We start from the raw sequence: 72,089 nt of genomic DNA, 5'->3' as shown, positions 1-72,089 counted from the left end.
ACGGCGTTGTGTTCCGCTACGCAACACAATGTTTCGAAAAAATGAGGAACCGAATATCTTAATAGTAGGTTCCCTCTAATTACCCACCTATCGCGGATAGTGTGTATATATAGGATATAATGTGAAGCTTAAAAACGTGTATAATATATTTTTTTTTATGTAATCTATTCTTGTAAGATTTTAAATAAGAATAAAATATGAATACTCATTAATTAAACTTATTATCACTAAAAATATGAGTCTGTTTATAATAAATTTTAAAAAGCTAAAAATATAATATTTCAACTTTATGTTGTATTCCGCATGTAGCAGGTTAGACAGAGCGTAGTGTTAAGACACTAGCTAACCGCTCTTTACCAAATTTTGGAATCATTGTTACTTGAATGGCGGAAATCAACGGCGCGTCAACTTTACCTTGATACCAGAACGAAGAAATGAATCTCAATATTTCATTTTCCCGAGTGGGAATCGAACCCACAAACACTCGCGACAATCACACCCTGGGGTCTTTGCGCCATGACTGGCCTCAAAATACTTAAGTGTCTATAATGATTCTTTGCAGAGCCAAGTCGAGGTTAAATCCTAGTTTCATAACGCCTACTTTTAAAAACCAGTTCATCTAAAAGGAACTTTTTTAGCCTTTGAAAGTTTCAAGGCTGTCCACGTTAATAAGTAACGCAGATAGTACTCCAGATGCGCTGAACTTAAGAGATGAAAGTAATCTTAATATATAATGTAAGAGGAACTTAAATATTTTTAGCCTAAAAATATATGAATATATTTAAAATTTAAGGCTTAAAATGTGTTTTTTTTTAATCTACTCATAAAAAATACACTTGTACATTTTTTAACTTTTCATACTTTTTCTTTGTGGGATTACATTATTTTATCGTCTTGTATTTTCCAGATGGGGAAACTTAATGTCCATATATTTTGTTAAGTGTCGGAACTTAACGCCATCCGCACTTTGGGCGGTCCGGACGAAGGCAACGATACAAAAAAACCATTCACTCCACAAGTAAAACAAAAAACGGTAAATAAACATATATTACGCTATTTACATTTAACAATATAATATGGAAATTAAATAAATAATCCTTACTAGAATTCAGTACATAGTCTCAAACTTCTTGATCGAAATTAATGTATGAGCTTTCCCGTGAACCCGGGGAGCTTAAGTTGAGTACTTTCAATTATAGTGAGGATAAAAGGTTTTTAATGCTGAATTTTATTCATTTTAATATAAATAATTTGAAGAACATAATGAGAACACGCAGATTACTTTTACTTTCAGAAAGAAATGAGAATTTGTAGATTATTGTCATTGAAAAATTTATGTTGAAATAAATTTCAATACATATATTCAGAATGAAGTCGTACTGTGCCAATCAACCTTGTTTTGTGCTCACATCTTTCCGCTTTCTTTTTTCTGTCATCAACATTCAAATTCAGTTAAAAAGTGGAGAATGGAGTGTATTGACACTAAGTTCCATCTGCCTACCCTGCTATATCCTCTACATAGCTTGAAAATGAAAAACAACAGAAAACTTATATTTAGAACAACATTAAAATCTACAGACAGTTTTTTATTTCGAAATGTAGGGCAGCCACGCGAAAGATTGTCTCTATTTTACCATTCATTTTCCATCTTGATATGCCTTAAGAACCCTATATATCTACAGTATATGGGATATGGGAACGTCAAAATGAGGAAAATATGAGTTCGTATGTACTCGTACTTACACGCTGTACGGGTATGTGCAGATGCAAGCCTTCTACGTCTTTATTATTTACGCCACAACGATGACACTGGTTAAGGTGTGGTTTCGTTATGGAATTGTATTGTTGAATTTTATTAAAAATGGAGGCTTTCCTGGTGCAGAGACAGTTTTTAATTGTAAACGTGATGGATGTGTGCTCGAGTCCCGCTCAGTGGAATGTATTTTTTTTTATTTTTTGCTCTGGTAAGAAAGCAAAGCGTGGCGTTAAACTCGGCCACTCAATATGGCTTGCCTAGAGAATTTGTCGGAAAGTGATCTTTTGCCTACCTTATAAACGGGATACAGGGTGAAGCTGCAAAATAGCAATTAATCTTAGTGTTTGTAACACAGTTAAATATTTTTTTAATATTATATTTACATATTTTGTGAAACTTCCAAATTATCATATTATAGAAAATACAAATAAAAAAGAATATAAAATATTTTTTTACATAAAATCGCAACGAAAACACACCTTAACCTCAAAAATATGAAAGCCCGATGAAGTAGCGCCATACATGCGCAGAGTAACAACCGCACCGTCGCGTTTTACGAAGATTGCTTTCGGACAAAACGTGGGTATTTCTTAAAAAACAAATACCTCATCTCGTCACTGTTTCACGCCTCAGCACATAATTACTATCTCTATATATATTTTCTTATCATAAAATAATCTTTTTACCTATAAGAATATATATTTTTTTAATAAAACGCAGCGTCTCAACACTAAGTCTCCTCTGTTAACCATGTGTTTGTAATTTTCAGACATTGTGTGTTCATTGCCGGTGTTTAACGTCGTGCTTCGTGTGCTATATAGGGCAAACGAAGGCTACTCTATATATAACGATAGAATTAGGGAACTTATATGTACGTTTTATGTAAAGTTTAATAATATATGTGGCCTAAGGTCCTGTTGCAAAAATCTACAGATATCTGATTTTTTTATATTTTTTTATGAATGAAAATAATTTAGTGGTTTTCAAAATAATTATTCATAAGGATTCATTGGTATGTGGAAATCAGTAATCAATTCAGATAAGACTTAATAATATTCAATAAAGTGATATTTTTTTTCTAATTAAGCTTGATTTTAGTACTATGCGGTTTTAAAATTCATTGTTTCTTTGATAATTTACTATTACAATTGATTAACAAAAAAGTATAACCATTTCTCCTGTCCTAAGTTAACTCGTCCTTTGTATGATATCCTTTTCCAAGTCCCTCATCCTCTAAATGTTCAGAACCTGTCAGTGTTTGTGGTTAGTATTTTATTAATTTTTTTATGTATAAAAAAGTAAACGTAATATTTATTACTAACTTAATATGGTGTATATACATATATTGTAAGTATTTCTTTGTTTTGTTACAGGTAAAAGCTGTATTTATTCTGGATATACAACTAAATCGAAACGCCACAAATAAAGAGCTTAACTGAACTGCTATAAATTTCATTAAAGGTATTGCAGCGAAATTTTTCGAGGCAACTATGTCGTAATTTGTTCTACTACCGTGCATTATTCATAAAAAAATCGTTTCATTAAGAAAAAAGGATACCTGCAGATATTTGCAGCGGGACCTCGTACTGTAGTAAATCTTAGAAGTTATAAACTTTAATAACTTTGTACGTTTGGCGTAGGTTCACCGTAAAACCACACTTTAAAGCTTTCACTTTACATCTCACGCTTTTAGTGATGTCATATCAAGAATCGTAAAATAAATTAATCACTGTTAAAATAAATTACTTTAAAGAAGCAATTATTTCTACTTATGTATATAATATATTTATATATCTCGAAAGTTATATATCGCAAAATATAGGCATTAGGTTCCAGAAACAGAAACCAGAACCAGAAACCATGAGGTCACCGTGACGTAGTCAAGGGCAAGGGTCTTACTTTGAACTCCAAGGTTGTAGGTTTGATTCCCATTTATGAAGATGAATCCTTCATTCAATTTGGAAGCTGAAGGCAGAAATCACCTGTATCATATACATAGGCTTATAATGCTTGCAAATTAACTCTGCCATAGCGAACGCTACGTTACGATGCCGCATAGTACTGTACTATATACATTACACCCTGTATAATGGGTGTTAGTAAATCAAATCGCATACTACCAAGATATATCTCTGTTATTTGAGGCTTAGCTGCTGTCAGGTAGGATTTATATGGGTTATATATTTATTTAGTGAAGTTTGTTGAATAGAAGTGATAGAAGTTTTTGTGGAACAAATGAAAATAAAAGATTTCTTTATATCAATTTTTTTATAATACACCTTTTTTGCTTATATCAGGATAGGCAAGAAAAAAATAGTGTTAAGACACTCTGAATTAGTGACATTGGAAATGGTTACGTTTTGCCTTATATCAGTATGAATTTAGTATTTTTTAATTAATATATTTCAATTCTGCATTTTTTCTTGAAAAGCTCCATTACGGAAGTTGAGTACTTACATTTTCACGGCACGTGTATTGAAAAACATTTTAAAACGTTAAATGCGTTGATTTTTTAATATTTATGCGTTAAATGTATTTCATGTTATAAATAAAGAAATTTATTTTAAAATTTTTGGTTATATTTTAATTCATTGAATTATTTGAAACAATGTTATTTAACATACGATGTTCTTTTTATTAGACTACAGACGCTTTGGTTCAAGTTTGTTTATTTTATTATTATTTCTATATTTTTAAAAAAGTTAAAGTTGTAAAAATATAAATAAATGTAAAATTTAAACACGTTTTATCTCGCATATAGCTGGGAAGAAGAGTGAATCTAGAACTAACACGCTACGTTCTCTGTTTTCTTTCTCAATTCCCAATTTTCGGGACGTTGCTATGTCTTATTACTAGATCGAGATAAAATAATATATTTTATTCCTCTGAGTGGGAATTGAACCAGCTACTATCGCGTTTACTGTTATACAGTTTTAACTACTCTATAAAAGCCTAATATAATTCAGAAAAAAAAAAAATCTCAAAAATGAAAAAGTTATTTTTTCAAACAAAATCTATACTAATATAATAAAGCGGAAGAGTTTGTTTGTTTGTTTGTTTGAACGCTAAGATCTCTGGATTTACTGGTCCGATTTACATTGTTTTTGTTTTGTATGAAAGCTGCATTCTTCAGAAGTGCTATAGGCTATATAATATTACATTACACATATGTACTAATAAATTAAAATATTTTCTAATTTGACATGCAATTTATTCTGCCATGTTAATAACAACCGTCGCTACGCGACCGCGTTCGTTACCGCGTCATTTTGATATTCATCCTTATGAAAATAAATATAATAGTCACTTTTAGCATTTCATCTAGATTGAAATTATATTTGTATAGAAATTATATTCTTATATTTCAAGCAGGCGTAGCCGCGTCCGGGTCCGCTAGTAAATAATAAAATTATCGATTTAAAATAAAACGCCATTTGTAAAGTATAATATTAATACGCACTCACTTACTTACACTTACCTGTCGGCGCGGCAACGTCGCAAACGCTTCATTCAAGAAATCGAGTCGCAGCAACTAGCTTAGGTATACATACATACAGGCAACGGCGGCGAGCTGATGTTAAATTAACGCAACACTTAGGAATACACTTTACACACACTTTTATTGAATTATTTATTCTTATTAGGTTTTTAATTTTACTTTTGTTGCACTACAAACTCATATTTTTATTTTCCCTTTTTAAACTAACACTCATTTTTAACATGTTTACAAAATTATTACAATTATAATTTTTTCTCACTTTTTTTAACAATAAATATTACATTTTCTGTCCACATTACATTCAGCTCGACAATGACCCATTTTATTACACTTGAAACATTTAATATTTCTTTTAATTGTAGCATTTCTTTTTACAATTAATGCAGATGATGATGATGACACAATTTCCCTTCGTAGTAGTATTATGGTTTGTAACTTCCAAGCATTCCAATTTTTTACTCCTTCCAGTTTTATTACTGTGCTGTTTCCCTTCCATCGTGATTGTTTTTTTTGCTTGTTTTTCTTTTTTATTCGTTCCCGGCAACTTAACCTCCAAATTTTATTACCAACGTCGAAGCGTCGCGTGAAGTAACGCTGTTTTAAACTCGCCAGTATTTCTAATTTTGTACGATTGATGCAATCTTCTTTATTATTGTTACGACGTGGTCTGGGCCCATAACCCATTGTATTTATATGGTTTAGTAAATAGCATTCAGCTATAGTCCGACCCAACTAGTGTTGCCGATCGATAGTCGACTATCGATCGGCTATCGATATTCTATCGATAGTTGTCCGATAGTAGGACTATCGATATTTTAATCAATAGTATCGATATTTCGATAGTATCGACACTATCGATAGTTCAAAAGAGTACAATACTATCTACCAGTCAGAAAGATATCGATACTATCGATAGTATCGATACTATTGAATTTCTAGGTAACGATAGTATCGATAGTATCAATAGGATCGATAGTATCGATAGTATCGATACTATCGCAAATTAGCATACAATTGATAGTCCAAAACAATCGATAGTATCGATACTATCGATTCTATCGATACTATTGTTTCCTAGACATTCAATAGTATCGATAGTATCGATACTATCGCAAATTAGCATACAATTGATAGTCCAAAACAATCGATAGTATCGATACTATCGATTCTATCGATACTATTGTTTCCTAGACATTCAATAGTATCGATACTATCGATTGTATTGATGCTTTTCTGATTAGGAGATACGATATTATCGATAGTATCGATAGTATTGCACTTCGCCGATAGTATTGTTTTCTTTTAAACTATCGATAGTTTCGATACTATCGAAAATATCGATACTATCGATTGTCCTATCGATCGCATAGCCTTTGCAACGCTAGACCCAACTACTATTGCGCAGAATGTACGCGCCGAACCGATTCTATGGGAATCCCCGGTAATCGGTGCGGCGTGAGCGGGGGTGTCTATGTGCAGATAACAAAATTATTTTTTAATATTGATTGATTGTTTAATATAACACTATAATTCATAATAAATGTAGATTATACTTTTTACGCATGATTTGATATTAAAATAATTAATAAAATTATCAATACTATTTACAAATAATTACTAAATATTAATTTATTTCGTATTGAGTTTTCGTAGGTTCTCGTGTAACATTATAAAACTCGTTTAATATTTAATGTTTATACGATTTTCGATCAAAATAATTATACAAATATAAATAATAATGAAAATCTTAATAAAAAATTTAATAGTATATTCGATAAGTATTTTAGTTAATGGCAACTATTACAATGTATTTAATTATCTGTGTAAGAACAGAACTAACGCGCGCGGAACGGCTAAGTTCTGTTGTATTTACATTATTTTGTTCGACTTTATACGTTGAATAATTATTGAGTGTTTTAAATTATTTGGATGTTGTTTAATATTAATTTTATCATTAATCAAATTTCTAAAATCGTGATGAATGTTTCGTAATCGTGATGATGTGATTACTGAGTATTTTTCTCAAATGTGGAACTATTGTGTCAGTATTCGAGTGTACTATCAAAACATACATTCTTTTAAGACACTTCAAACAAATGTTGAGTTTTTAATATTACTTATGATGTAAAATATTAGTGATAGTAAAAGGAGAATGCGACAACGATGATATAAAACTAATGTTAAATGTAAGTACCTATCTATCGTAGTTCAATATCATTTTGTGTGTTAAAAAATTTGAATATAATTTTGTGGGTGGTTCAATAACCATGCAGTATTTCTAAATAATTTCAAAATAAAGGTGATACAATAATTTGACTTAAAGTAGGATTTTATTAAACAATTTTAATAAGAGCTTTGAACGTTATTTAGATTTATAATAAATAGGTAATTGCGTGAAAAAGAACGCGAGATATCGTTCTTTCTCGTTCGGTTATGTTTTGACGAATGAAAAGTAGAAGTTTGGCAACGCTTAGTAGTATTAATTGTTGAGGCATCTTGATTAATTTCTTTAGCTTCGGGTTGGAAATATTTTATTTACCCTATATGCAGTTTCAATAAAAGAAGCGCTGCCTCTTCCACCCTGTATATTGTACTATCACGACGGTCTCGATATTCGTAAAAAACGCTACTTTAAGTAATGAAAATATTAAGAAACACGACTATATTAACTCTACAAACATTTACAGCGTTACTTAAACTTAAACAGCTTTCAGTACAAAAGTATCTTAGATTCAGATTGTAAACCTAATAGGCAATTACATTAGAGATGGCAACTACATATTCTTTAAGACTTATCTCAATGCAATAAAGTTCAAAATCGCACTATAGTTTAAAATAAATTGGTTAGACAAATAATCTCTTTTAACTTACGTACTGAAGCAATGTTTTCCACAATAATGGGGCTGATAGTGATGAGATTTGGGTGGAACAGCCATACTTACATTCTTAATGGTAAATGAGTGTTACTGGGAACATTTCAATTTTCTTAAATTATAATGAAAATTTTTATAAAGGGCAAAAGTAATTCCTTTTGGTGTTATGCCACCTGGTTGAATTATACAAAGGAAGTAGAGTAAAATGTTTAGAAAAGTACAATTTCTTTAACGTAGCGGGCTTTATAGGTTTAGATAGGAGTGAGTTCAAATTCTGCTACGTGAAAATTTTTATACTTTTACTAAAACTAAACTGCTAATAGTACAGTTAAGTGTATGATTAATATTTATTTTTTACTTGTCTAATTAGGAATAAAAAATGAAATATTAAATTTGTGAGGGAATTGTACCCACAAACTGTCGCCCCCTGCGCCACGATTGGCCTCTACCTCATATTGTTAATAAATAAAATATTCCACAAAAAAACCACTTTTAATACTTAAAAAAAGCGTTTTTACACCCAATCTATACGAAAAAACCCACATCACTCGTAAACCCCATATCAGTTCCTACTGGCCATCCAAAACTGATATTTTACAGTTAACGTCAATAGTAACGTTAAAATTTCACCGCAAAATCAACTTGCATGCAAGATTGAAATTATGCATGCATTGATTTATTTCCGTCAGATAAACACCGAGATGGACCCGATAACTGGCAGTTATTAATATTATATACGAAGTTTGTATAAACATGGAATTGATAAGCTTTAATATTCAATATCAGTTGTAAAGTGAGGTTTGCAATTAATATATTTCCCCCATATATTGAAAATTGCGAAGCTGGATGCGAAGAGCTGAAGATCGAGCTCAGTGGCGTGCCATTGGTGGGCGAGGACAGGCTGATGATGATAATGATGATGTTTGAAAATTAAAGCTAGTTAACAATGTGTAATATAAAACACATCCGTATCTCACTTTCCGTTGAATTCTGGAGGTGTTGGGTGTTGAGAAGCGAAAGTCAACACCGCGTTTTGCCTGGTTACTAGAACGAGGAAATGAAAGTTTTAAGTAATTAATTTTCTTGAAGCATCGACTTCACTAGCTAGCTAGCTTCCATGAGAAATTTAAATAAATATTATCAAAATAATAAGCAAAAGTAAGTATATACTTAGAATTACTACAAAATGTCTACTGAAAATTTGAGATGACAATATGAAAATAAAATATATGATTTTTATCGAATTTCCAATTTTTCTATCTAAAACTGTCTTTGTAAACAGTGTTTCGAATCGAAATCGCCACGTTGCAGATGGCGGCAACTTCAAGCATAAATTCCAAGGAAATTGAATCTATTTCTTCTTGTTCAATGTAAAATAATATTCTTATTTTTAAAAGAAAACTATTTTAGTTTGTAAATATAAATTATTATTCATATAATAAAAATATTTGAAGTAAATCATTTATTTAGCAGGCTGCAGGCATTGCGTGTGGAGTGACGGAACACAACTCGTGACCAAAGCGAGAAAATGATAATATTAAATATTTCAATTTTTCGACTGGGAATCGAACCCACAAACTATGGCTTTTACAGTCGCACTCTCATTAGTACGCCACGACCAGCCTCTAAAAACTTTTATTCATGTCCATAAACTCGATGAAATAAGCACTAAGCGCCCTTTGTTATCTTCTAAGCTATTAAAATATTCTAGTTCGTTAACTACACGTATAACGTGATACGTATTGTAAATTTAAGTACATATTTTATAAAGTATGAGTAAGTATAATATTTAATGGTTTTCATTTGTATTTATAACTTAATAATGTTTGCTTAAAAGCTTTTTAAGTCTCATAAAACCAATTGAATTATTTTATTTAAGTTTTATTAACTTATCTTACCTCTTTCGCCTCGTCCACTTTCATCAACTTCTTGACACGGGCATGTGTGGGGGCTCCTCATACTTTTTACGTAACCTTCCTCCAGTATTTATTATCATGAATCATGGTATCCCATGTTTTTGAAGGTCAACCGAGGTCTGTTACCTCTCTTACCGCTCAATTTCAATCATAAATCTTTTTTTGCCATTCTTTCATCACTCATTCGTTCGACGTGCCCACAACTGAGCAAGTTCTTCTTCATTCTCGTGACATCCTCGCTAGTACCAGCCATTCTGTGTATCTCTTCATTGCAGATTTCATCAGCTAAATTGACTCCGTATATATAGAGTCGATTCTCTATTTATATAATTAGTTAATTAAGCATTACGAATATATTTCTAAGTTCAATTGACAAAATATATTTAGTGTTAGAGCTAGCAATAAAAATAGGAATCAAAATAAAGTAACTAGGTATTTCGACTATTACAAATATAGATTAAAGCGTACTATTGTGGCATCGACCTTAAAACAAAACCGCAAATTGCTTTTGATATGTGAAACATGGTTAGAGTTTGAAACTAGAGGTACGTAGTTAATGATTAGTTAGGAAATGTATTATTCTAGGGGAGGAAATTCTATTTTTATATAGTTTTTATTTATACTAGTAAATAAATTTGTAGTGTCTGTCTGTTGTTTTAAAATAGTCTTGGGTTTTTTTTCAAATTCATATAGCTATTTATACGATATCAAAACGCTAACAAATAATTTTTGAATTTGGACCAGTATGTCTATTTTTCTGTTTGTCCGGGCTAATCTCTGAAACTACTGAATCGATTTTTATGGGATTGAACGTAAAAGATAGAGAGGGTTGTGGAGTACCTACCACTATCTAGGTAGATATGAAATAAAAAAAACATATTTTTAACAAAATCTCAAAAGATTTAAATTATGAGATGTTAAGTTCTTAATAGTAACGATATCCTAATGAAATAATTAATCAATTTTCCGTAAATATTGTTAAATAACATTAAATAAATATTCGTTTCGTCATGGCTCGGTGGCACAAGAGTGTGGCTGTAGACGCGACGTCTGTGGGTTCCATTTCCAATTGCAGGAATGAAATATAATTATAATATCTTTTCTTACACTCGTAACTAGGCGAAAGGCGGCGCTGAGTTCCGACGGAAAATGGGGGACGGAAGCGTCTTTATGAGATCAAAGCGACTTAAACACTAGGTTCCTAGGTTCCCTCCGCCTACCTTGCTATGTGCCGGATATAGAGATACGAAAAAAATTTAATAAAACTGAAAAATAACACCATTTTCTACCACATAACATGTAAATCAGCAATCCCCCCAGCAATGAGAGGGATGTTTTGAATTCGCTGAAAAGTTACCATTTATTCGCTACTTTATTATCCGAGAGAATACTTGTTGCGTGCACGAACACCGTGTGGGGAAATAAACGATGCTGATGCGAAATAAAAATGCTTACTGTATACATTTAGTAGAGGGGGACGCCCTGGAGCTGTGGGACTGTTTGGCTGTGAACGAGATGATTGTGGGTTCGATTTTTACTTGAGGGGATTAATTATTCTCATTTCCTCTTCTTGTAATAAGACAAAACACTGCTGTGTTTGCGAAAAGTTGCGGTATACAATGCTTTGTATACCGCAACTTTTCGCGCAATGTCTCGAAAATTAAGCGATTCCGACCTCCTAACGTACATGAATATTTATTATTTTTACCATAGTAGTAGTGATAGGCTTTTTAATTAAATTATTTTCCTACAGAATTTTTGCCTTATGTAGTATTTTTATATCTCAACTAGCGGACGCACGCAGCTTCGCTTGCGTATTTAGGGGTGAATTCTAATAATAACCCATGAAACACGTGTTCGATGAAATATTTTTAAGAGTCTAAACTTCAAATTTTATAAAAATCGGTGGCGATTTAAAGATTTTTCCATACAAACTTTCAACCCCTTATTTGCACCCTTAGGGGAAGAATTCTAGAAAACCATGAAACATGTGTTCAATTAAATACTTTTAAGAGTCTGAATTTCAAATTTTATAAAAATTGGTGCCGATTTAAAAAAAAATCTATTCAAACTTTCAACCCCTTATTTGCACCCTTAGGGTGAGAATTCTAGAAAACGATGAAATACGTGTTCAATTAAATACTTTTAAAAATCTAAATTTCAAATTTTATAAAAATCGGTGCCGATTTAATTTTTTTTCCATACAAACTTTGAACCCCTATTTCATCCCTTTAGGTTAAAAATTTTTTAAAATCCCTTCTTAGTGGATGTCCAGATTATGAAAGTAAATATCTGTCCAAATTTCACGTTTCTACGCACAGCGTCTTACCTCAGTCAGTGAGGACAAGTCCTTTTATATTATCTCAATAAGTATGCATTTACCTGCTAATATTTAAAATAATATTTCTCTTAGTACAGTGGAAATGTGACCGACTGTAAACGCGATGGCTATAGGTTCAATCTCCACTCGAATTTTTTTTTCTTTTCCTCGTGTAGTAGGCGGAGGGAGCAGAGAGGCAGAGGAAGGGAGAAATATTAGATATTTCATTTCCTCGAGTGGGAAAGGTAAGCATTATTCATTACGTCCACGTCATCCACGGTATCCTCAAAACTAAATTAAAGAGTAAATAAAATTTGGATTTCGGATTTATTTCAAGCATAATTATTGACTAGATATTACTAGCAACCCACACGCGGTTTCGCCCGCTTATACTTTTTGTTATATTATAGACAAATTATATAAAACCATTACATATCCCGCTTATAACAGGGTAGGCAGAGAGAAACTAGTGTTAAGACACTCCATCAAAAAAAGATAATAATTATTATTTAAGTAAAGTAATGATTTTCTAAAGTTTTATCCAAAACGGAACAGCCCAACCACATTAGAGGGATGATATTTTGAATTCGCTCACAACTTTCCATTTATCCCGTGCTTTATTATCCGAGCTACCCTACTTGTTGCACGAACACTGCGCGAGAAAATAAAAGATGCCGGTTTCGCTATAAAAACTCTTATAACGCTTATATTTCAGTATACGGTTATATTTAATTGGTTTAGGCCTGAAATTCTCCAGTTTTAAATGGTAATTTTATATTTTTATGATTAATTTATTAAATCGTTTAATTATTGAATTGTTAAAGAAATGCGAAAGCAACGCGTCGGTTGTGAGTACGATGACGACTTGGGGGAATGGATTATTATTTATGAATACCTTCAATTTCTTTGCTCTGGTGCCAAGATAAAGCGCGGCATTAAGTTCTGCTACTCAACACGTAAGCACGAGGTTCCCTCATTAGTAAATTGCTTCCTGTTAGAAATTATCAGCTGGAGTCTTGTGTAAGCAAAGACGAAATAAATATTATAAGTATGAACGTGACTTCAACGGAGATAAGGACATACAGACATAGCATTGAACAAATGACTGATAGCAGTTCAATAAATAACGAAAAATAATAATGTAACTTACATTACGTTTTTTAAGTCATAGCAGAGTAAGCAGAGGGTACCTACATAGTATTCAGAAACTCCGTTCCTCATTTCCTCCTTATTAACATATAGTACATATCGCAGGTTGATTGGCGCAACTCAACGCCGTGCTTTGACATTTATTTAGTATCCAGAAAATGTCAAAAAAATTATTTTATATACCCGTTCACTCAATTATGTTTCGATCTACACCTCACAATGACAATAGCATTTCAATACAATACGAGAATAATATAGTTTAGTTGTAACGTATTGTGGCGACGACGTCATATGGAGACAACAATGGCAAAGAAAAAAAGAATAGCGAAAAATACTTATATAGATTTTAACGATATTTTTATTTTCCTTTTTACCATTTATCTATGCGCGTCTTCTATAAAGGTATAGAGAATTGTTATTATTACTGTAAAGACGTCATGGAGCATTGGGGGAAAATATTTTTTTTAGACAACCAGGGAACGTAGTCTAGAGACACTGCGTTCCCATTAAGGTACTTCCGTTCCTCACTTTCCGCCTCAAAGTGATGGAATCCAACGCTGTACTTTGTTACCCAGAACAAGAAAATGAAACGCGGCAGGTTGTCAGTTCGATTCCCACGCGAGAAAATTAATTATTTATTATTTTTATTTGGCTAAGGCAAAGTGCGGCGTTCAGTTCCTTCACCGAACATGCAATATCTCCAGAATTCGACAAAAAGTGAGGAAAGGAGATTTTTAACATTACACTCCCAGGTTCTCTGCCTACCCTGTATGTGCGGGATGCAGCGTGAAGCTAAAGAAAACACTTCTAAACATCACGGTGTAAAAATACATTTTAGAGTGTGTGCCACAATTGACTTCAACCTATTAATAACAAATGTCGGTAATTCAATACAACATGCCCCGCGCCGGAACGGTTCAGTCAACAAAAGGTTAACAATGGGTTATTGGAACTATTTATAAAAGTAATTTTTGTATTACTACGAGTAGAGTGTTATTGACGTGGATAAGTTTTTAATTCTGTTTAAATAGGTAATATTCATTGTATTTTTCTATAAGATAGAGTTCGAGGTAGGAGGGCATTCTTAACGTATTGTAAATACATAGGTATAATAAATCGGGTGCAGCGCGGCGTTAAGTTCCGCCACTCAGTACGAAATACTACAAGAATTCAGCGGAAAGTGGGGAACGAAGAGTCTTAACACTAGGTCTTCTGGTCTCCTTTACATATAGAGACAGTGTTTGATTGTAATTGCGATGTGAGTTTGATTCTCAATCGAAGGAATCTTCCACTCTGGTAACTAAAACACGGCGTTAAGTTTCACCATTTAACATTAAAAATCTCAAGAATTTAGCGACAATCAGCGGTGGATATTGAAAAATTTATGATAATGGAGAAAGGAGTGTCTTAACACTAGGCTTCCAGCTTTCCCCTGCTTACTTTGCTAACAAAGAAATCTGTAATAAGAAAGGGAAAAAATAATACAATTAAACATTAACAGCATAATTTGCATCAAATGGGAACTGAACTCACATGCCTTACACGATACCAACGCTAACGTAGATTTATGACATCTTTTCCATATTACAGTTAAGAGGTCCCCGAATATGACAATATATTAATGTCAGGTTATAAGTAACATAAGGCAAAAGAAATGAACCTATTACTTATAATTTATAGCATTTAATAATAGCACGTAAAGTACTAACTCAATTCCGTTTGTAGTATATAATGTATTGGGGTAATATTATCGAATGTTGTCTTAAATTATCTTATGATAGAAATGTTTCTTTGAATGTATTTGTATTTAGATAATAATAAATAGCTTCACTTTTTTTTTCAGTAGGGTAGGTAAAGGGAACCTAGCGTTAAGACATTACATTTCCAATTTTCACCTGATTTACGAGACATTGGGATTTTGTGGAACTAAACTCCATGTTTTCAAGATAGTCAAGTATATGGGTAACGGGGTGTTTTGACTCTAGGTTCCCTTTGCCTACCTACGACTTGTATAGGCAGAAAAAACATGAAGCTGATTTTTTTGGATTGATTTTATTACAGCGAGATTAATTTTAAGCAAAAAAATATTTTAAAATATAAAATTTTTGATTTAATCAGGTTGCAATAAAAATGGACTTATATTTATTTGGATCTCGAATGAAGAGAGCAATCATATCTCTTAAATGCATTCAGATTCGTATCCAATATAAAAATATTTACCAAAGAACTGAGTAAATGGAATAAATAATAGTTTCATATGTGTTTTAGGAGTCAGGTCGTCTAACTGTATATATGATGGTTGTGGCTTCGATTCCCACTTCATCATCCTCGCTCTGATGACAATATGAAGTACGGCGCTGGATTCCGCCACTTAACACTCCATGTCTCAAAAATTTAAATGTATTGACACTAGGTTTCCTTTACCTACCCTGCTTGCATATGCGTGAGAGTGCGTAAAGATGCTTGTATTTTCTACATGACTAATGTTTTTGTTTATAAACCCATTTATTATAAGACACTGTAAGAAAATATTCAAGTATTTACTATCTATGAACCTGCTATTTTCAGGTCCATAATATTCTTAGTTACAGTTTACCTAAGAAAACAACTATATATTACTAAAATGAAGCATTTATAAAATCAAGTAGGCTACACTTTAAATAGTAATTGCAAGTAATAATTGTACTGCAATCGACGTTACCACCAACATGATGTCACTTTCCGCTTATTTCGCTTATTTATTTACCGCTTAATAGCAGGGCTACAAGTCAAAAGCTTTTTGTTTCATATATTTTTTTAGTCTAATACATCTTTAGTTTATTAGCGCGGCGTTAAGTACTGCCACTCAACATGTAATGCCTCCAGAATTTGGCAGAAAGTGAGGAACGGAGTGTTTTAACACTAAGTTCCCTCTGCCTATCATGCTGTGTGCGAGATTACAGCGTGAAGCTGATTTTATTTTAGGTTAAAAACGGAATAACTAACCAAGGTTCCCTCAACCTTTCCCGTACCGTATCCCGGAAATTAAATTTCACCATTCAACTTTATCCAATTAGCCCCCAATATGTGTGGGTAGCAGTAATCAGGCTACATAAATAAATACTTATCCCGAAACCTTTTCATTCCCGGCGGACGTTATAGTAACCGAGTCTTACAAAGCCGGTAATATCAATGTAGGCATATATTTTCTTTTGCCTTGTATATTTTATTTCGATTTCTTCTTACGATATTATGAGAATATTCTTTGGTTGCCGTTACTATGGATTTATATTTTTTTAATATGTTTGACTTTGTGGTTTGGCGGTTGGGACAGGTTTTGACTGTGAACGATGGTTATAAGTTCGACATTCACTCGAGGCAGTAATTATGTTTAAATTTTATATATTTTATAAATTTTAATATCTACCACTTCCCACTCTGATAGACAATCGTGGCGTTAATTTATCAAAAATTGGCCATAAAGTAGTAAACGAGGTGTTCTAACAGTAGGTTCCCTTTACCTATCCTGCTATGCGTGAAGCTATAACATTACTATTGATTTAAACTTTAAAGTTTAACTTATATAAGTAATTTAGTTATTTATATAATTACTATATACTACTAATGTATTATAATTCTTTCAAAGTCTCTATATATCTTGCATATGAACAAAGATCTACGACCAATTCGATTTGTCTTTTGACAACAACCTACAAATTTCTATTTAGAACAGCTATTCAAATTACACAGGCCTAAGAGGTGATCTGGTTGACTTTAGATAGATAATCTATTTTACCTGCTCTCCCAAACTCATAGAAAATCTGACATCTATCAATTTCTACCTGGAACAAGACACGGTTTTCAAGCTTAATTTGATGCCTCATTCAGTGCCTTGAATTCCAATGAAAAACGGAAAACGAAGTCTTTCGACACTAGGTCTTTCTGCCTTTCCTGCTATGTGGGTAAAATGCTGGAAAATGATTTTTTTCCCAATTATCGTAGCGTATTGTATATTTACATAATAATTTATTATGAAATACTAAATATTTTGCGCAGGAGCGTTTGATTCAAGCTCAAGGAGTCTTAATAGCTAAAAAAAAAGTACTCCAAGAACCAAAAAACTCTTATTTCTTTAAAAAATAAGGGAAGGAAAGAGACATATAAAATTCATATAACAATATTAAAGGTGTGAAGTATACCAGGTAAACAGGGTTGAAGGGAGCGGTCAATATTTGAATTCACAAACTCTCCCATGGGCTTCCATAATGTTTTTATTTCCCATAACGCCGTACTAATTTGTAAATATTTGGCGTAATATGTTAAGTAATTTGTTCCTTTTTTTTTGTTTTTTTTTGCCCTTGGGTTAAGTACGAAAGCAGGTTTAAATAACGTTGTCATATTAATTATTTTTAGACGGTTCGTTTAGTACAGCTATTGTGACTAACAAATAATTAATAAACAGATAAATTAAAAGTTAACAAAAAAAGATCTACAAATAATACTTTAAGGCTGTCTGTTTGGTTGAACGCGTTAATCTCAGGAACTATTGGTTCCAATTGAAAAACTTTTTTTCGTCGATTGTCCATTTATTGAGGCAGGCTATAGGCTATATTGCATCACGTTAAACGATTCGATGTAACCCATTGTGCCCGTAGTTAAAGTTACCTGAGGCATTTAGAATGGTTTGTCTCTTTGTTTTTGTTCTCACTGTATTCCGCAAATTATCGGGTAGGCAGAGGGAACCTAGTGTTAAGACATTTCCGGTTCCCACTTTCCACCGAATTTATTGAGGGGCGGAAATAAACGCCGCGCTTTGCCTCGTTACATTCATTGAAAACATTAAATATTTTATATTCTCGAGTGGGAATCGAAATTATAACCTGTCTTGTACTACGAACGACCTCAATCTCTTTGTTATTTTCAATTAACAACGAAAACGAAGCCGCAGGAAAAGCTACTACATTATATAGCCCCTAAATTTGTATACTTCTTATATTATAAATACACGAATATTATTTTCCATACAATTTAAACCACACAATATCTAGCTTCAAGTTTCAAGTAAATCGAACATAGGTAATTAAAGGCTTGGAAATAGCAATTCCCCAGTATAATTCGATATTAATGAAATTCAATTGTCTCAATCGACTAGTTAATGCTGGCTTTAAATTTCTATACGATAATCTAATTTTAGTTCTATAATTAATATAATATAATTGATTATAGAAATTAGTTTATATTATATTAAATATATAAATAATTAATTTTAATGTTATAGTGAATTAATATATAAATTTAAATTATTGTTCCACCTGTGTTAGGCGTATGGGAATTTCGTATAAAAATGTATAAAACGTAGCAGGTTTTTTTAGCCGACTTCTTTTTGTTAAAAGGAGGAGATTCTAATATACTTTTATAATTTATTTTTTATATTTGTTTGAAATTTTTTCCGTTATCGGTGGAGTATTTTTAAAAATTCTTTATTTTATTTGTAAGAATGTACTTTTCTGCTGCGGCCGCGTGAGGGCCAGTAGTGGCGCAGAGGCACACGTGTGCACAAAGTGGGCACAAACCTAGTGTTAAGACACTCCGTTCCCCACTTTCAGCCGAGTTCTGGAGGCACTGCGTATTGAGTGGCAGAACTCAACGCCGCGCTTTGCCTCGACACCAGAGCGAAGAAATGGAAATATAAACGTAAATAAATATTTCACTTCCTCGAGTGGGGATCGAACCCACAACCGTCGCGTAACAGTCACACCATTGTACCGCTGTGCCATGACAGCCTCGAGCCTTGTATTTAAAGTTATTAACTATATTTTATGATATAAATAATAATATCTTTATCTGAAAAGAAAAATATTAAATACAAAATTACACAAATCTACCAAGTAATATTCGATTATACAGCGATACGATTGACGTCGGTCCCCAACATAGCGAACATAAACGCTTCTAAAGCCTCCATAGAATCATTCACGTCAAAAGAAACCTCCTCAAAGGCCGTAAGTAACTCAATCAAGTATAAATGAGTTGAAATATGTTCGGGAAATGTCTCGAAGGTGCGCGAATTATGATGTAAGCCTTGGTACGGGAATGGCGTTAAAATTACGTGTTATCGTTTCTTGGTGATTGTTGATTTTCTTTGGGATAGTAAATCAAGTCAGCTTCACTCTGTATCACGCTTATAGCAGGGTAAGCAAAGGGAACCGCCGCCTTTCGAGCCTTTGCATGTAGTTCTTACGCCTTGGTACCAGAGCGAAGAAATTAAAATAATAATAAAAAATAATTCATTCCTCCTAGTGGGGACCGAACCCACGACCGTCATAGTCAAACGGTGGGCCGCGTCATCTTATTTATATAAATATATCATGAGTATTACATAAATATTAATAAATTCGAAACATAATGCCAGGAAATTATTAACGAAAAATCCAGAAAGAAGAAGGAATCATAATAAAACGAAATTGCCAGAGAAAATTTTGAAATACTGTAGTATCAACGTCTTTTAAGCTTTAGCAGAGCTTTGTTATCTTTAAAAATTTAGGCTGTGAATAGAACTTTATACCTTTAGCTGTTTAGGAGGGATTTTCTTGAAAATTACAGGTGAGATGAGACGGCGGTCATTTAAAGAAAGTATAAAAGTCATTTTCTTTTTTTTTCTTCAGTATATATTTTAAACTAATTTTTACATGCGGCTTCGCCTGCGCCAAATTGAAAATAACTAAGAGTTGTGTATGGCACTGTATGCCACAATTTAATTATTCGAGTTGACTCTGATGTCATTCTGTTGATCTTACTGATTTATCTACAAATTTAATATAATCTATACCTTGATGCCATCGAAGCACTCAAGGCCATTCAACAACCAATGTCTAAAAAAATTAACGGAAAATGTTGGATTTCATTTTCAATGTAGCGTTCTACATTATCTAAAGAGTGCCAGTATCTAAAAAAATTAGAAGAAAAGAATTTTACCATTTCAAAGAGTAGTTCTTGAGATTAGTGCGTTAAATCAAACAAATATATCAATTTTAATAATATTAGTAAAGATATGAAAATTTTAATAAGGGACCTCATTTGCATGCGACGGCGAAGCTCCTAGTGTTTTGATTACGTGATTTCAACGCTAGGAGTTTCTAATAAAGCCTCTTCGTGAAACGATTCTTTGTTGCTGAAGACCTCGTTGTTGACTTTTTTTTGGACATTTTCGTTTATACGATCCAGTATTGGAATTTGACCATTGTCGAAATGGAAGCAACGATATGCAATCTGGTGTTCATAATAAAAACAACTAGTGCATAAACTGAAATGAAACAGTTGAAGCTTATGAGAACAAAAAAGGTATTCAAATAAAAAAAAATACATGTGTTAAAAATCCACCTTAGCAAGTGTTATGATTATTAATCGAGACAGTATTATATTTGTAGAAACTGATGAGCTTCACCCTGTTTCCCTTCCACATCAGGGTATGCTGAGGAAATACTAGTATTAATAAGACATTCCCATTCCCATTTTCTGGTGAATTCTGCAGGCATTGAGTGTTGTGTAGCGGAACTCAATGTCACGCTTTACCTCAACACTAGCGAAGAAATGAAAATATATATTTTTTATTTAATTCGTTCCTCGTTTTGTAAAAATAATATTGAATATTTTTCTTCAATTACTCATTCCTACCAAAAATTCAGCTATCTAAGGGCTTTTTTTTTTGTAACTTCAGTGTATCCCACACATAGCAGGATGGTAAGGTGGTGATTTCCCATTAAGGCCCTCGTTCCCCTCTGCCGATTTCTGGAGGCATTGTGTGCTGAGTGGTAATACTCAATAAATTAAATATTTCAGAGCGAGGAGCGAGAAGCTACAAAAAATATTTCAACCCCCCGAGTGAGAATTGAGCTCACAACCGTTGCGTTTGCAGTCGCACACTTGTGCCACTGTGCAACGACAACCATACTAGTGTTTTTAAATTTAAAAAGTATTATAAAAGGTATTTTTTTACAAGCCCCGCCCTTGTAATATTCATTGACTATACAGTTCTGGTTACATTGCTACTAATAGAATATAAGGTAAAATTCCTTTATTTCTATTTGTCCATAACACAAAATAAGGGCTATAAATAAATAGACAAATCAATTTAAATCCAAAATTTATTTAACTTTTCATTACAAATATTTTTACATGTTTATGTTAAATTATACTTAGGTACTATAAAGGAATGTGAATGACAGCGCTTTATGATTAAAATATTATGTTTACCAAATAATACTATTTTTATATTTTATTTATTCTTGTACATAAATCATAATCATAATTAAAATAATATACTTCTCTATAGTAAATATATGTGAGGTATCAATATACTATACTATAATTTAAAATATAATATTTAAAAAATATTAATACCTTAGTACAGAACAGTAAAGCAAAGAAAAGTATTTTATATTTTCTTTATTTATTATATGGAGTTTGAAAGCTTAATTATCTACAAAAACTTAAAAAGATCTTTAAAAAAGTATATACTACAATATAAGTACATACAATGGTACAATTGACTTCAAACTTTCAAAATAATAACTAAATTACATTTTCAAAGAAAATTCCTAAAAATTATAAGTACCTATATTCTGCAAAAAGAAGATATATCTTTTTTTACTTCGAGAATACTATTGCTATTGAAGGTAAATCACGTAAAAAGCATGAGGAACCCTCGGAGAGCATCTATAAAGAGGATGATGATAGTGGACTAGGCGAAACAGGTATGGAGAGACCAGAAGTGATTGGCGCTCCATTCTCTCTGGCTATTCCGCTAGTAATAAATTATTAAGCCAATAAAAAAGATATACCTAATATATTTTTTATTTATAATATATAATAATATTTATGTTATTAAAACATAAATATTTACATTAGTCGAAGCTAAATTAAAGATTTTCCTTTATTAACAAATTATATGAATTTATTCCATATTTACATTTAATATAGCGTTCTATAATGAGAATTAGATAAATATTTACATTTTTTCTTAAGTACATATTTTCGTTTTTGATTGAAAAAAAAACATAGATTTCTACACTTATTCCTTAATTATCACAAAACACTAGTGCTAGTTAAAAGTAATTTAAAGTATTTTACATTTGATTATTTTTTATACGCTAAGTTTGTAGCGGTTTTTGTCATTTCTGAGGCAGTAACTTCAAAAAAAACATTATTTGACGTTTAAAAAAATATTAAACCTCTTATTTTGAATTTGGATTGACAGTCTTAAATAAAACATAAGTATTTATATATTATATTTTCTTTTAAAGTTTTCTATGAATATCTAAATTTGAATCTGCTACTCTTTTGTTAGATAAAACCGCACCTATACAGGTGTTATAACTTTCATTGCACCTATACGATGCTAAAATATCAAAACATGAAAGTCTTGCCTTGAAGTTTATAACAACAAAAGTTGTATTCATGATATTGTATACTTTTAAAAAGATGTACGAATATATTTAGTATGTATGTACATAGTCAAGTTTGTTTTTATTTTTATAAGAAAGTGTAAGTAGAGGCCAGTCGTAGTACAGGAGCACGAAGGTGCGACGGTAAGGCGGTTGTGGGTTCGATTTCCACTCAAGAAAATGAAATATTTTCATGGTAACGATGTAAAACGTAGCGTTACGCATCACTCAACACACAATACCTCCAGAATTCGACGGAAAGTGGTGAACGGAAGTGTCTCAATGAGAACGGAGTGTCTTAACACTAAGTTCCCATGTTCCTTCTGCAGGATTCCCCTTAGATGTGCAGGATAGCGCGTGAAGGTAAAAAAAAACAAAATGCAATTCAATTTTAAAGTAAAAATAAAACAATTCAAATTGCAATATAACTCGATTAGCTGCATGTGTCAGGTGATTTATACTCGTATTACAGACTGGATGAAAAATATACGCCCTTTCTATTCAATAATTGACATAAGCGAAAACTAATAAAACCACAATATTTAGTTGTAATTTACATACAATAAAATTAAATAATAAAACATAAAAAGGCCTAAAAAATCATAAATTATAGTAAAACATGCTAAAATTACAGCTAAAAGTTCGCTGTAACGATGCCAACTGCGGCCTCGTACATTGAAAATATCAATAATGTTAGCTACCGATACCGACAGCCTGAAAATATGTGTATAACAAGAAATCCACAAACGAGTTCACCACAAACATAAATGAAATAAGCGGTATCGATATTTAAGAGAATAACATATTTCGTAATAATATTATTCATATTTTAAGTAATTTCACATTTATATTAAAAATTTGAGGTCATTTGAGGCTATCTTGGCGCAGTGGAACCAGCTTGTGACTGTAAAGGCGACGGTTATGGAATCAGTTCTAATTCGGTTAATTGAATTATTATTTATCAATATTGTCATTTCTTCGCTCTGGTAAAAAGGCAAAGGACGACTTTGAGGTCATACAATAACTAACATTCATCGGAAAGTGGGGACAGAGTGTCTTACCACTAGGTTCCCTCTGTCCACCCTGCTGAAGCTGAAAAAATACATGTTCTATTTTTCATTAAAAATTGTATTGATAAATCAAAATTTTGTATAACCAAAATATATCAGTATTCCTCGCACAATTCGGGCCACAGTTGAAACGTCAGACAAAATGCTCCTACCGAATAATTTAATTATTTATTTATTCTTAACCAGTCTTCTTTCCTTATTTAAATAAGTAACAATACGATCCCGATACAATATTAAAGTTCGAGTCCTTCTTACGCAAATTGTTTTACTTATTTAGAAGACGTATAAAAAATTTAACGGATTTGAACCCCCGCCTGTTCCTCGACGATATCGCTACGTTTAAATTTTCATACGTTTTATAAATAAGGATTTTGTTTTTTTGCAATACTTAATGCAATATATTTATTATTGTCAATGTGAGTACTAAAGAAAGGTTTGTTAACATTTTGCTGCTTATATTTGAGAGCCAGTAGTTTTCCTCTTTTGAAGACAGCATCAAAGAGTCCTCGCCGTTTTGTACCAGCTTTCCGGGACAAGGTAGCGCTTGAGCGGCTATATCGACTAGCGTAACTTGATTTTGTAAAGATTTTATTGTCTCCTCATATTTATACGTAGGACTCGTATCGCTGTAGGTATCCTCATTTCCATCCTGCTGGAATACCTCACTGTTAGTTTCTACTTCGAATACATTCTCGTTGTTAGATATATCTTTGTTTTCTTTGGTTTTAGTATCGTCATCAACGTATAAGCAAGTCACTTCGTCGAGAGCCATCCTTAGCGGTTCGCTGGTAGTTTCGTTGCGTAACATCTGTATCCATGATAAACGGCAGTCGCACCGTAATTTATTACCTGCAAAGAAATGTAATTTTATTTATGAACTGTATGTATGTTAAAGTTTTATTATTCGGAAATTTAATTATTTTACTTTTTTGTGATTATTTATTTTACATACAAGATTATTTATTAATTTGAGGCCAATCATGGCTTAGGGACAGGTAGTGGTTCGATTTCTATTCAGGAAATTAAATATTTAATATTTTTAGTTCCTCGCTTTGATAACTAGGCGCGGCGTTAAGGTCCGCTTTAAAACTTCGTTCCCATTAAGATACTTTTTATTACTATTAGCATCATGCTTAAACACGCATATAGCGGAGACAATCAAGTGTTAAGACACCCCGTCCTCCGATTTCCGTCCTAATTAGGGATACTGCGTGATGGGCGACATAACTAAATACCGCACTGTGTCCAGAACGGGGTAACAAAAATAATTTATTAAACCGAATTGACATCCAACCTACAGAGATAATATTTAGAATCAAAGGCTGGGCTGCTGCGCCACGATTATCTCAAATATTATTTATATTATTATTATTTTTTATTACATTTTTTTTACTATTTATTTTTTAGTATCGCTACCCTAAAACCCCTACCTGGTGTTGGTGACTTAGGGAACTGGTCAACATCGACATTGAAAGGCTAGAACTGATGTTATTATTATATTTGTAAACAATCCCCAACAAGCACAGAACATTACAAAATTATAATATAAATTGAATTACTCCAAAAAAAAACATACAAAAGAAAAACACATTTCTATTCACACAATAATAAAATTATCAAAACAGCGCATTCATAACGGTAAGTTGATTTTGAATAATACATACTTTTCGACTAAATCGTGTTATTAAGTCATTGTTGACTCGCTAAAGAGACTTGCAACACTCATTAATCGTTGCTAACGTTCGAGGGGTGCCTTTTGAAGGGGATTAGGACCCCATAGGGACGGTATTGTTTGCACAAAATATAGTTATTTATTTTCCCATGAGTGTGTCCTAAGCAAGCATGGTGTGTTATTAAGATCTAAACAATATGGATGTTGCGTTAAAATAATATTTTTATAATGTGGCAACATGACCGTCTTGGATGTAGGTTAAAGTAAATATAGAAAATAGATAAATTTTACATTTTTTAATATACATTTACATAAAAAAAGTCTTCCCAAGTTAGGACAAAGTACGGGATATTAATATTAAAAAAATATATTGTATAAAATATTTATCACAACTTACCACTTAAATAAAGCACAGAAGTTTTCATCTTCAAATTGTCATGAATAGGCTTTATAGTCTCGTAGGTGAACAGTTCAATGTCGTTGTTTCGCAAATCCAATAACTCCAGTCCTCGGACGCCCTCCAGCAGCCCTTCATTTATAGATTGTAATTTATTCCCAGTAATAGTTAATTTTTGAAGCATAGTCAATCCATCAAAGGCACGCTCTGATAAATATTTCAAATCATTATTGTCTAATAACAGCTCGTTTAAATTCCAAAGTTCTGAGAACGTCAGGTCACCTATCATAGATAATTTATTCGACCTCAAATCTAATCTGGTCAAATTAGCCAATCCCTTGAACGTGTCCTTAGTAAGTACTGAAATTAAATTCGCCTCCAGGACTAAGTCATTCAGTACGTTCAAATGTTCAAAACATCCGTCGTGAGCCAGACTAATGCTGTTGAACGACAGATCGAGATATCTCAGACTTGGTAAATCGACAAAAACATCACGTTGTATTTCGGTTATTTTATTCCCTTTTATCGTCAAATTGACGAGGGCTGGTAGACTTGAAAAGGCAGAGAAATCCAATTCCATTATTTTATCATTCATCAGTGTTATTTCTCGTACTGTGGTCATGTTTGTAAAGGTTTTCTTTTCTATCTTGTTCAAAGTAGCATAGTGTATGTAAAGTTTTTGTAGTCTTTTCAAATGTTGAATCACTTGTAGTGGTATAAATCTGAGGGCTCCATCAGATCTGACATTAAAAGTCAATCTTTCTAGATACGGCTGTGAAGAGAAACTGGTCCAAATTGGGTCGCTTTCGTCAATACCACCGTTAAATACCCAACAGTCGGCTCTGGTGGCTGTTTTTATTTCCGTGTTTTCGCAATAACAATGCACTTTTGACTCTCGATTCGTAATTTCGCACATATTATCTTTGACTTGCACATTATGATATCTTCTCTCGGTTTTATCCCTGCGTTTTTCATTTAGACGGCTTTCTGTGAGGGATATTTGTACTGAGGTCAGTGCTAGAGCCAAAAGTAAATATTGAACGACGGTCTCCATATCAACTTTTTACACCAGTCTGGAACAAACAAAAAAAATATATAAACTTTCAAGTTAAAATTAGAAAAATGTTTGTGGCAATATTATAAAATCTTCAATTTTATATATGACAAAGTTTTTCTAATGAAATTGAAAAATAAAGTAAGTACTTCTGTAGTACATTACTTTTATATTTTATTTGGATTGGACTTGTTTGATCAATCAACTAATGCATCCACGTGTTTACGAAACTCAAAAAGTGAATAGACGTTTCAAATAAAAATAAATCAAATGACATACCATTTGATTACGATTTACGAGTTATTTAAATAAACATATTTCTGTAATGACACTTAATGGATTATATTTTGTATATAATATGCTTTAATAAAAAAAGATTTCTATTTATTCATGTTGAAAAGAAAAAAAATCGAAAATTTGATCTTGAATTAAGATTCGTTTGAAAACAGCGGAGGTGAATAAATACGATAAAGTAATAAAATAATATTCTAGAATAAATCTCTTAATTATTTTTAGCTTTGGACTGAATGTTTTAGTTATCTAAATTGAAGTTTAAATACCCAATTCTAAAAGTCAACCTAATTATATTTATTTCAATTGTCTACTAAAAGTATGAAATGATATAAAATATTTTAATATAAAATCGTATGCGAACTTACAACTAACACGTCATGTACAGACAGATATTTCACAACTGTGCCATAGAGACTATATGAATTAAGTTCATAAAATAAATATAAAAAAAATAACTAAATGTCTAGAGACAAACAACAATACTATTTAAGTTAAAAGCGCATCGCCATACATTTTATTACAAGTGTCCATAAAATGTTAATTGTCCATTAAAACAGCATATTTCGTTTTATTATAGCATCCGAATTTTAAGTTGGGTATGTATCAGGGTTGGCAGAGAGAAGAGTGTTAAGAGACTTCGCTTTCCGCCGAATTTTTTTCCCCGAGTGGTAATCGATTCCACGACTTGTCGTATTTACAGTAATTTGTCGAAAAAAGGCGCAGGAAAAATTAAAAGTCAATTTTTGCCTTTTTTGTGAATGCCTAGAACGTTATGGTTCTGTATTATAGATAGTAAAAAACGTATGTGCACTCAAACTAATTTGTAGGGTGTGGAGTTAGGAGGGAAGCGTGTGTGCCACTCATTCAGTTACTTTTGTTTTGGTGTTCATTGCTGTTTATCGGATATACTGTTCAAATAAATAAATGTCGTCGTAGCCCAGTGGTGCAATGTTTGACTGTGAACGCGATGGTTTGTGTGTTCGATTCCCAATTGAGGAGAAACATTTTTTTAGCTTCATGCTATATCGCGCGCATAGCAGGGGACAGAAGGAACCTGGGAATCTATTGTTAGGACACTCTCCACCGATTTCAGGAGACATTGCCTTTTGAGTGGCAGAAATCAACGCCGAGCTTTAGTGACAAATTTTAAAAAGACCTGAGAAAAAAATATTTAAAATAATATATTATAACATGGATATTATTTCCATCTAAAGAAGAGTCGCATTTAAATCCCAACATATTTCTTATCCCGACATTATTTTTTATTGTAAAATTATTGGACCTATTTTTAATATTACGAGTATTTTGCAATCACAGTAGCGTTTACGCAAAAAATAATATAAAATATTCTTTAGTTAAACAATTTCATTATTATTCACTACGAAACTTGAAATTGGTATTTTTCAATATAGTACATTTTTAACAAGACCGCAACTCGAACGTTGCTGTTCGTACTCCTATATATAGTACCTAGCTACGAAATTTGTAGAATTTACCTTCATAAACATAGCTTGTACTACCTTTAGAGTGCGGTAAATTATTATTTTATTTTACTTTTCCTTGCCAATATGGCGCTTTTCGTTTTCAGTTTAACACCTTTTTTTCGTATTTCAAGATATTCTTTGTTAAGGGACGAAACTCACGCTTTGTCTGGGCTAGGGTATTGAACTGAAAACTATCGCATCCACAATTAGATTACACGATCCCCTCTGAACGTGCAGGGAAGACAGAGGAAACGTACGACTTAGTAGTCGAAATATTGTTGAAATACTCCGCTCTCCATTTGCCGACGAATTGTGGAGGCATTGCTTGTTGAAGAATGAACGGAGCAAATGAAAATATTTAACATTTAATTTCTTAAAGTGAGAATCGAGCCCATAACTGGTCTCAAATATGTACTACGAAATAGATATTCACAATTTTATTATAGTATCCTCAAATTGTTAATATTCAATAATCAGAAGTTCTTTTGTAGCACCACTTCTTTTTTTAAAATAACAATCCCATCAGGCCAGGACGAGTGGACTTAAAAGGCCTTTGTTGTTTAAATTATACTTATTCCATTGAAGTTTGTAGCCCTTCATTATTTAGTATTTTAATTAAAAGACTTGCAATGTATTGTGCCCTAACGATTATTTCGGCGCCATCAAGACCTAGTTTTTAATTTGATTCCTTTGAATATTCCCAGATTTCTTTAAAAGTTGCGACTTAATTTGGCCATTTCGTTTTCTTTACCTCTATTGTGTCTCTTCGTAATACTCTACAGAAAAGTATGTATAGATTTTAATATAGAAATGTCTTTGTATCGTTGCCTTTAGATGGAGAAGTTTGATCTTTCTTTGAAGATGTTTGGAGACAATTTTACGATTGTAGACAAAGTTGCCTTACGTAAAATGGAGTTCCATTTTATTTACTTGTTTCCGAATGTCTGTTGTGAGTTTTAGTTTAAAAAGCCGGTTAAGTGCGAGTCGGGCTCGCCCACCGGGGTTCCGTACCAGAGATCAATTTATAAAAGTAGAAAGATTTAAGTGTGTAATGTAATGTTTGTATAAATATAACATTGTTATATTTATTTCCATGAAATATCTATAAATTATGATTTTTTGGGTTTTTTTTCTTTTTTATAAAAGGATATTATGATAAGATAAAGGTCTTAACAGACAATAAGATGGACATCAAAGTGAAGAAAATAAATGAGTCTATAAAGGTTTCATTTTGCCTTTTGAGGTACGGAACCCTAAAAGTACCTGAATATGGAAAAAGATTATATTTAAGAAGTTTGATGCTGTTGGCTTTGTGTCTATATCAATATTGTAAATGTTTGTACAAACGCTCAAGATAAGATCTGATAATTTTTGACGTTTTTTTAAAAAATCCTCTCTAAATAGAATATGGTTTAGGGGTACTCTTGCGGCTATTTATAATTCTGCAGATATGACTAAGTCGTGGTTTCATTCAATAATAAAAAAAAATTCTGTTAGGCAGAGGGAACCTAGTGTTCCCATTCTTTTCGTTACTTTCTGACTAACATTCGTGACATGTGTTAAGTGGCGGTATTCAATGAGGCACTGAGAAAATGAAAATAATTCATACTCACGAGTGAGAATCGAATCCACTACTATCGCTTTTAAAGAAAGGCGTTGTGCCACTGTGTCATAATGAACTCAAATAATATCTTATGTAAAATAAGTACAAATTTCCATGTTTATGTTTAGTATGGAACATTTATATCATTTTCTTATTAGAGTAAAAATATTTTGGTTCAGACTGTGTTCCATTACCAAAAAAGGTTGTTTATTATATAAGTATAATTTATTCTCTGTTACGATACACGCACCTATACTTACAGTTTTATTTTTATTTTTTTAGCTTCATGTCCCTCTTATAGTGGGGTTCAATTGAGGAGAAACCTGGTGTTACGACACTCCGTTCTTTTCGAACTCATTTTCGAGATTGGACATTGGTATTGGATATTGAGAGAGAGCAAATGAAAAATCAATTCTCCAAGAGGGATTGGAACTCTCACAGTCGCGTTTACAGTCTAACGTTATCACACAGCACCTCAATGGCCTCTTAAACTTGACCCTAAAATTAAGCGGGAATTAGGAAACGTAGTGTCCTAACACTAGGTTCCTTCTGCATACTTTGCAACATGCAAAACAGCGCGAAGCTTTAAAATAAAGTACGAGATCGTTCATAATGGAGTTTATTACTCAGGTCAAAAGACAGACTCTAGCAATAAATGCTTGGATGAATGCCAGGAAGAAGAAAGCTAATTGGTAGACGCGTTTGGGTGTGTTATATGCCAAGACGCGAGGTTTTAAATCTGTCCAAATTTCTACCACCAAATAAGAATATAAGGTTATCAATTTTAGTTTTGGGGGCTTGTAAGAAACAAATATTATAATATTTTAATATACAGAATGTTTGAAAATATTATAAATATATGTAAATAAGTTATATTGTTATTGCTGAGGTCAGTGGTGGCACAAAGGCACTAGCGTACGACTGTGTACGGGATAGGTTGTGTGTTCGATTCCCATTCGAGGAAATTGAATTCATTTCCTCTCTGTACCTTGCAAATACAAGAAATAAATAAAAATAATACTAATAATATTTTAATGTAAATGTTTGTAATGATGGATGGAAATTAGTTCCACCTGCATGCAAAAATTTTTTTACAATAATAGTTCACAATATATGTAGAAATATATATGATTTTGCCATAATATTATAGACATAAGTTAAGTAGCGAGCGAGCTGCCTATGCCTTTGCCTTTATCGCGCAAGTACCTAAGTTATGATCATTCTTCGATTTTTTTAACCTCACGCTAGCTTAGTTGTTAAGACATTCCACTCTCCTCTTCCCACCGAGGTCTGAAGGCATTGCATAGTGGCGGAACACAACGCCGCGATTCCCTTCGACACCAGAGCGAAAAAATTAAATATTTCTTGAAATATTTTTTGATTTGTTACAATTATATGTATTTTCACACAATATATGTTCAGACAGTCTAAAGCACTTAAGCAAATACGATTATTCTGTACAGGTTTTACTAATAAATTATACAAATTTAAATGATCTTCGCCCTAATGGTGTGACTGAATTAATGGAAGTCTCTAATCTATTAATGCCGTTCAATACAATTGTAACTGTGCACGGCATTCAAATTAAGATGTACAGGATAAATATAAGTATTCTAGATTTTAGACTTGAGTAAGTAATAGTGCTAGAATTGTTTTGTTTTATTATTTTATAGGGCTTCCAGTTTTTAATTCTATTTTGAACCATCAAAAAGTGTGAGGCTAGTTGTAGAGCACGAGCACAGTTAGGGGGACTGTAACAGCAACTGGTTGAGGGTTCAATCTTTATTCGAGGAAATGAAATTTACAAATGACATTTTAGTTTCTTCGTTTTAGTCTGTCCCCCAGAATTCGGCGGAAAATGGGGAACGGAGTGTCTTAACACTATGATCCCTCTGTGTAGTCTGCTGTATGTGTGGTAGATATTTTCTCGCTTTAGTAACTCAACAAGCAATGTCTCGAAAATTAGACAGAACATGGGAAACGAAATGTCTAAACACTAGGTTTCTGGTTACTTTACCATAAATAAAATAAAAAAATACGTTTAACATGCATTTTATAATCGAACCTAGAACATACATTTCCATTATTGTATAATTATTCGTGCTTCAAACACGTTTGTATCGGCCAAGCTATTTCAGTGGAAATCAATAAGCCATTCTGAAGGCGTCGATTGTCAAAATGGAATATTCAGATTTATAGATCGTAAAATACTAAAGGTCTACGCAATTTGAATCACATTAAAAATGTATGTTGAAAACAAACTATATGTTGTTAATTCCTAACTTTTACTGTATGTATATTAAATATATGAGACAAAAAAAAATTTAAACTCGTCAGTATATCTAAATTTCTGTTTTTTTATACACAAAATTATACCACCCCTCGTTTGACTTACTTAACGCTCAGACATTCGGTTCGTTGGCTTTTTATTTGTATACCTTTTTTTTACATAGTTTTTAATATTTACTTATTTACACAATATGAATGACTTCATTGAATATAATATAAATAGTAAGTGGTGGTATGTGGGTTCCAATCCTGATAAAATTAAAATATTTTGTCCACTCAGTATCAATAACTTTCCACACCATCAGTATAAATATATCAACCTATTCAATAAAATATATGTGTAATATACATTTTCATAAGGAGCAGGAATTTTTTCATTAACTTTCAGTGTCGGGGGATTTTTCTTGCGAATTTAGTTTCCTATGAGTTGGCAAGGGATCAAAACACTTGGCTAATTTTTTGCTCGTGCCAGGACAGAGATTTATATAAGGAATCCCTTTTTGCACGGACAGACCTCCGTTACTTTTACATTATCCTACGGCTTATTCTATTCAAAGATATTTAAAAGAAGCGTTTGTTATAAAGTAATTCATCTTCATATTATTTGCAAGCTTTTCTATTGGAATATTTTTATAATAAATTATTTTTTGTCGTACGCTCGGATGGAGCATCAAGACGCACGCTAGCGTGTCCAGCCAAGTAAAAATCTGGAAATCCTTAATATTTATTTTATACGAACCATAACTCCTACGTTATTTATTAGTATTAGCACGAAATTGAATATATTTGCTATAACTTTCTTTCTCTTCTTTGCTTGAAAAGTTAATAAAATTTTAACAATTTAACTCATACGGTTTTTTAAATTATAAGTACCATCAAGAAAGTACAAAAAGTTAAATATGAAAGTAAGATCAGATAATACAGGAAAATAAAGCGAATTTAAAAATAAAGAAGTATAAACTTATATTATATTTATATTTTAAGTAATGGGTCGTTCTCGACTCCCCCTACAAAAGAGAGATCTATGTTTTACCACCAAATCAAATATTAACCTAATAGTGCAGTACAAGCAATGGAAGTACACTAGGTTTATGTACTTACTGCACTTTGTCTAGTTATCAGAAGAAGGATTTCATTTCCATGACTGAAAATCGAACCTACAATCGTCGCATTTACAGTTAGATGATGTGCCACGAGGACTTCAACATATTCATTAAACATAAAAAGTATGAACAAAAATAACTAACAAAAATAATGAATCCTAAGATCAGCATAATATAATATGAAGTTTAATTAACCAAATACGTTAGTGGGGTTCAAAAGGAATATAAGAATGTCACGTTCTGCTAGCGATGTTACCTATGTTTTATTATAGCAACGAACGTCATAGAGAAACGAGGTTTACTTTTGTTAATCATATCTTTGTAGTATTAAATTATGAAATTTAGTTATATTGTATATCTGTATAGAATATTGATTATTTTGTCAGTCTCATACTTTATCTCGCAGAGAGACAGAGAGAACCCAATGTCAAAACACTTCATTCTGCGTCTTCACTCCCAACTACAGATATTGTGAATTTGATGGTAAAGTCAACGCCAAATGAATTCCCCCGAACTGGGATAGAATCCACAACCCTGGTGTTTTCAATAACGCTGTTGCAATGCATCACGGTGGCAACGTCTTAAAGTGACATTGCAATATCACATGGAATTTCTTGCGTTTTGAGTGGCGTAGCTCAACCCCACGCTTTGCGTTGGTACCAGAAGCTAAGAAATGAAAATAATAATAAATAATTATTCATGCTTCCGAGTGAGAATAGAACCCGCAACCGAAGTTTCCAGTCACAAACTTGTGCCCCTGCACCACGATGGCCCAAAATTAATTATTTACTTACAATACTATAAGTAAACGTAGAAAAAAAATAGTCATACCCAATATCTCGCTTAAGAATTAGTCACGTATTTGAAGAAGTCCACAACAATAGGCTTAGAATAAATGGCACACTTATAAAAAAAAACTAAAGATTCTATCCCAAAAAGGTATTTGTTCATATTCAAAAGAACTTCAAAATTACCTGATATTTTCTACCTGTCGTTTGTTTAGATATTATTATTACCGCACTCGTCTCCTTTGCCAATTGTGTTTTTACAAGAATTTGGGTAAAATTATTGAACAATTATTTACGGATTAACAGTATACTTTTTGTTGAATATCATTTTGAAGGTTAGTTTTGAACAAAAAACCCCTTAAATTATGGGTATCGAACAGGTGAAAGACAAAATACAATTTTAAGTATTCTTCCTGTAGGGGCCGCAAATAACTCAAGTTATAAAACTTATAGAATTTATTTCATTGAATACGCTAATATTAGAAAATACTTATCTATATGAAAAAAAAGCTTTTTGAATAGTCCATTTATCGAGACATAGAATAGTCGTATCCTATGTTAGGATTCGAGGTAACCCTCTGTACCTGCGGTTAGATTTACCTCGGCCACTTAAAATGAGTCAGCCAGTTATGCTGAATTCGATTCCTATTCCGGGGTATGATGTATTTTATATTTTTTTCTTTTATTTGTGGTAATTAGGTAAAGCACGGCGATGAGTTCCGCCACTCAAAATGCAGTGTCTCAAGAATTCGGCAGAAATTGGGAAATGGCAGAGTACTGAACGAGAAACTGAGTGATTTAACTCTAGGTTCAGAGGTTATCTCTACCTATTCTGTTAGCTATATACAGCGTGTTGGGAAAAGTTGTTCCCATTTGACCACACGGGCGAAGACGCAGGTACAAGCAAGTAATTAAAGTTAAATATTCTTTAATTATGCTATAACCATCATTAAAGTATTCTCGAAACATCAGCACTTCTAGCTCCTGCCTCACAAAGTTGGAGATACACAAAATTTCGCAAGGTATTTTATCATTTAGCTACTCGTGCAAAATTAATGTGAAGCGAGTTTATCTCGAAGTAAACTTTGAAGTTGAGTTGAAACTGTGGGTACAAGATTCAATTTCCACTTAAGGCAATTAGTTGTAAAGTATTCACGCGTAATTTGATTGATGGCCGCAAACGGTTGCAAATTGCTTTGAAACTTTAATTCCTTGCATAAGTTATAGTTTTGGTTGTGTTAGTTATGTTCTCATGTAAATGATGGGTGTTGCTTGTAATATTTATCTACAAATCTATATATATATAAAATCGAAAGGTCACTCACTCATCACGAAATATCAGAAACTACAAGTGCTAGGAATCTCAAATTTTGCTTAAGAGTTACTTATAGGACGTAGGTGCTCGCTAAGACGGAAATTATTATTACGGCAATATTCGACTTCTAAGGTGTTGTTTTTGGGGTTGAAAGTTTGTATGAAACTTCGTTACTACAAATGCTAGGAGTCTCAAATTTTGCATGGACGTCACTTATAGGACGTAGGTACTCATGGACAGAAATTAATTTTATTTATTATATATTTTTAATTAATAACGCAGTTACCGTAGGCGAAGCCGCGGGCGGGCCGCTATTATTATATATAATAGTGACAGAACACAGACAAAACGAGTTGATTACTTGTGGAGGATACAGTTGCTCTCCTATCTCTCTTCCCTCCCCTTAGAGACAATTTCGCTAAATTCCCGAACGGGAAAAATTGAAACGACTTTTTCTAGTTCAATTATTTATCTTCTCTTTTAAGCCTAAAAATCTTAAGCCTAAAAATTAAACAACATTAATTCAGATTCGAAAGGAGAGTGAAAATGCTAACTTTTTACTAAATTAACTGAACTGTAACAGTATTTACAGAGCTATCTGCCAGTCGTGTTCACTCGGCAAACACCCGAAGTATTTCCGCCGGATAAAAATAAATGTATTGTAAAATGAAATATTTTTTTAACTCTCATATCGTATTCTTCATTTTATTTTTTCTTTCTTTTTTTATTTTTATTTTTTTTTTACATTTAAAAAATAAGGTGGAATTTTTAGATGAGTCCACAAGTAAGTTTAGACCTGAATTTTATGTTTGTATAGTTACTTGCTAGTGCTATTTAAATTTCTAAAAACTAAACCAGAACACTTGAAAAAATGTTTTTTTTTGCTTTAGGCCATATTAACAGGGTAAGTAGGGAAATATAGGATAGTAAGACACTTCGTACCCTATTTTCCGTCCAATATTTTAGACGTTGCGTACTGATTCAAAGTATCAAACTACTAAATTCAATTTAAAAACTAGGCAAAAATTCTGGTCTGGTGTGATAAAGAGTGGCATTGAGTTACAAAAATTAGCCAACAAAGTGTTTTGAAGCTACTTCTTTCTTGCGTAGGCCGCCTAATGTGAAACATAAATGAAGATAGTAAATAACGAAGATAGTGAAGATAGTAAATAAGTAAATAAGAAACAAATGCAAATATCTTCTAGGAGCCTGAGGTCAAGTCACTGTTAACTCTACACGTTACGGTTGTGGGTTCAATCCCCATTCGAGGAAATGTAGGTGTCGAGTTGAGTTCCGCCACTCAATACTCAATGCCTCCAGAATTCGGCGTTAAATAGGGAACAGAGTGTCTTAACACTAAGCTCCCTCTGCCTATCCTGCTGTGTGCGGGATACAGCGTGAAGCTGATAAAGCTTCTACTATTCCATACTTGATTAAATTCAGCAATACTTATTGATGTACGTGGTACAAATATAATATAAGCAATAAAACTGGTGCACCAATACAAGGCAATATAATTTTGTTGACTCGTAAACATTTACACTGTAGAAAGGAAGATATTCGAACTATTCAGATCGTTTCACGGACAGAAAGCTGAAGAAGCGCAAAGTTGGCGGAACATTGAGGGGAAAACTTTTATTTACTGCCCATAAGGTGAGGTGGAAAAAATTTGCAAAGTGCCTATTTGGCCAGAAGTCACTTATTACACATTGTGGAATTATCCCAAGTTTCCCCCTTTTATTTCTTATTACTCTGTAAGAGATTGCTTGGTCAATCTCAGTGGTTACTTGTTCAAATATTTTTTTTTATTTTAAAGACTATTTTTATTTGGGACATCTTATAGGTTTCATCATGTTTATTGTTTAAAAAACAGGTTGCGGGTTTTAATGCAAAAATTTACTTGATGGTTCTCTGGATGGAACTCCTTTCGATAAATTATCCAAGACGAAAATACCTTTTCAATTAAAACCAGTGATTTTTGAGATTAGAGCGTTCAACCAAAAAGATTCTTTAGGTTTATAATATTAAGGATAACGATATACAGAGATAAGCTTAAAATAGCTATTTGCGTCTCTTAAATAAATATTTACTTAAATATCTGCCTCAGAAGTCTTTGATCGTCAAAAGCATACAAATAGCGATGCCGGTATTCTTATTCGAGAATTGCAATGTCAGTTATGTTTTTTAATTTTTTTCTTTAGAGACGTTCCATAAATAATGATATATATTTTTGTATCACGTGTATATGAATATATATACTTATTATTAAATATATTTTACTAGTTAATTAAAATCTTCGAGTTAAAAAATGTTTTTAGCTTTACATTGTATCCCACACATGGTAGCCTAGACTTTTACTTAAATAACATGGGAACCTAATATTATGATATTTCATGGTTGGAAATTAACTCTGTGCTTTACCTCATCAAAGTTAAGTTTTTAACTAGTTTAAACTTATTATATATAAATAAGTAAATATTAATTTTATTAAATTTTAGATGTTAGTTTTCCACTCAAAATTCAAAATAAAATATATAATACATCGGCATGAAAAGTCAATTTCATTCTTTTTCTAAAAAAAATAAGGTTATTATTCTAAGTACAGTATTCAACCTTGTTTATAATATCTCTGCCTACACTACAAATGCAAAAGATATTTTCAATTAAAAATATAATAAAATGTTAGCTTTCATATTATATAATACACAAACGACTCATATTAATGACTACAGAATGTTCACCAAGCTTATTATATAATTCTTAGTTTCTCCAACAATGTCGGTAGAATTTTATTTTGCAATTCGCAAATGGAAATTAAAAAGCTTTTTTTGTGGGGGCTTAAGTGCTTACTTTGATATCAGTTCTCATACAAGAGTCACCCAAGACATTGCTCTTTTAGAACTTTCTTTTCAAATAAAATTCAACATTGTGTTCTTATGTTAGTAAGGAGTGCAAATAATTTGTTTTTCTAAAGAAAACTTCTTCGTCAGCCATTTTAACTTTGCACGAGTTTATTTTTTGTTAGATAGACAAAAATTAGTGTAGTCGTGTAATGTTGATTTTTGTGAAATAAAAAAAAATCGAATTGATAACCTCCTTTTCTTACAGAAGTCGGTTAAAAACCAAAAAGCGCCAAAATATTAGTTTTTTTAGGTATGATTAGGAAATGTATCATATTTTTGTAAAACAGAATTTGAAATAATTCACTTTAAATGTAATAGAAAACAAATCTATATTGTCAATAGAAAAAATACACAATTTATGTTATGGTCCTATGGCCATAACATAAATTGCCTATATAGTCTATATCAAATAGGGGTTGAAAGTTTGTATGGAAAAAAAAAATTCAGCACCGATTCTTATAAAATTTGAAATTTAGATTTTGAAAAGTATTTAATTGAATACGTGTTTCATAGTTTTCTAGAATTCTCCCCCTAAGGGTGCAAATAAGGGGTTGAAAGTTTGTATGGACAAATTCTTAAATCGTCACCGATATTTATGAAATTAGAAATTTAGACTCTTAAAAATATTTAATTGAACATTTGTTTCATGGTTTTTTAGAATTCACCCCCTAAGGGTGCAAATAAGGGGTTGAAAGTTTGTATGGAAAAATCTTTAAATCGCCACCGATTTTTATAAAATTAGAAATTTAGACTCTTAAAAATATTTCATTGAACACATGTTTCATGGGTTATTAGAATTCACCCCTAAGTACGCAAGCAAAGCTGCGCGCGTCCGCTAGTAGACTATATAGGCATTGAGGTTAAATAAACAAACTAGAAACAGGTAAATTTTTACCCAACAATGAGTTATGGGCGCCACGTGGAAGTTATAACAACTTTCCAGATCAACTCATCTGAACAATAATATAGAACTTTTATGGAATTATGTGGACATGGAGTCGAGAATTGGTCTTACCCTTTCAGATAAACTTCGAATGAATTTCAAATCAGAAGGCAAAGTTTAATAACGTTCCGTTGATCGATTTTGTTATATGATAACTGTAACTTTTGTTTCAAGTAACTTCAGATGTTTTGATGTGATTTATATAATACTAGCGGCCCGCTCGCGGCTTCGCCTGCGTAAACTACGTTATTATTAATTTCTGTCTCCATTAGTATCTACGTCCCATAAGTGACGTCCATGCAAAATTTGAGACTCCTAGCATTTGTAGTAACGAAGTCTCATACAAACTTTCAACCCCAAAAACAACCCCTTAGAAGTCGAATACTGAGAATTCCCGTCTTAGCGAGAACCTACGTCCTATAAGTAACTCCTATGCAAAATTTGAGATTCCTAGCACACGTAGTTTCTGAGGTTTCGTGATGAGTGAGTGACCTTTCGATTTTACATATATAAATTAAGATACTTGTACAATGAGAAATTTAAATTATACTACAGAACAAACAATATCTTGAAAATTAGACGGAATGTGGTGGACGGAGTGTATTAAGACTAAGTTTTAAATTTCAATTGTTATTTGTTATTTTATTTTAAAACTAGCGACCCTCTTGCGGCTTCGCCCGCTTTTACTACTGGATTATTCATATAATGTATGTTTGTACAAAAAAAAATATGAAACCAAATATATCGCGCTGAAATAATACATTCAACTCCAATTATCCAATACGTGCAAACGCATCTAAATCTCCGTTGCTATAGAGACAGGCGGGTTTTTTTTTTCGAGCTTGTCGTTAATGCTGAAGAGGGTATGCTGTCCCTGATGAAAAGCAAGCACTACGTGGCTGCCTGTGAGGAAAATTAAATAGAATGCATCGGCCGGGAATCGAAACCGGGCCGCCCGCGTGGCACGCGAGCATTCTACCACTGAACCACCGATGCGTGTAAGGCAGGCGGGCGCGGCGGACACATGGCGAGTGGCGAGCCGTTTCGCAGCAAGGATTTTTTGATATTGTAACAACTTCTAAAGTACTTATTAAAATGAAAAACAGTAAAAGACAGTTTTGGTCTACATTAAATGGTAAACGTAAACTACGCAACGCAACGTAACTAATATACTTATTTATATGCTGAGAGTAAGGGATAAGTGAAACTTGACTCGATACAGCTGATGTGTGAACGGCGTGATGTGTCAACAATTAAATGCGTTTTTCTCTAAAACTATTCGCAATTTCGAAATAGTGTAAAAGCAAATTTTATCTTCGTTTAACGTAGAAATTTAATAAAGTATTTTAAAGGATAAGGATTAATACCATTATGGAAAAATATAGCTCACAATAAATAATATATATAAATTATTATTTTTAGACAGAAATATGATCACTACACGTTATTTCTTAAAAGATACGAATATGCTCTCGCGGACTTTTTTGTAGATCTTATTAATCAGTACATTATTTTCATTTAGTGCTTACCATTAAAGCAGCGCATGCGCGAAAGTGTCTCAACGGGTAGAACTTTTACATATTTATCGTATTTATGTTAATTTACATAAGAATGTACAAATAATAAACTATATATAAACCTTCTACGAAAAATACTCGACCTAATGGTAAAAACCGCATAAAAATCCGTTGGGTGGTTTAGAAGAAGAAGAAGAGTTAGAAACAACAGACAGACACGAAAAGCGACTTTGTGTTATAAGATATAGGATATAGTCATTTTTAATACATGTATAGATATTTATTAAAATTAAGCATTTACTGTCCCGACTGGACAACTAAGTCCTGTTGAATCTGAATTTCTAATAAGCTAAGGTCAAGAGAAGGCACACTGATGCATGAATGTTAAATTAGCAATAATTGTCCTCTCAAGGCGGCTCACTATTTTATGAACAGAATTATTTAGTAGGCCAAAGTAGCTTGGGATAAAGGTTTTCTCAATATGGACTAATTTATTAGGTATAAGAGAATCTTATTACTTGGAGAGAGCGCAGAGAGTAATTAGTGTCAACCGTTCCACAGTAAATAAGGGTTTGTGATGGCTACACATGTAAATTCTATTCTAGGGTATAGTTATTTATTGATATTCTTATTGTTCTTGAAGAATATGAGAGGCTCTTTTGCCTAAAAGCTTTAAAGTTTGAACTACCCCTCTTTTTGGTATACGCTTTCTAAGCTATCTGTTAATTAAGAACCTTTCAATTCAAAATCTATGGAGAATATAACCAAAAAAATATAAAATTAATATAGCTGCGTTTATTTGTTTCCCATACAATGTTGTCTTTTCAAATATCATTCGACGTTTGTTATTTTATATTTAAAAATGAATCACAAAATTTAACTTGTATTTCCTCTTATTTTATAAGGAAAACTATGAAGTGTATTTAACAAGGAATTTTTGATTTTTCTTGCTTTCATTGTAATAAATAATTTATACTTACTTAATACTAAATTTGTTACTCATATTTTATATTCCTTCATATCCCAAAATATTAACTTAATTAATTTCTACTAGAAACAAAATAAACAACATAAAAATAAATATTTTCGAGAAATACAGCATCATCTACTCTAAATTGTCTCGTTTTAATCTTACTTAAAGTTCCATAAAGATAACTATATCTTTATAGATAATACCCACATATAAAGCGGCGCGTCCAAAGCCAGCACTTATAAATGGGTGACACTAATTGGACGAAGATTTTGTGGCCACCATTCAAGAAATTCTTTGGAAATATTTCTTAAATTCCTCCTCATCCTCATCCTCAGCATTGGCAGCAGTAGTTATAATAGAACAAAAATCTTGTTACTTTACGAAAATTGTCACGAAATAGTGGAAGCGAAACTTTGAAATATTATATTTTAGTTGTAATTTAAAATTGCCTTTTGTAATGTTTCGTTTGTACAGCGCAGGCTTTGTTTTGGCGGTTTATTATTATTATTTACATGTATAAATGTTAAATTAATATTTGTGCTGGTACTTTGTACTAGTAGAATATTTTAAAAATGAAAAATGAGCTGGAGAATTCAATCGTAGGAAAAATATAAGTAAAAGAGTCAGAAAGTTAAAATGTTTTAAGATGAAAAGTAATTAACAAACAAGAAACAAGATTTTGGAATACGCGCATTCATGCAAGAAAGTTTGAATGATCTAATATCTGTGATCGACTTTGGCCGAGTTATTGTTAAAGATAAAGATTGACAATCATTACGAAATATATTTCTATAAGGAGGTATATTTACAAGTCTTGGGTTCGATTTCCAATTGGGGGAATGTTTAAATAATGTAATTAATATAATATTTTACATCAGATTCCTTCATACAACAACATAGTATCAAAAACTAGGCAACTGAAAAAACTGAAAAAAAGGGCTCCTGGCTTTCCCCTAAATTTTTGTAACGTCGTGTTGTGAACTGCTTACATCAGGAACCTAGTGTTAAGACATTCCATGTCACTAATTTCATAAGTATATTAATTAAATTATTTTGTTCAAGAAACATCATCTCCGCAACTAGTGGTGCACTCAACCAGAAAATTCCTCTACCACCACCAATTTAAACAAAAATAATAATGTATTTTATGAAAAGCAGTTTTGTTGATATTACGAAGGACAATTTATATTAAAATACTCCTGTAAATTGCACTTCAAATAAAACTAAAGCAAAAATTCCCTCGGCAATGGAGCCGGAATAAGCCGTTTACGTCGTGAAATATTGAAACACTAAGGTTCAGGAAAATAGTAGTAATAAAGAGCAAAGACTTTACTACAATTTTCTTTGACAGAGCATAACGGAGTGACGTTTCACTGAAATCTCTGTGAAATTTATTTTTGAACTAAATCAATCCTATTTACTTTATTTTTTTAGCTAATCCTCTTTATATATAAGGGTTACTTTTTTATACAGCATAGTAGGCAGTGGGAACCTTGTGTAAAGACTTTTTGTTCTTCACTTTCCAACCAAATGAAATATTGCGTTTTAAGTGGTGGAACTTAACGATATGTTTTTGTTTTAATTGAAACATAATAACTTCCCTATATGGAAATCGAATCCACAATTATAGCGTTTATAAGCCCTATCCCATAGCCCTTTACCCGCGTCAATTTCTTTATTTTTAAATAATTACAGCGGTTAGTCGTACGACACTAAACGTGACGATTATGGGTTCGATTCTCACTTGGGAGAATGAAAAGAACTTAAAAATATTATTATAATTTTATATAAGCCTCTGTTGTTATATATACACCTATTTATACAGGGTGAGTCATATTGAACTTTCCGATTTCAATAAGGTGTGTATTAAAAACAAAGCGACATGCAGTAAAAATTATTTTATTGTTTGAAAGCACATAACATGCAGTTTTAATTTAGTTGGTTTTAAAAATGATATCCTGTAAATGTCTACCTCCATTGACCACACACTGCTGAAGCCTTTCCCGGAAGTTGTCCATTACTCGTCGAGTCATATTCAGCGGAATAGCATTGATTTCTTCCGTGATTGCAGCCTTCAGTTCATCGATGGTTCGGGGACGATGCGTGTACACCTTTTCCTTCAGGTAACCCCAGGGAAAGAAATCGCAGGGGGTTAAATCAGGTGATCTCGGCGGCCACCCAACGTCACCTCGCAAAGAAATGAGATGACCGGGAAACATTTGTCGCAGGATTTCCATCGAACGCCTGGATGTATGGGGTGTAGCACCATCTTGTTGGAACCAGATGTTATCGTTGTCATGATTCTGCGTTAATTCCTCCAACTTCGGTTTCAGAAAAGTTTCAAGCATGTCGCAATACCGAGCAGAGGTAACTGTGACGACTTGACCATCTTCTTCAAAAAAATAGGGACCCCACACACCAAACTCTGCAATAGCGCACCACACTGTCACTCGAGGGCTGTGAAGTGGTCGTTCGTGTAGGTTTCGTGGGTTATTCTCAGCCCAGTATCGAAAATTCTGTTTGTTGACAGTTCCGGCGAGGTGAAAATGTGCCTCATCACTGAAGATCAAAACAGCAGTGCGGGGGATCATTGCTCACACTAAAACTGCATGTCATGGCGCGTCTAATGACACCATCCCCACCCTTCTACTCCTTCCCTTCTTCGTGCAACGTCCTTCCAAAACCGGAAAGTTCAATATGACTCACCCTGTATTACACAAAAAAGCATAATCCGGATTCAAAGCTACCACCTACGCTTGGAAAATCAAAATTACAAAAATATTCACCACTGCACCACAAAAGAGTTTTTTCCTTTTTGATATTAGTTGTTTGCATCCATCATGTTGAAAGATCTAATGCACTATCAATGGGTCAGCGGTTGACACGCCATTTGTCAATGTCGCCTCTCTTATCTATACACTATAGCCTATAGTCGGTTGATGATAAATAATATATTAATATGCAATTCAAATAAAAAAGGGGATTATTAAGAGGTAATTTTGAGAAACTGTGAGCGCGATGGTTGCGAGTTCGGTTCTCATTAGGGGGAATTATTATTATTAAATATAATTCAATTATTTACCAATCTGTGCTCTGGTAAATCAAGTGGGTACGAGAGTTACTTAACACTAGGTTCCCTCTGCCATGTCAATCGTGAAGCTGCTTTTTTAAAATAAACGATTCAAATTAATGTAAGCATACCTATTTTGAACCAGAACTTGTCGTTCCATTAGATTGAAAGTTTGTAAACTTGTTCGCATCTCATGTCACTACAATATTTTCACAGCATAAACCTGATTTTCTTTTTAGGACCATCAGGTTTAGAAAAAAAAGGACTTCTAATTTCAACCATTTTGGGAATCTTCTGCTCAAAAATATATAACAAAGAGCTCTATGTAATTGAATCTACATATAACTCACCGAAAAATATAACTTGCGTCTAACATATAGTGAAAGACTGACACTAAAATGATTTATTAGATTAAATATAATAAAATAAAACATATCTTCTTGTAATATGCCTACTTTTTGTATATTAAATAATCGTTTCTCTCTTTTAAGAACATTAATGGTGCAGTTGTGGGTTCGATCCCCACTCGACGAAATGAAATATTTATTTAAGTTTATATTTCCATTCCTCCAGAATTCGGCGGAAAGTAGGAAGAGAGGGTCTTAACTAAGGTTCCCTCTGCCTACTTTGCTATATGCAGGATACAGGGTGAAGCTGATTTAGATGTTTTTAAATACTCTTTTCCTATATCGATACGTTGTTCGTGCCACAATTCTTATACGTCAAGAAATATTTTATTAGGTAACGCTATACTATTCATTTTGTTTTAAATTTTAAAATTTGAGCCTTTGTTTACTATTTTTATGGAACAAAGAACTAACAAACGTTTAAAGAGAAATGAGCTAAACATATAAAATTGGGATTTGGGTCAGAAAAGTGCATCGCTTATTCCAGGTTTTGTTACCCAATATGCTGTAAAATTGGTAAATTTTATATCTATACATATAATAAAATAGTAAGTGATCGTTGTCTGTATAGGTAAGATAAATGAGAAAAACTATTGCTGGGGACGTTTATTTATATAGTAAAATCTAAACCAATGATTTTTAAAAAAATATCTGTTTGTCTGTGTGTTTGTTCACGCTAATCTCAGAAACAGCTTAACAGATTTAAATGCAATTTTTGCTATTGTATTTTGGCAAATTATCTATTCATAGAAAAATTATATCAATTATAATATTAGTTCGACAAAACAGCCGTATTTTTTTTAATAAATCGGCTGAAACTTTAGTTTTCTATGTACAGATATAAATTTTAAACTAATATTTAATTTCCTCGAGTGGATATCGAACCCATAACCAGTCGCGTTTATAGTTACACTTTATGCCCCTACGCCACGATATATTTCTTTAATCATATCTATCTATTTACTTAGATATTATTATCTATTTATCTATAATATTTATTCAGGTAAAAAAGATATAAAAGGTAAGACAGGTAAATACGCAAGCTCAACAATACGTTTTACTACATCCCCACTAAAAGGCGAGTGATCTAGAAAATTATTCGTTTTATAGTAAAACCGTTCTTCTTAAAACGAAATGTTTTATCGTCTTCAATAAATTTTGCGGAACTTGTTAGGTATGTAGGTATGGGTGTGCTCTGCGATGTGAATTTTTAGGTGGCTTTCGCTTGCTTGTCTGTTATTTTAAAATTTTTATTTGTTTTTCAAGTATTTCCTTACTACTGTAAAAGTGTTAAGATATGATCGTAAAGTATTTTTGCTATAAAAATATTATATTTAATTCGGAGTGCCCAGTCACTAGTAATCAAAAACAACTACAGTTTTTCTTACTCTCAGGACTATTAGCAGGATAAGCAGTGGGAAGTGTTAAGACTGCATTTTCCATTAAGATACTTTCGTTCCCCATTTTCTTTGAGGAATCTCTCTTTCTTTTCAATTCTTGAAGCATTCAACATCAACTACCCGCTCTGCGTCGACACCAGAGCGGAAAAAATGGATTTTTTTTTCACTTCTTTGAGTGGGAATCGAACTCACAACCTATCACGTTTACAGTCAATGTAATACTTTCCTTTGTACCTTTGTTGCTTGGCCTCATTGTGGCCTGGTCCTCACGCTTTCTCTTAGGATAGCAGAAAAGATAATAAGCGTCCATTGGCGGAACTCAACGCCGCATTTATCCTTACAAAATCGTAAAAATATTTTAAAATATACTATGACTGATTTTATTAAAACAATATTCCAGCGTCGTCTTCTATACTCGTATATGTATGTACTTTCAAATCACGTATCTAAAACTGAACAGGAATTCGTAGCGTTCACTTTGTCAAGTTTCAAATTATATACCAACATTGTAACGTTTGACGTTTCACTTTCATGTACGTATTTATAGAGTTTTTAGAAGGTAAGTCATTTTTGTATAGCTTCATATCGTATTCTGCATGTAGCAGGGTAGGCGAAGGAACCTGGGAACCTAGTGTTAAGACGCTCCGTTCCCTCGCTTCCTTTCTCTATTTTCCACATAATTGTGGAAGGATAGGATTCTTTTTTCTCCACATTTTGTCTTGAAAGACAGACATTCCACGTTTCGTCTTATTAAATGATGCTTTTGTAAAACTGAGTAATAATTCTTGCAGCTATAGGATAGGCTCTACTGTTAAGATACTTCGTTCCCCATTTTACGCCTAATATTGGAGAAATTATGTGTTGAGTGGCGCAACTTAACGCCGCTCTTTTTCTTAGTATTATAAGAGATAGCCTGGTTTCTTTATCACTGAACTGATGGTCATTTGCGGCTCGAAAAGTGAAGAATAAATATTTTCATGTTTTTTAGTATTAAGTTAACTGAGTAATTTTCATAATTCACGTTTTCAGGTTTCAATTCTGATTTTTTAATGAGTTATCGCATTTAACCACTGATATTATGTATGTAAAACCACATAAAATATAAGTAAACGTTGGACTTTACTTAAAATAATTGCGTATGTTTTTGCAACGCTGTTCCAGTCTCCGAATGAATTTCCTTCACAATACAAATATAATGGCCGAGTTCTGATTAAATTTTGCCATATACGAGTAGCTATATTAAAAACTATAAATTCGAGATATTAATTGGGATTGGTAGCTTCGTAAATGACTTTGGATTGGATCGCTCTTGTAAATTCTTATTTTAGTGGAGATACGAATATTAATTTTTGTATTTTTTTTAGTTTTATGGTTTAATTTTTTATGGCTTTTTATTTTTTTGCTGTAGAGGTTTTTTTGTCGATATTTTCCATTGTTTTCTATTATAATATGCTTCTATTAAACATGTCTTCCGCTTGAATCTACTTGCCTATTAGTTAAGTACCGCTTCAAAATCGTTGGAAAGTTTGAAATATTTAAGTTTGCATCAGTGTGAAATAATTTTGTTTTGTACTATGTAAACTATGCATTAAGTTTCGGATCTCAACGTGCATTTTTTTTTCTATAGTACACATAGTTACATATTCGTAAAAAAAGTAAAAATAAATAAATCAGCTTCACAGTGTATCCCACACACAGCAGGCAAGATACTCTGTTCCTATTATGACACTTCAGTTCCTCATTTTCCAACATTTTAGGCATTGTGTGTTAAGTAACAAAACTTAACGTCGCGCGTTGCCTTGTTACCAGAGCGTAGAAACAAAAACATTAATCATTTCGTTCATCTCATGCACGTTACCCCGCGCCGCCCTAAGTGTTATTTACAGCGAAATTATGAACATGTCTATATTTATTTTTAAATTCGAAAATGGGAAAGTGGAGGGGAACTATGTTCCCTCGGCCTACCCTGCTAAACGAGAAAAAAAGTGAAGCTGCAATTATAAAGTAAAAAAAAATACAAAACCCAGTGCAATAAAAGAATTCAATAAAAAAATGTATAGATATTACCACACAAAACGGCAAAACGTGGAAACGTCGAAAAAATTGTATATCATTTGATTTTTCATAAAGCAACTTTATTACAAAATTTATTTGTATTGGTTCCCTCCAGGCAAATATTTACATTTGAATCTTTAATAAGTCCTCGGAGGTTTTCGCTAATAAAAACCTTAACGTTTAATAACATTCTGTTTGCTGTGATCGTAGAATTTAAACGAATACCGCCTCGAAAATAATATATCTAAAATACATGTAAATATATGTAATTTAAAATTTTAATTTACATCTAATTTTAAAAGCTTCATACTGCATCCCGCACACACTAGGGTAGGCAGGGAGGCTAGTGTTACGACAATCCGTTCCACATTTTCCACTAAATTCTGGAGGCATTGCATGTTGAGTGGTGGAACTCAACGCCACACTTTGCCTTGATATCAGAGCGAAGAATGCCTCGAGTGGAAATCGAACCCATGCGACAGGTAGTCGCGCTTTTTCAGTCATACTTTGTGCCTGACTGGTCTCATATATGTAATGCATATAATAATATGTAATATGGTATAAAATAATGTATTAATATATTTACATACTAGCGCCCCTCTCGCGGCTTTGCTCTTATTTTTTTTCTCATGTGAATTACTTTCGTGATTTATTAATATTTTCATTTTAAAGACAATATCCATTTAAAACTAAAGTTTCAGTAAATTCAATAAAACATTTATATTCTAGCAATATTGTCATATCCAATTTATATTGACATAACTTTTTTATTTATGAACCAGTTTAAATAAAACAAACAATAAATGTAAATACACTAGCTTTGGGAAGTTTGTCAACATACAATATTAAAAACTGCATTAAAATCGGTTTAAACGTTTGTGATAGTAGCGTGCATAATATAATAGATTTTCTTATATATATTCTATTTACAAATACTTCTATTATCTAAATATAAATTATTAAAAAGAAAATATAGATTTACCATGAAGTTTTTTGTTTATAGTAAAATTAAATATTAATATTAAAAGGTTTATAGTAAAATATACATATTTAAATCACGACTAAACTATAGATTTTATTAAAATTATGATAAATATCTATATATTTATATGGATATTTAAATTAAAATTAGAACTGTAATTATTATATTACATTAATTACGAATGTATAAAATATACCTAAATTTTCATGTTGAAATTAATTTTACAAGTAAATTGCAAAAATACATTATATAAAAAAAAATTACAATATAAACTAAAAATACACTTACCCAAAATCAGGAGAGGCTGATTCAATTCAGACGCAATTCCGGCAAAAAAGTTTCACCAAAAACAACAAAGCTTTTCGTATACGTTAGCAACTTTCAACGAGACGTACGTCCCGCCCGCCACCGAGTTTACTACTGAGTGTCGAGGGAATATGGACAAGGGGTGTTTATTAGAGTTTTAAGTTTGGACCTTACTTTGTCATTTTTTTTTTATATTTGTTAAGATTCTTAGCTTAGGCGTGAGATGAAACTGATATGATAACGCGAGGTTTTTTAGGTTCACGCGTTATCCCGCATATAGCAGTTTTGGCGGGAAGCCTAGTTTTAAAACACTCTAGGTACAGACTTCAAAATTATAAAATCTTTGTAAAAATATTTTTTAGTTCGTTGTTCGAAGTCGGTTTTTCTTTTTGTTAAGAATAAATTTATTCAAGCATTTTTTTAAGTAATAAAGTCGCTTTTTAAAATCAATAGATAATTTTCATTTCTAATATCGTATAGTATGAGGACAGCTGCAAGGTAAACAGAATATCCAATTAAATTAGATTTACTCCATAATATGATTGCTTGATAAGATACCCCGAACTTAATGGGTATTGTTTTGAGTAGCCTCATCGGCAACCCCTGTATGAGTCACCTCATTTATAATGTCTCTTGACAGATAGTGTTGTGGTCTAGTAGACATTTTTTAAAATTTAACTTCTCGGTGTATCGAGTACATAGAAGAATTGAGGGAACCTGGCAACCTAGTGGAACCTAGTGCTAAAAACTGTATTCCCTATTGAGACACTTCCATTCCCCACTTTCTGACGAATTCGGGATGCATTGCATCTTTAGTAGCGTGTTAAGCATCAGACTGCAAGATCGGCGGCTGGAGGTTCAATTCTAACTTGAAAAAATTAATTATATTCATTTCCTTGCTCTGGTAACGTGGTGGCGTTGAGTTCAGCTACTCAACAGGTAATCACTCGGAAATTAGGCGGTGAGTGGAGCGTTTTATCGTTTCATCCTTCTGGCTACTAAAGCTGAAAGCTGCCCTCACATTTAATAAAAAATGTTCCAATTTCGCTAAAATATGTTCTTAGGAATATTTATATTGTACATATTTTTTTGGTAACTTAGGGAATTTTTTAAAAGTGCCTATTTTAGATAAAACCGTCAAAGTCATAAACAATTATGATACCCATTTGCAAACTTGAGTCTGTGGGACCCTAAAAATCTTTTGATGCCTACTTTCACTCGTACAATTTTATTATACCTGACATTTCCTATATCAGTACAGATAATTCAATTTTTGAACCTAAATATTGGTTCTTCGGTGTTCTTTGATGTTTGATTTCTTTCGATAGTGTTATCACCAACGAATATATTTTTTGTGTAAAATAAACTATGTTTTTTTATCTACGAATACTTAGAACGAAAGTTTAATAGTGGGCTTGTAGATACGATGGACGACTATATCTTCTATCATACTACACTAGCCGGTCGCGGCATTTCAGCTTATTCAATAAACAATTATTTTCTAGCAATTCATACTGAAATAACCTTATTTATGAACGGATTTATGATATTTTTGTTATTTTTTTTATATTGAAATTGGTTAAGCCTTTTCTGAAATTAGCACAGACACGCACAGACAATAGGACCGAGATAAACAGATAAAAATTTAGAAAAGTCATTGTTTTGAATTCTAACACATTAATAAACACTTTTTCTCATATACTTTCCATGAACAGACAGAGATCATTGACAATTTTATTATATGTAGGCACAGATTACCTGAATAGCGTGACGTCCTAAGTGTAATCGCCAAAGCCTGCCGTGCTATGCGATTAAAAAAAAGTACCTGATAGCTTTATCTTGAACATATTTTTTTAAAAGTTTATTTTAGCATATCTTCAAAAACCAAACAACACAATTAACAATTCCAAAAACAAAAGTTCTCTCATAAATTTCTCCATATAAAAGACGAAAATTCGCAAAGATTTTTAACTTGAGGATTTAACGGACTTAAGTAAAGTTTAAAATAAAAGATTAAAATAGAACTCCTTGGACAATAACAATAACAATGAGTGGAGCACCTCTCAAAATATGCACTCACTTTGGGAAGTGGTTACATAATAACTTCAAGAACACTGCAATAAAACACGAGTATACACTTAGATCTTTTCTAAGGAAAAATAAAACTTGGGAACCAAAAGCTCCTTTTTACAATAGCTTATGCTCTTATAGAAAACGTGTGTCTGTTTGTTTGTTATAGTTCTTGAGATATTGTGGTGTCGGTTTTTTTTATATATGTGGAAATAGGCATAGAATATTTTGCACTAAAGGCTGTTTCACGGAATTAGGGCTTTGTAGCGGTTGAATATTTGATTTTTGGAAATCGGATTTGAACCTATTACTGTTTTATGTCAACCCGAGTTAAATGTTTATAAGCATTTTTCATTGTATATGTAAAATTTATGTTTTATTGACTATTCATGTAATATATTAATTAAAATTATTTTTAATAAGACTAGTTTTATATCTTAACATGTCTTGTCTTTCTATTGTACAATAGAATATTTTATTTATTTCTTTAAGTATAATTGAATTATTTTTAAAATTATCAACAGTTTTTTTTATATATTTTAAGTATTTGTATTATTCTTCCCATGAATAAGTATAATTTGAATGTCGTATCAAAGCTTAGTGTGAAAGGAACATAAGACAATGCTAAGTAACAAAAGTTTGGCGCCATTGTTGAATTTCACAAGTTCTCAGGTAAAATCCTTTTATTACTTCCATAGTGGAAATAGTTAAGTTATAAATAAATAAGAAATACAACTCTTATGTATACGAGTATTGTACCTGTTTAAAATTGCTGAGTGGTTTTTTTTTATTTTCTTTACATATATTAAAATATTACTGGCATTGAGTTTTGCCACTCAACACCAGAGCGAAGAAAATGGAAATATACATTTAAATAAATATTTCACCTCCTCGAGTGGGGATGGAACCCACGACCAGTACGGGGTCGAGTCGAACAACCTCGAGTTTCAGCATTCAACACGGATTATGTCCGAAATTGAATGGAACGGATGAATTGAAACACAGTATCATAACATAGGTCACCATTGCCTACCCCGCTATAGAGAGATAGAAAGAGAGTGAGAGAGAGAGAGAGAGAGATACAACATGAAGCTAAAAAAAAATTCTTCCTACAAATACCCCCTAACAAAACCAAAATATTAATAAAACGGAGAACAGCAAATAACATTTTAATGATTCATAATAATAGTACGTCAATATCTATACAAAGAATAGTCCAACAGTGATTACCACTCAATAGGAAATATGAATCCTTTATGAAATGTTGAAAAAGCTATAAAAAAATCAAAATACGTGTTATATTACAAACGTTCACCCTCCGTTATGAAATTATGTTAATTTTCTTATAATAAATCTATTTTATTTCTAATTCAACGAAGTAAGGTCTAAATTTGGTTAGCCATTGTTGTGGAGGGTAGGACCGCCCTTCTATAAAGGGATTATTAGAAAAAAATCTCCCATACAGTTTCATAGGCGCGTGTTACACAAAGAAAAGTATTGGGTAAACTTTAATAAAAATGCATTAAGGCTTTTAATATCAGTAATGATAGTTATTAACAATGCGAGTGCGTTTGGTTATGTTATGGTTTTATTATCTTCAAAGGATTATTGCGATAAGTTGTGGGTTTGATGTCCAGTTGGGGGAATGAATGCATTTAAATATCATTTTCATTTTCCTCGCTTTCGTTGATAAGAAGCGGCGTTAACTTCCGCCAGTCAACACGCATTTTTTTTTGAATATTGGACTGAAAGTGAAGAGTGAAGTGTAGATAAGGGAACCTAGTATTAACTAGGTTCCCTTGTGTACGGAAAAGTTTAAGTTTATTCATATTTAGATGAATAATGTGAATTTATAAGTCCTAAGTTCAAATCAATGTCAATATCGAGTCAATATTTGGATTTCTCTATCAATAAATTCTTAAGTAATTGACTGCAATGATTTAAAGACTGTATAAAGCCAACGTCTCACCGCATCAAGTTGTAAGATTCCAATCTCATTACTTAGAGGGAAAACAAAGGGTTGTGTGCTTAACTTTGTATAGAACCTAATACCGCTTGAGTAGCTTGTATTAACTTTAACATTAATACTTATTTGAGCATGTGAGTGTAAACTGTATGCGAAATTAATTGTTTTTATTTTTCTCTGGTAAAGAGACAAACGCCGCTTTAAGTTCCGCCACTCAACGCAACGCAATGTTAAGAAAGATGGTCACAAAATGGAGAACAGAGTGTCTTAACACTAGATTCCTCCAGTCTACTCTGTTGTATGCAGGTTACAGTCAGGAGCTTAAAAAAAAGGAATTTATTCAGATAGCTAATATATGTCAGATATATCTCTAACTTAGATTATAATGTTTATATCCTATATCCAAACTTTTCTGTGGTCTGTCTGTCATCTATGATCCAACTATGAAGAAGTCTTGTATGTATTTTGTGTGATACTAAAACCTCCCAAATATAAAAGTTAATCAACCGTTCCGTCTTTTATATGGTTCACCCTGTCAGCCCTGCATCCGTTATAGACCTCTCCCGCCCAAAAAGTAGTAGATACCTTCAAATTGGCTGAAAGATGAAAGATGAAAATAAACAAATACTACTATATTTATTTCATAACAGACATTTTAAAAAAGCTTTATTTTAAAAAACATAGAAAAAATTTTATCTCATAAAACGATAGCAACTCTAAACCGCACGGATTATCCTATATTTACTTTTGAAACGGTACGCGTGTTTTTTCGAATACTCAAAGCCCCTTTGTATGTTTGCAAGCGCAGTTCAACTAAAACTAGAAATAGCTGTAAATATAAATGTATAGAAAATTTTAGTGCCACATTTTACCTGGTGTGTAGTTGTAAATAACTGTCTGCTAGAACTACTATTGTGTCTAATACCCAAAATGGCAAGAAAAGCTTTTTTTTTGAGTGGAAATTGAACTCACAACCGTCGCGCGTATAGAAATGATATATATGATAACTAGCGGCCCGCCCGGGGCTTCGCCTGCGTGAACTGCGTTATTATTAATTTCTGTCTTCATGAGTACCTACGGCCTAATAAGTGACGTCCATGCAAAATTTGACACTCTTAGCATTTGTAGCAACGAAGTTTCATACAAACTATCAACCCCAAAAACAACCCCTTAGAAGTCGAATATTGCAAATTCCCGTCCGTCTTAGCGAGCACCTACGTCCTATAAATAACTCCTATGCAAAATTTGAGATTCCTAGCACATGTAGTTTCTGAGATTTCGTGATGAGTGAGTGACCTTTCGATTTTATATATATATATATAGATAACGTTGCTAGCGTCTACTAATAATAAATTAAAATAACCTAATAATATAACATTTAAATAACAAATGAGATATAAAGAAAACCTTAAAATTCAACTGCATAAACTAAATTAATATAATATTATCCAGTAACACTCGCGCCATCAAAACTAATCCAAGGCCGTATAGTTTATCAAAAGCGGTTCACTGGTTTAACATTTACAAGGGAACAAAGGAACAGATGTATACACATACATACATATGCAGTAAAACATAAACTTCCTTTTGAGTCTTGTTGCAGTTGGGTGAAAAGCAGCTTTACTAACTTTACTACGAACAGACAGCGCGGAACTAGTGTCAAAACACTCCGTCCCAGGCCTTCTGCCCGAATTCGAAACAGTGACTGTTAAGCGGCGATAGACTGTGGGTTTGATTCCCATTCAAAGAAGCAAAATATTTCCTATTTTAATTTTATCACTCTGGAAACGCTCTAGGAGCGAGGAAATCAGAATATTAAGTATTATATAATGCAAAACACGATGTTGAGTTCCGCAACTCAACATATAATGCCTCTAGCATTCCGCGAAATGTATTATATTTTATTTTAAATAACCAATATTTTTAAAGAGAAAAATATTGTGGAATTCCAAGAAATTGAACAATTAGTCGAATCTGTGTTTCTCTGTAAGTCCTCTCAACGTGATGGTTCTTCAAATATCGATATTGGCAAATGCTTCAATTGAAATTGTATTTTAAATCCCCTTATGAATGAAGTATTAAATTACTGTAATTAAATTTATTAAGGTATCGATTCGTCATGTATTCATTAATAATTTAGGTTATATATAAGATCAATCTCTTTCTCTAATTCTAAGTCTAATAAAGGCACAGAACTTGTAAGCACGTCGGTTACGGGTTCGATCCCCACTCGATTAATTAATAATTTTCTTTTTCTTACTCTGGTAAAACAAAAAGCAGCTTTAAATTCCATCACTCAACACGTGAAGCTTTTAAAATAGGTCGAAAAATGGGAAACGGATTGCTTGAACCTTCCCACTGTATAAACGGGTTGTTTGCGGGATACATGAAGCTGAAAAAAAAAGTTTTTAAAATAACGTGTTACCCTGGTCACTTCCCTGAATAAAATATTATAGCATTCTACTCCAAATACAACAATAACTAACTAAATCATGACATACTAGGAGCTGTTGACATCACACAATACTATCGCACGTGTAATCTGACTCGTGATCAATCTTCACAATTGGGATTGGGGCAGAATGGGGCTGAATGGGGCAGATGTGAAAGATTACTTTGTACCTACACCGGTTTCACTATCTTATGGTTCATTATGGAACAATGGATGAATTTTATATTATATTCTGGATTTAGTTAGTGTTTTGGACTGGAATTTTATGGAGTCTGAGAAAAATTAATGTTCATGTTAATTCGATTTGAGAAAAAAATGTAGGATTACCATTAGAGAAATATAGGATATTTGCGGTTCCGTAACCGTTCCGTTTGGTATTGTCTGTCCGTCTGTTCTCATAAGTTAGACAGTTAAAGCTTTCAAATGATGTATGTCTGTTGCCGCTTTAAATACAAATACTGAAAAACTCTTTAAGGTAAATATTTAAGAGGGCATGCCCCCATGTTGCAAACATTTTTTTCATACCTTAATCAAAGAAACGATTTTTTTGCTGAATTATAAAAAAATATTATTGTCATTAATTTTTGTTATTTGACATTAATATTCTATATTCGTTTCCCCACATTCCGTTCAATTTTGGAGGCATTGTGTGTTGAATAACCTCATTCAACGCCACGCTTTACCTCGCTGCAGAACGAGGAAATTGAAAATAATAATTATAAAATATTAAGGGGAGAACGGAAGTATCTCAATGAGAACGGAGTGTCTTAACATTACGTTCCTAGTTTACCTCTGCCTCTCTGCTATATGCTGGATTTAGTGGGAAACTAAAAAATATTCTATATTTATTTTGTAATAGATCACAAGCCCTTTGAAGTACACACACTAATTCGACGATCATTCTATAGAAATAAGTTATTTTAATCGATACCTAAAACTTACTCACGTGTAAAACATGGGATGCAATGTAACATACCCTTATTTTGGGGGATGTAATTTGTAGGCGGTGGGATTTTTTTTTCTTTTTGATTAATATTTTTGTTAAATTGAACTTTTTTAGCATGTTTGTTCGTGTAAGTTTAAAGGGTTTAAATCATACAAATGAATAAATGTTTTTTTTAGTTTACAGTTTTTTTTAGTTTTCCCCATGCACTGCCCAATTTTCGAGATATTCCGTGTGGAGTGGTGAAACTCAACGCCCCGATAGTACAAGGCGAGAAAATGGAAAGAATTTATTTATGCCAGTAAGAATCGAGTAATTCATACATATAAATCTCTTTCTTCTTCCTCATGGTATTAGTCCCGGCGTATGTTGCCAGGGTCTCGACCTACTCCGCTTTGCACGGTCTCTATCTATCTAAAGAACACATAAACTGAAATGAAAAAACTATACAAAGAACAAAAACATTGTTTTGAAATGACTTTACTATTACAAAATTGAATAACCCAATCCACAAACAGACAAACAGTACATAATTAAATGAAAACACAACAAGCAACAAACAATACTAGTTCGCTTTGAATCGCTGTAGTTTGCAACTTGAACTGAATCCGTTAAATAAGAATCACTCAGTTGGAAGGCCGGTCCCTTTGTAAAGTCCCATACGAGCGCGCCGCAACCTTATAGCAATAACAGCATTCCCCCAGATTAATTGTATTATTTTTGTTAGAAACCTTTTTAGATTCATTCAAACGTTTATAATTTGTTGTTACAATATCTTAGATGGAGAGCGTGCCTTTTTTTTTAATACTTCACAGATTTACTCATTTAAATGAATCGGATTTGTTGTTTTTATCTATTGTTCTTGCTAAATCTTAAATTTTTCTTGTCTGAACATATTCCGTAAAAGAATCTACGTATTATAATTTTTGAATCTACACGAGAGGGAAGATCGACCACGAGTGAAATCTCAGGTAAAATATAAAAATGTACAAGATGTTTCTGAAACACAAAGCGGAGAAATATATAAAAAAATATAATTGTAATCCATTCTTTTCCTTATAATAAATTCAAATGATGTAACAAATCTTTTCCCTATAATAAATTGAGGTCCTCGTGGCACAGGGGTAGGCGCGATGGTTGTAGGTTCAATTTCCACTCGGAGAATTGAAACATTTAATATTTAAATTTTCTCGCACTGGTGACGAGGCAAAGTTAAGTGTAGCCTTGAGTACGGCTACTTAACGCGAAATATATAAAAAAAACATATTATAGAAACTTAAATATTTACTTATTCTAAAGTACCGACTATAAAAAGTTTATGATTCATTCAATTAGACGAACCGGTGATTAATAAAAATTACAAGTAATTCTGAGACTCCGATAACGTAATTACTTTTTTCAGAAGCTCAAAGGATTTAGATAAAGGTCTTCAAAAGGAATTCCAAATTCTATTAAACCTTGTCCTTTTAAAGCTTGAGGTAAAAATAGAAGAGATGACTATCGCATTATTATCTCATTAAATAATGTTTGGTTTAATCATTAGGCTGTGTGATATTGTAGCCTAATTGGAACCTGATTTAAGTACTATGGTCGTAAGTTCGATTTTACCTAAAAAGTAAAACTTACCACCCTTATAAGATCACATTGGAGCACAGGAAAAATAAGCTTGATAGTCAATTTATTCTAAAGAAACGTTCATATATTGTCGTTCCTACGTGCAGCATAGTGTATCTTATATTTTGTAATTCCCGTGGACCTCCGATTATTAAATTTGGTAAAAAGTAAAGACTTGGAGTACAAAAAAACTAAAATATGAATATTTATTGGTACCTCACAAAGAAATACTTACACATTTTAGGTATCCTATACATCGCTAAGGTATTTTACAGAATACCGAATTATACAGATTGACAGTAGCACTAGAAGCATGTATAACGAAATGCCAATTCTAAACGTTTCTATTGCGAGACGTGCGTGAGTGACGGACATAAAGGAGAAGCGTGAACGTTCAGAGCTCCACGATAATAATTCACCAGCGAATATACTGATAATGAAATGTGATAAATTGTATTTTATGAAGATATAAATATACTACTGTATCTTTTATTAGGCTATTTGATAAATGAGAGGTTATCATTATATGAGATGTACTTGTTTTTTTGGGTTGTGTAATATAATTGTTGATTTACTTATGTCTTTTAATTGTATGCTATTTTAAATTGGCCTGTAGTGCTAACAATTTATTTATTTTTTATAATTTTTTGAAAGTAACATAATATGTAATCATATAAATGTTTAAGAGGTTGCCTCACTGTTATAGAATCGATAATTTCGAAAAAGAGATTGTCATAATTTTACTAAAATGTTTAAATATATATAATTTTATGCTATAAATCTTATTAAAATGTATTTAATTATATAAGCACGTTTTTTATTCCTATACACTAATCATTGCCTATTTAGTTATCTAATGTAAATCATAAGTAAGGGACATTTAAAAATATCTTATACAAATAAGAATATTTTGAATAGTAAAGAAGTACACTATTATCTAGTTCTTTCTGCCATGGTAAAATATACGAGGCGGGAAACGAGCGGGTCGAGTGCTTAAATAAAGTTCAAAAACATCTATACTCGTATATATAAAATCGAAAGGTCACTCACTCATCACGAAATCTCAGAAACTACATGTGCTAGGAATCTCAAATTTTGCATAGGAGTTACTTATAGGACGTAGGTACTCGCTAAGACGGGAATTTGCAATATTCGACTTCTAAGGGGTTGTTTTTGGGGTCGAAAGTTTGTATGAAACTTCGTTACTACAATAGCTAGGAGTGTCAAATTTTGCATAGACGTCACTAGGACGTAGTCATGGAGACAGAAATTAATAATAACATAGTTCACGCGGGTGAAACCGCGAGCGGGCCGCTAGTATTTTATATATTTATTATTTACATTTTTTTTTTCATTTCATCACACCGGTACCAAGGCAAATGTGCGGCGTTGAGTTGCGCAACTCAACAAAATTCGGTGGACAGTGAAACAGAGTCTTAACACTAAGTTTCCATAACATCAGGGTCTACCCAGCTATATGCGAAAAGAAGTTGAAAATAAATATATATATTTTTCTTCCATCAACCATTACCAACTTCTATAACGATATAAAGTCGATACGTAGCATTTGTCGTAAATTGGTTTGCGACTGCACTAAGGAGCTCACAAAAGACTTTGCTCGTATCTTATTGTTGGGAGGACTACAAGCTATAAACTAAATGTACGCTGCTACTGAACTAGGATAGGACCTTTGTTCGATATAATAATATTATTGTTGAACAAGTCGTAAATTATATAAGGTAGACGGGTGTGGGTTCGATTTCCATTCGGGGGAATGAATTATTTAATATTTTTCTCTGCTCTGGTAACAAGCCAAGACACTGTTTAGAGCAGCGCGTCAATGTCGAGAATCTTGAGATGCATGGGCATAAATTATTTTTTATATGAATTATAAGTTAGGCCGTCGTGGTGCAGTGGTAAGTGGCTGTGGGTGGGTGTAAACACGACGGTCTTGGGTTCAATTTTCTCTGAGTAAAATAAATTATACCCTCGTTCTGGTAATAAGACAAAACTCACGATTGAATTTCGCGAACGCAAAATGCCATAACCCTTCCTTAGCAGTCGGGAAAAATGACTTTACTATCACCTTAGTACCTTACTTAATTAGGTCGTTGTTTTGTAAGAGCGCGACTTAATAAGGGTTAAATAAAAATTAAACAATTATTTTCAAGTCCAGGTATTGTAAAAAGATAGTAAAATTTTCTTTCAAACAGTAATCTTAAATATAAATATAAATATCTACAAAAATTACTACATTTCCTTTACTTTTAATCATAAAAAAAATATCATTCATTCAATTACTATAAAATAATAGAACCCGTTACCTTCAACGGAACTGTATAAAGCTTATCATACGAAGACAGCATTAATATTCCGTTTACGAGCGTACTATAAAAGAACATTGTAAAGTCCGCGAATTTACAGTCGAATATCTCGATAGGAAATATCCTGTTATACATATCTTCTTTGTAGTTTCATTGCAACCTTTACTTTGAAATGTAGAATACGTTTTAACGTAAATGCCACCTAAGGCTAAATAATGTTGGTATAAACGGAAATACTTGAAGATGGTTCCTTGTGATCAAATAAAGTATGATAAATAAATATAGTATATTTATTTTTTGAGTTTCATTTGAGGTAATTTGGGTGTAGTGGGAGTGGGTTAATTTGTTGGTTGGTTTCCGGATCTTTGTCAAAATGTTCAAACGCGGCGTTAGGTTACGCCACTCAACATTGAATGTCTCTATTTTCGGTAGAAAATAACGAATGGAGTGGCTTGGTTCTTAGATTCTATATAATCATGTATATTATGCTATAAATATGTAATTTAACTGTATTTTTATTTCCACGTGTTTGTTTTAAAGCCGGAGGAATGAAATATTTAATATTTTCACTTCCTCGATCTGGTAACAAGGCTGGATTGGCGTGGAAAGTGGGGAACGAAAGTCTTAATGGGGAGCAGAGTGTTTTAGCACTAAGTTCCCAGGTGCCCCCTACATACCTGCTTGAGTGGCTATACTGGGTGATGCAATAAAAAACACCTTATCTATGTTTCTAAATTACAGAGAAGGATTCAAACCCACAATCTACACACTTACAGTCGGTTGCTGTCCAACTGAACCTTTGTAGAAATATCTATAGTATAATTATAACTAGAAACTTCAATTATTAAAAATTACATTTCTATATATTACGTTGTAATATTAAAACTGGGGCACTAACTTCTTCGTAGTATTTCTAGACGTCATCAGTGCTGCCAACTGTTAAGTAATAAATTTATGATAATAACCTATCTGATGACCTATTTTAGTGTTGGAATATTGGTAATAAATTTATTGAATAGTATTCTAGTAGTAATAAATAAAAGTTTTCTATAAAATTACTTGTAGTAATAAATAAAAGGAAAAAAATGTTCTTTTTTTTATTATTTCCCTATATCATTCGCATCTGAAGCAGTAGTCAATTGGATATGCACATGCTCCATTCAGAGATATTTATACTTTTTAATTAATGACAGAACTTTCCTCTGCGTAGACTAGAATAGGATCAATTACCAACTCCAATAATAATCTACCAACCTATATAACGATTTTATAAAGTAAACTAGCGACCCTCTTGCGGCTTCGCCCGCTTTTACTACTGGATTATACATATAATGTATGTTTGCAAAGCACTTAAGATAATGTGAAAATTAATGAAACCCTAATACAACCCGCATTTTCGTAGTTTCAATAAGGATTTTCCAATTGTTTTACACACCAAGGATTTTTAGTAGGTACCGTAATTTTAAATTTGTGCTGCTAATCCTTTCAAGTACATATTAAAATATATTTAAATCACTATTTTTAGATAGTTAAATGACATTAAATAATATATTCAACTCGAATTATCCAATACGTGCAAACGTATCTAAATCTTCGTTGCTATAAACGCAGGCGGGTTTTTTTTTCGAGCTTGTGGTTAATGCTGAAGAGGGTATTCTGTCCCTGATGAAAAGCAAGCACGACGTGGCTGCCTGTGAGGAAAATTTAATAGAATGCATCAGCCGGGAAACGAACCCGGGCCGCCCGCGTGGCAGGCGAGCATTCTACCACTGAACCACCGATGCGTGTAAGGCAGGCGGGCGCGGCGGACGCGCTTGTATAAGCAAAACGTCGCGAGGCGCGTTTCGCAGCAAGGATTTTTTGATATTGTAACAACTTCTAAAGTACTTATTAAAATGAAAAACTGTAAAAGACAGTTTTGATCTACATTAAATGGCCAACGTAACTTATATACTTATTTATATGCTGAGAGTAAGGTATAAGTGAAACTTGACTCGATACCGTTGATGTGTGAACGGCGTGATGTGTCAATAATTAAATGCGTTTTTCTCTAAAACTATTCGCAATTTCGAAATAGTGTAAAAAGTAAATTTTATCTTCGTTTAACGTAGAAATTTAATAAAGTATTTTAAAGGATAAGGATTAATAATAATAATAATAATAATAATAAATTTATTTAATTAAGACATTAGTCCACTTATGAAAAATTATCCCTCACAATAAAAAATATTTTAAAATTACTATTTTTAGACAGAAATATGATCACTACATGTTATTCTTAAAATATACGAATATGCCGTCGCGAACTTTTTTGTAGATCTTATTAAGAGGAACAATACTCCAGTACATTATTTTCATGTAGTACTTACCATTAAAGCAGCGCATGCGCGAAAGTGTCTCAACGGGTAGAACTTTTACACATTTATCGTATTTATGTTAATTTACATAAGAATGTACAAATAATAAACTATATATAAACCTTCCCTGAGAAATATTCGACCTAATGGTGAAAACCGCATCAAAATCCGTTGGGTGGTTTAGAAGAAGAAGAGTTAGAAAGTTCAGGCAGACACGAAAAGCGACTTTGTTTTATAAGATACTAGTGGGCCCGGACGCGGCTACGCCCGCGAAAATATAAGCCTGAATAATTAAAATAAGTTAAAAAATAATAATAAGTAGAGATTTATTATTAGAAAAAATATCTAAGTAACCGAAACGAACAAACAAAAGAAGTAAAAGTAACTAAAGGAAATTCTAAATATTAGAAAAAGTACCTAAAGTTTACCGTGCGCGCGTACTAAACATTTTCCTATATTAAATAATTATTTATTTTGGCGAACAATATTAAATAAAATCTCAAATGATTAAAATTACGATATTTTAAGTGTATAACATCGGTATAGATAACCGAACTGAGATAAATTAATTATAAGCAGCAAATAATTACATAAAAAATAATAGTAATTCGAAAATATATAAAAATTTACAAAACCATCAAAGTCATCTGCCCGGTCGCGTCGGTCACCACTCGTAGTCTCTAGGTCATTTGGAATCAGTGACATCTTAATTATTTATTAGAATGTTATACAGTAAGCTATAATTTCCATGAAGATGAAATGCTAAAAGTGACTATTATATTTATTTTCATAAGGATGAATATCAAATTATAGAAATCATCTAATTTTTGTTAATGTATACAAATCTATATCGGCGCGCGCCATGTATGCGTTAAGCAAACTCGCTTTGGGTGACGTTTTCTTAAAACAACAAACTTTGCAAGCCGTTGCTTAGCAACGCGTAACGACGATTGTTATTAATATGGCGGAATAAATTGCTTGTCAAATTAATTATTTAATATATTGGTATATATCGAAAATATTACAAATATGAGAAAAAAAATGTATCCTATGTTCATCCCGGGACCCTCAAGTATCTCTATATGAGTATTTTATCACAATTAAATTAGCGGTTTGGCCCTGATCGCGTAAAAGACAGACAGACAGACAGAGTTACTTCCGAATTTATAATATAGGTATGGATTGTAATATAAACTTATGCAATTAGCTTAGCGGCGCGGTATCGAGTTCTGCTACTCAACACACAATTCCTCCAAAATTCAGCGGAAAGTGGGGAACGGAAGTGTCTTAACGGGAACAGAGTGTCTTGACACTAGGTTTACAGGTCCCTTCCGTCTATCTTGCTATGTACGGGATATAGCTTGAGCCTATAACAAGATTATTGGCTCAGCTTCTTTGATGTACCCCTATATACTAATTATAATAGGATAAACAGAAAGCAGTCAAGTCAAGTCAATTGCCAAATCGCTCCGTTCTCCATTCCTTTCCTAAATTCAAGATATTACGTACAAAATATTATTTTATCATAAAACTATAGATAAGTGTTACAATAAAATATTTGAATTGTATTTTATTTTCTTGTATCTCTAGGGTATACTCGTATCGTAGTCGCGTGTACGGTTTGATAATAACCGCCTCGCGTCATGTGAGTTTTGTTTTGTTTTTTTAAGTTCGTTAATTAGCTACTTATATGCTTGATACTGATAAAAATAAAATAAATATTTAATGTTCCTTATCGTAAGGTCATTATGTGTGTTTTTGGTTTGCTGGCGTCAAATAATCTTTCTTTAAGGTAAAATTTAAATAATTAGGTATTAGTATGTCAAAAAAAAATATTTTCATTATGTGCCAACAACAATTTATATACTAAAATTTCTTATATTATTAAAATCTCGTAGCTTCATATCAGGAAATACACATCAGGAAATACACTTTATTACCCACTTTTCGCCTAACTTTCCAGACATTGCTTATTGAGTGGCGGAACCCAACACCATTACATTCAAGAAATAAAAATAATTCATTCACCCAAGCGGGAATTAAACCCATAACTACCTTTACACTCGTTCTGCCACGTTACATAAGTAAATGGAAATCATTTGTTATAACGATTTACGTAAGCATAAACCCATGAAACACCTATCACCATCTAATCATAACCGTACTTTTACAATTCATACAAAAATTCCGCGGGCATAAATTTTCTGTGAAAAAATTCAAGCTCTTTTTTTACAGGTACTGTCTATTTGAATATCAAAAAAGATATGTAAATAACAATTGAATTTTTATATCCTTATTTATTGTATGGTAAATATACGTACATATATTTGAATCGTTCGCTTTGTTAGGGTTAAGTTATAACGCGAAATATAATATATTCGTTTATTTGTTTTTAGGCCGTGATTGTAATGAGATGGTTGTAGGTTCGATTCTCAGTCGAGGAAATGAATATAAATCAGCTTCACGCTGTATCCCGCATGGATCAGGATAAGCAGAGGGAACCACGTGTTAAAACACTCCGTTCTCCACTTTCCACCGAAATCTGCGCGCGCGTTTTGCCTTGTGACCAGAGCAAGGAAATGTAAATTTATTTATATAAAATATTTAATTTCCTCAAATGGTAATCGAACCCACTACCCCGTTACAGTCACACACTTGTGCCCTTGCACCACAACTGGACACTAAAAAATATTAATATTTGAAAGTCCTAAAGCCAACCGGTACTATATCAAAATATATTGCACATATTACTATCTCCTACGAGTAGGTGTGGTTGAAAAAGGCATTTCCTTTGTACGTCACTTAATTATCCACGCCGAAATAAGCCGATCACTCACTGAAGGATCTTCACGCGAAGTAGGGGGGACTCGTTATGATGTAACTTTAAATGGATGTGTCAAGCTTATAAAAAAAATAATTATATATAAGTAAAAATTGTAATTTTAGTCATATTTTAGTTAAAAATAAATAAATATTGAAATAAAACAAAACTAAAATACTAACATTAACAATGTATATCAAACGTAAATGTTCCTATCTCACTAACGTATTTATTATTGTTTCACGCTAATAATTTTAACATAGCGGAATTTGAACCCGAAGCTTTTATTTCCTGTCCAAGCTCTCTGAGCACTAAGCCGTAAGTTATCATCAAGCTACGTCGACATTCTTAAACGCTTGTTACAGCTTATTTACGTTGTTAGCATCTCGACGACGACGAACTTCGACATAGCTTGATGAGAACCTTTGGCTTAGTGGTCAGAGCGCTAAGATGGTGTCCAAGAGTCGCAGGTTCAAATTCTGCTACGTTGAATTTTTTCCTATTATAATACAATTAAAAATTTTCACATCTCTCTACATCTTTGGTAGACAAGGCGGTTGTTTAATTTACCCATTGATTGCTCATTGTTGGGGTCCGTTCACATTATATGCGCTGGGGTGCATGTTAAGGGGTGCTCTGTTTAGAAAACTTGTTTGATTAAGGGGTGCATTCGTTAAGATATCGAGTTTATATTAAATTATATCACAGTTATTGTATTTGTAAGAACATAAGGCTAAGACATGAATATGGTAATTTTGGTAGATATTAAATGTTTTTGTTTTTCCAGTGTGATTGTAATAGCAAAATTAGATTGTTTTAATTATATTTTTTTTATAATTGAATGTGCATATAGCCCGGTCTGCAGAGAGAACCTAGTGTTATATTTCTCCGTTTCCCAATTTACGCCGAATTTTTGAAACATTGGATGTTAAGTGGCGGAATTCAATATCAAAAATAGTCTTGTTGCCAGAGCAAGGAAATATTAATTAGAGTATTAATTCATTCTTTTGAGTGGGCAACCGCTGTCTTTACAGTCACGCAGTGCCACTTCTCTACGAAATCTTGAATTAAAAAGACGATAAATAATAATTTAATTTTAAATAAATAAAAAAAGACCCACTGTAGTAACTAAATTAATATATTAATTTTAATTTGCATCATTAAAACAAATCCAACGACTTATCTATTAACAAAAAATATATAGTAAGACATAGCTTTACTACAGTGGATATATCCCATAAAATTAAGGAATACTTATAAAAGAAAAACCTTCTACAAAATTTTAACACTAGAAGCGCCGCCGTCCCATTTTTGTCCCAAACGCAAGGTTGATTGTTTATAACTTTTTTGTTTGGTAATGTATGTAGATGAAACTTTTTGACTATTACCAATTTTACACCTTTATTTAATTAAAAATATAAATAATTTTATAGCAGCCATACTTTTTGAAAAAAAATTAGATTTACCTAGAACTGCCACTGGGTCATTTTTGTCCCGCCATTATTATTTTATTATTTGAGGGTATAATTTGACATATTTTCATGCCTCGGGGACGAGGTGGAGGTGAAAGGACGATGCGGGGGCGGAAAAAAAATGAATAGTAGGTTTAGCAGTCAATACCTAAGTTTTTAGGGTTCTGTACCTTTTAAGGGGAAAAAAAACCCTTATAAGATCATTTTTTGTTCATCCGGCTGTCTTTGCCTTTATCTCAGGAACGCTTGGAGAAATCGAGTTGATATTCATATAAGTATATGAATATCAACTATATGACGATCTACAGTCCCTTGATTTCCTGAAAAAGCACCCTTAAAAAAAGATATGACCATTTATATAATGAAAAACGTGTATTTCGACAATATAAAGGGAATCAAATTAATAAGGTACTTTCAGTTAACTTAGAATTATGAAATTTGGCAGTTAACATCTACATGTAGTACTAGTACAGGAAAAAATCTGAAAACTATACATTTATGCATAAATCTTAAAGAATAATAGCCTGAAAAGTGGGGTAAAATTGGTGTCAATACTAAATTACCTGCTCTGCTCTATAGGGGGGACGTGTAAAGCTTAAAATAAGGGAAACAGAGAGATGTTAATTATCTCTCTTGAGATTCGGACCCCAACCTATAACTTGCTCTCAATGTATTTACTTTAATAAGTACTTTATTACCATTATAAATTAAACAAACAGCTTTTTTATGTATACCTTCTAAACTACCCCTAATACAAACTAATCACCAGGTATTACACAATCTACCCCTCTGTCTCTATATTGTCACGACAAAGGCACAAGCTATAATGGAAAAATAATCTTCATATTAATTTTATATAAGTACTGATTGTAATGTTTAAATATTATAACTTATATATTTTGCTTTTGCTTTTTTTATCTTTAATTTTTCATATACATATTTTTTATTATACATAAACTTTTTTACGCTACGTAAATTTTTTTATACGTTTTCTAAATAAGTATTTTTCTCATCTAAGTGTAGAATAACACTTTAAAAATGTAAAAAAAAAATCTTAGAGGCGGTCGTGGCGTAGTGGTACAAGTATGGTTGTGGGTTCGATTCCCATTTCTTCGCTTTTGTAATGAGAGAAGGCGCGTGCTGCGTGTTGCTTCAAGAATTCCTGAACGGAAGTCTTAATGGGAACAGACTCTTATGACTAGGTTTCCTCTGCCTACAATGTATGGAATACAGCGTGATGCTGAAAAGAAAAACCAATTTTTCAGATAAAAGATGGAACGATACAATAATGACTGACAGTATAAATTCCACTCATGAAAATGAATATCCTGACGATAAAATAATTCTTATCGGGCAGCATAGGGTTCATCGTCTCTCCGATGAACAAAAAATTAATAACGAAATAACTGACTCTATTCTTCTATAATTTAAAAGGTAAAAACTAATATTATAAAGATGAAGATTATTTGGGTTTATTAAAATAGTAGTAAAGGCTTCTCTAAAGAAACACTCTCCGCTTATAACTTGAACTAAACGAGGGGCTCAACGCGGTGCCTAAAGCATAATTTCACGGACCGCCGGCACCACTGTCCGTGCTATGTAATAAGCAATGTTTACTATGAAGTCTTATATAGACCTATCAGGGGAACAGAGGGAATTAATAAACCGAGAAATTAGAACATTCAAGACACTGATTATTAGAATACCTATTTGGTCCTTACAAAATTTATTATTTTTTAATTATTTATTATAGATTGGAGAAGGAAATTTAGTCTACGTAATACAACCCCACATTTTCTCTTCTTACCAGAACGAAGAAATGATAATAATTCATTCCTCTGAGCAAGAATCGAATCTACAACCCTCAGACATCGTGCGAATGAGTCGTGATGACCTCTGAAAAATCTTATAAGAATATTAATAAAAACATACAAAATTTTCATTAAAATCCTATCCTATCCTAAAAACACAACCATTGTCATCTAAGCTGTTCCCCACCATTAAATTAACTCCTTTATGAAGAAATCTAAATAAAAATTCCCTTCATAATAAACCGTAACTAGAATAAGCTCGCTGACGCGTAATTTACATGTTTCCCACACAAAAAGGAACCTTTCACAAGTTTCCCTTAAACTGATATAAGATTGTGGACGCGTCAATGCTATCAGGTTACCCGTTTCGTAGTTCTAAGTGATTGATGGTGTCGATATCAACCCTGTGTTGCCTAAATTCGCAAAAAAAACCTCACATAAAAAAGTGCTTCAAACTTTCACTTGATTTACAATGGGCCCAAATGTAGAAGTAATTTCAAAGTTTTTAACCAGTTTAGTTTCTTCTAAAGATAAAGATGTAAAGGGATTTTTTTTTGTAATATGTGTTAAGCCCCGTCTTTCTCGAATGATGTAGATTTTATTTCACAATTTATATATTATTAAGTTATTAAGTTTTTTGTATCTATTTTACTTTTTTTATTAAACTTTACAAAAAGAAATATAGCTTTATAACATTCAGTACAAATTACTTCTTTTTCCAGCTTCACGCTTTATCCCGCATTTAGTAGGATAGAAAGAAGGAGTGTTAAGACACTAGAATTTTCGAGCATTGCGTGTCGATCCCACTACGCGTTTCCAGTCACACGCTAGGGCCCCTGCGCCTCTACGGCCTCAGTACAATATGTATAAGAATTAAAGATACTGGAGGAAGGTCACGTTAAAAGCATGAGGACTACCTCCAGGTAGCCCTCCTGGGCATGTACGAAGAGGTTGATGACAGTGGACGAGGCGAAAGAGGTATGTCGAGACCGTAGCGTTTACCGCACCGTCCTCTCCGACTACCCCGCTAGGGATAAAGCGTGAAGCTATATATATGTATATACCTACACAAATATAACATAATATAAAAGTACCATTTGACAACAATAAACCGAATACACAATAGACAGACTAATAAAACATCAATCAATCGACGAAAATTCTCATTAGGTCTATTTAATAGGTACCACCAGCCTGATTGTACCCATTAAATTATACACACCAAAACCACTTCTATTTGAAAGTCAGTAAAGACCAATATTCTATGAAAATATAATTTAGATGATATGCATAAACGTTCCGAATCGTCGCTAAGGGACTCAAATGACAAATGACTGAGATCGTTCATCTTCTTAACTGTCAACGGTACCAATCAACACATATGCTTGGCCTTTTGCTGCTAATTTCAGTCTTATTGCCAAGTCTCAAAGCTGGCCCAATTTTAATTGAACTTTTAGTGTAAAGTAGTATTAGTTTACTGTTGAATATGGTGGTCGATTTACTTTGGTGTAGTTACTATACGAAAAATATGACTGGGAACCTGATGTATTTAAAAAGGTATCTTGGTCGTGGCGCAGGAGCACCAAGGATGCCTGTACACGTGACTGGTTTTGGGGTCGATTTCCACTCGAGGAAATGAAATATTTATTTTAATTTATATTTTCACTTTTTCGCTCTGGTGTCAAGTAAAGCGCGAATA

At 32.5% G+C, this 72,089-nt stretch overlaps 2 protein-coding genes across 2 annotated transcripts in view; both read right to left on the bottom strand.

The window, feature by feature from the left end:
• LOC146530675 (uncharacterized) overlaps positions 1–6,015 on the bottom strand; it is a 16,173-nt gene extending 10,158 nt beyond the window's left edge. The window contains exon 1 of the mRNA XM_085199413.1: positions 5,308–6,015. The gene's annotated coding sequence lies outside the window, so the exon portion shown is untranslated. The remainder of the gene's footprint in view (positions 1–5,307) is intronic.
• Positions 6,016–22,794: 16,779 nt separating this feature from the next.
• LOC146530674 (uncharacterized) lies at positions 22,795–50,667 on the bottom strand. The gene is made up of 3 exons (XM_085199462.1): positions 50,543–50,667; positions 26,075–27,147; positions 22,795–24,854 (listed from the first exon to the last, which is right to left on the bottom strand). The coding sequence occupies exons 2-3, from the start codon at positions 27,126–27,128 to the stop codon at positions 24,394–24,396; spliced, it is 1,515 nt and encodes a 504-aa protein (XP_085055588.1). The 5' UTR covers positions 27,129–27,147; positions 50,543–50,667; the 3' UTR covers positions 22,795–24,393.
• Positions 50,668–72,089: the final 21,422 nt, after the last annotated feature.

Source organism: Heliconius melpomene, chromosome 16, assembly GCF_056956725.1.
Source record: "Heliconius melpomene rosina isolate 202511_hmr_F chromosome 16, ASM5695672v1, whole genome shotgun sequence".
Classification (NCBI taxonomy): domain Eukaryota; kingdom Metazoa; phylum Arthropoda; class Insecta; order Lepidoptera; family Nymphalidae; genus Heliconius; species Heliconius melpomene.
The sequence above is the reverse complement of the archived record's forward strand: the minus strand, read 5'-3'. Positions and strand labels throughout refer to the sequence as shown.

What these genes read in the sequence shown, in the direction of transcription:
- LOC146530674 (XM_085199462.1), bottom strand. Translation starts at nt 27,128, where the DNA reads ATGGAGACCGTCGTTCAATATTTACTTTTGGCTCTAGCACTGACCTCA. An exon ending in TTCTGTGCTTTATTTAAGTG is followed by an intron (nt 24,855 to 26,074) that starts GTAAGTTGTGAT and finishes ATTTCTTTGCAG; the next exon opens with GTAATAAATTACGGTGCGAC.